Source organism: Lepidochelys olivacea (genome assembly GCF_965140295.1).
Source record: "Lepidochelys olivacea isolate rLepOli2 genome assembly, chromosome: 1".
NCBI classification, from domain to species: Eukaryota; Metazoa; Chordata; order Testudines; family Cheloniidae; genus Lepidochelys; species Lepidochelys olivacea.
In genome coordinates this window covers 342,565,509-342,637,597 of record NC_140411.1, presented here as the reverse complement: position 1 = coordinate 342,637,597, position 72,089 = coordinate 342,565,509, and the positions used below count along the sequence as shown (strand labels likewise).

General features: G+C 42.4%; 1 long non-coding RNA gene across 1 annotated transcript; it reads left to right on the top strand.

Moving 5' to 3' along the window:
• Nucleotides 1–17,707: 17,707 nt before the first annotated feature.
• LOC311514837 lies at nt 17,708–46,160 on the top strand. Its single transcript, XR_014709950.1, has 5 exons — nt 17,708–17,947; nt 19,160–19,269; nt 38,149–38,249; nt 44,093–44,279; nt 45,633–46,160. It is a non-coding gene; the product is annotated as an uncharacterized lncRNA (long non-coding RNA).
• The last annotated feature ends 25,929 nt before the right edge of the window (nt 46,161–72,089 follow it).

The following is a 72,089-nucleotide window of genomic DNA, read 5'->3' as shown; positions in this document are numbered from 1 at the left end:
CAGCATTATTGCTAATGGCAATCAGGGATGTTTTCTGCATCTGTTCGGGGAGACCGGGTGCTCTAGTGAAAGGGTCCTCGGGCTTTGACACAGCATCGAGCACATCTTTCTGGAGAGGACAGATTTTGGGTGCCTCAGAAGTTGATCTGCACAATCAGGCCTGGGAGAAGAGGCATCTTCTGGGGTGAAAGCCAAGTCACAAATGATTTTGGTTGCCCAACTTGAGATACTTTAAAGGGGCTTGATTTTTAGAGGGCACTTTCTGAAAATCAGGGTCCCTTTAAGGTATCTCAAGTTATGCACCCAGAATCACTCGTGACTTGGCTTTTGTCCCACGAATGCCTCTCTTCCCGTGCTCGGTTGTGTAGATCAATCTCCTTCCCAAACACAATCACACCCTATCTCCTCTCCCATTTGTGGTCCCATTACATCCCTGGGGCAGCTAAATAGAAAGCTACATTAAGAACATATTAATGAATTTTTACCTTCTTTTAATGCAATTTGGAAGCTGAAAACAAGGAGGAGAAGCCAATGTCATGTGACTAACTAGCACTCTACAGATGGTCCACAGTCCACAAACCAGAATTTGGGAAGTCTGGGCTAGTGGATTAAGCATGAGGCTGAAGACAGGCATGCAGAAGCTCTAATTAGGGCTGGATGCAATTTTTCTGTCAGAAATTAGCTTTTCAACAAAACAATTTTTTTCCTTAAAGGAGTTTATTTTCTATGGGAAATTTTGACTTGTTGAAAATCCAAACACCCCCAAATTGAAAACTTTTCAGCTGCACAATGAAATATTTCAACTGGAAAGCCACAACCCCTTTCATTCATATACATATACTTGATGTGTGGGTTTTTGGGTTGTTTGGGTTTTTTTGCAAAAATCTTCATTAATGAAAGTCAGTGGGACTCAGGTTCCTAAACATATAGGTGCTTTTAAAACTTTTACCCCTTGTCTCATTCGATATCCGTAAAGGACACTGGGGCTACATAAATAATTACAATTAGACTGAATCAAACCTTGAGAGTTCTCCTTGTTCCTTACTCAGGGGAAATTCTTACCGAAGTCATAAGTGAGTAACTGTTTCAGGAACTGTTCTAGCACTTGTAGAGGTACTTGGAAGTTATAAAGCTGAACATCATAGGATGCTAAGAACTGTTATTGTGTCACATATAACCAAGACACAGAACCTGGGATACGACTGTTGCATGCATCTAGCTATTCTGAAGATGATATTTTGGACAACATGGGCTTGGTTCTCCTCTAACTTACACTGCTGTAAATCAGGAGTCACTCATTAATGTCATTGAAGTTACTTCAGTGTGAGAGGAATATCAGGCCACATGATACACATTATCTTAAAGCCTGCTATTGAACTATTGTCACAAAAGTCTCTGGAAAATATGGACTAATGTGGATTCCTGCTAATTCCATAAACAATGTATTTAATTTCCTCAGGCAAACCAGACTAACCCTTCCTTTGAGAGGTTTCAGAGTAACAGCCGTGTTAGTCTGTATTCGCAAAAAGAAAAGGAGTACTTGTGGCACCTTAGAGACTAACCAATTTATTTGAGCATAAGCTTTCGTGAGCTACAGCTCACTTCATCGGATGAGTGATCCGATGAAGTGAGCTGTAGCTCACGAAAGCTTATGCTCAAATAAATTGGTGAGTCTCTAAGGTGCCACAAGTCCTCCTTTTCTTTTTGCCTTCCTTTGAGGGCAGCTTTAGTCTTGAATGGGCTGCAAGTAAATCCCTTGGGGCTCAGTTATCACTGATCACCGTTTGGTCTGCTGGATATTGCTAAGGGAAATTTACTGTAATTGTCTGTGATCAATGGCACGTACTCATACCCATTATGAGACTTAGTCAGTCCACTGACACTTGGTTCCTCGGAGAATAGGGTTGTTGCTTTCAAACCTTTTTCAGCTCTCACAGTCTTCCCCCCGCCCCCCATTTTTAAGACCCAGCTGTTCAAGATCAGAAAAGAGCTTATACAGTGAGCCACTGTAGCAAAAGGGGGATGTTGTAGTCCAAAGCAGGTTGCATTTAATTAAAGTGCCCATCTTATGGTTTTGTGGGTTTCATTCTGTCTCATGTTCTTAGCAATCAGAAGAATATTTTAAAAGAATGTGTGTGTGTGTGTGTGTGTGTGTGTGTGTGTTTGAGTTCAAGTACAGCTGATGACCCATGTTGGGGAAGGGGGGAGGAGGTTTCTGAATGATTGCCAGTGAATTCAGACACAAGCTAGTGGGTTTGATGCAGGAATCACTAGATGGAATTCTAGGACCAGTTCTATGCAGAAGTTTAGATTAGTTCATCGTGGCCCCTTCTGGCTTTAAAATCTATTAATTACTTTTTCTTACAGAATTTGGATCGGACTTGCATCCTAGCGGTCTCTCTTTTAGCATTTTACCACCTCCAGTTCTGGCCTGGGGCAGACCAAGAAGAGCTGCAGGAAATGATGGAGAAAATAAGTGATTCAAAGGGCTTTAGTTAGTTAGTTAGTTAGTTTTAGTTTTAACGGTAGAAAAACAAAGGAGAAAGACTCAGCATGAGGTCTGGTCAAAACTGTAGACTGGATTTTCATCCTAACTGGCTCGTCCATCCGTAATCTTGACTACTATGTTATGCTTCTTGTTCAATGTCCTCCCATGTGAGCCATCTCATGTAGCCCACGAGCTTTGAGGCCATTTCTTTCTGTAGCAGAACAAGTGTTGCCCTTCCCTGCTCACCAGCATATTTTCCCTCCTCATTTCCTTCCTGCAGGCCTGCCAGAGCTCACTGATTTGTGTAGAGATGCCTTCATTTTAGATTCGTTGTAAAACAGCTTACTCCCTTCTTGTATGTGCTTCAATTAGATGTTTAAGGCTAGTCCCAAAAAGGGAGGTGCAATGATCCAGGTGCAAAACTGCATGCAGATACACGCTTGCAATTACGTGCACCATAACCATGACTGTACACAGTTCTTTCAGCTATAGACCTGCTACTAATCAGCACCAACATGACATTCTGTGTGCTGATGGATGTCTTGTTAGGCAGCTATCTTGCCATCTGCATGGGCATTTATTCTTTTAGCATGGCGTTGCAGTCATTTTGTGGGCATTTGCAAACCTATTTTTGCAATCGATAACACAGTTTGACAGCCCTGTTCTTCCTTACCCCTGGACTGTGTCAGCTTGCATGATTTGGTTTCTGTCCAGTGACTTTATGAATCTTTGAGTTGATTGTTGGGACTTCTCTAGGTTACTGGGATTTCTCTCTTCATTCTTCTGTTCCATGGAAGGGTTGGGCAAACCCGTTCAATTGAAATGAGAAATATAGAGAGGCTTGAGGCTTCATTTTTCAGTGGGTGCAATGGGGGATTAGGCAAATAATGGAAGAAATTGTTTGTCAAATTCAACATTAAAAAATACCAACTGACTGTATCAATAAGTGGTCAAAAGATGCCAGACACTTGCAGCTGCCAGTGAAATAAAACTCAGCCCACTTGTCTTGGTGCCTAAATATTGATTTAGAACTGGATAGATGGTTAGATAGTCAGGTTTGAAAATGTAGGCTTTAATCACTCCCTGCCTCAGTGTCTCAGTCTGTAAAATGGTGATACTATTACTACCCTGGGCATCATTAGTCTTCTTGAGATTAGGTAAAGTTAAGGTACAATCCAGAGGTACAATCCAGGCTACCAGAAGGGGAGGATCCCATCCTCCGAACCTGAGTCTGAGCAATAGCAGCAGGAGGTCCATGGTAGGAAGCAGGTCGGGGAATCAGTAAGGGGTTGGGAGAGATTGATTCCAACATCTTCATACAGGGGCCCTGATCTGGAACCAAGTTTGGGTGGGCCTGGGTTTTCCTGTTACCCCCAGCAAAGGGGCATAGGAAAGCCTCCTTGAGGAAGAAGGGGAAAGGGCTGTAGAACCAAGGCTGCGTTAGGGGCTGATGACCCGATACAGGGTCATGGGACTTTTGGCTTGTGAGTCTCTTTAATACCCCACAAGCAGAGAGATTATGACTCACCTGGACAGAGAGCTAGAGTTGTGAGAAGAAACTGACTGTTGCAGCACCAAACAGCCATAAGGCAGGGGAAACTGAGGCAGGGTCACTGCAACATAATGCTTGGCCAGGAGGGAACACATTGGCTGGTGAGTTCACTCAGTTACAGGCTATCAGTCCTTTTATTTCAGGCCACCGCCTGGAGTGTAGAAGACATCTTCTTAAATGGTGTCATGTTGTATAATTAGATATGGGTGTTTTTAACCTTTCTTTAAACTATCTGTCCTGATCACTATTAGAGACAAACTGCTGATTTGAAGGACCATTTAGTCTGTGTGTATGGAGATTCTTATATTCCTCTGTAACTGTTTAGTCATTTCTGCCAGCTCATGACTGGAATAGAGTTGTACTACTCAATCCTCATGCACTGGAAACTTCAGAAATGACTCTGAGTAGCTGCTCTGATAATATTTAATCTGTACACACATGGTAAATTATAATGCACTTGTTGCATGGATACTGTATTTGGGGAGATGTATATGTGGATATTGACGGTCCTATGGTTCAAGAATAGGGCCAGGACTCAGGTTACCTAGCTTCTGTTCTAGGCTTTGGTACAGATTTTTCTGCATGACTTTGGCCACGTGACTTGAACATGCATTTTCAATAATGGGCACTGATTTTTAGAAAGGGTATGTCTTCACTGCAGGGTAAGTCTGAGTGATCAGAGCCCAGTTAGGCTAGACCCGGTGTGAGCTGCCACTCTGCAAAGCCATACTCAAGTTATTGCATCCTCACTGGCACAGCGCTTGCTTGTGTGTGTTGCTAGGACTTCTGGGGGCATATCTCATTATTCTTCATGCTGTAGTTGACTGAGCCACTCTACGAGTCCTTCCTGAATTGTGGGAGAACTTTTCTGTCCTTCTGGGCACATGGGGGGAAATGGTTGGAAGGCACTGGAGGACTATTGGCATTTTTGTGATTTAGCCTGAATCATCACTACAAAGTGGGCAGCTTACCAGCCTGAGTGAAAGCAGAACAGGGCTCTAACCCACCCTCCTAGCCAGCCCAGGTGTAAAACACCACCATACTTGAGCTAGCGGGGTTTTGTGTGTGTATGCATGAGATGGCTGCTAACTTGGCTGACACATTGGGGACTGAACTGGGGACCTCCAGAGCTAAAAGCTTGAGTGGTTAAAACGTGAGCTAAAGAGGCAATATGGTGTAGATAGGGGTTATAATAACCCATATCTTCTGTGGATAAGCAGAGGAAGGGACTCATAACATACACTCACCACAATCACATGTGGATGGGAGGGGGGCTAGAGACAACACCCAGGTAAGAGCTCAGGTTATCTCTACAGGGAAGACAAACCCTAATGGATTTGAGCTCTTTGGGACTTAACATGGGACTTCCAAAATGGAAGCACACAAAATTAGAAGACACTTTGGACAAATGTGGCCTCTGTTCCCACCTGTAAAATGGGTCTAGTAATACTCCCTGACCTTGCAAGGATGGTCTGAGGCTGCTTTTTGTGATCACCTGCAAAGTCCTTTGAGCTCTTAGGGAGGAAGGCCCCAATCTGCAAGTAGGAAGGGTAATCAATCAGAAAATGAACAGGAGGAAATTCTTTAACCAAAATGCACTTTACTGGTGGACTCACTTCTTGCCTTCAGAACGTCATCTGTTGCAGAAATACATTGCCACAAAGGTAACAACTAGGCATAAAAAAATCCTTCTATTCCCAAAGGCAAAATAGTTCTGCGGTGTGAAGATACGGCTCTCACCTGACATTGTGCCATTAGTTCAGCTGAAGAGAATTGCTCATGGGCAAACAGAAGACAGTGATGGATTGGGGATTTTTTTTCCACACAGGTGTTTCTGAGTAACTTTTCATAAATCTTCATAGATCAAAACGCAGGGAATACCTTAATCATGTCATGTTATTAAAAAGATTTACTGAGGGCAGTACCAAGTGGGTTAATTGGGTGGTCTTTAAAAAGCTTAAAATTGCCAACTTTTCAGTAGCTCTGAAGTGCCTGTCTGCAGTGAGGATGTTTTTTAATCTGTGTGCATTAGGAGTTATTACCCTGCAGAGAAGAAAATGTAGTTTTCTGGTTGTTGACATGTTGTCGTTTTTTAAATGACTGGAAGATATTGCATGCTACATGGTACAACAAATGAAACCGATCTGCATAGTGTGTTGAGTAATGGACTGATACTAGTTAGGAGGAGACAAAGATTATCTGAACCCCATTATTGTCACAAGCAAAACCAGTAGGCAGCCGAAGGGAAAATTATAAGGTGAATATCATTGTCTCAGCATTGCCCAAAGGGGAATTCTCGTGAGCCTCACTGTGAAACTTATCTGACAAAATTCCAGAAAGTACGTATAATCATGATTTGGGTATGTTTAAGATAGTTTTGCAAAAGTTTTTTTTACAATGGACTCATGAAAGCTCTTTGCCATAGTGTCTTTATTTCTTTGATGAAAGTGTGACTCAGGGTAGTCAAATAATGATACTTAGCGCTTACAGGAAACAGGTTGTTTCATCTTCAAAACACTCTACAAACCTTATTGAATTGACCAGTCTTCATAACTCCCTTGAGGTAGGTAAGTAGCTCCTGTGTGAAGTAGGTAAGTACGTATTGTTATGACAAAAGGAGCTAGGTCCGGTGCATTCAGAATTGTTGTTGCATAAACAGTCTCTATAAAACTTTCCATGGAACAAGTTATCCCATGTAGTAACTGGATCTGGACAGTCGTTAAGGGAACAGTGTAGGCTGAATCATTCTCATTTGTCTGGGTGGGCTGTAAAACCTGTCTTTGGGTTCCTTCATATTGCAGAGTAGCTGAATAAAAGAAGGGCCTTTGGCTAGGCTCACCTTTCAAGATCAGTTGGTCCTAAGGGATCTCCAGGAGTAAAGCTCAGGGGATGGGGAAGGAAAAGGGAACAGGAAGATGTCAAAGGCAATGCCAGGAAACCAAAATTCCAATCCTGTGTAAGTCACTGATTGCACTTGCGTCTCCATGTCAGTAGAGAGCTAAGTCTATAGCACATGCACGTGCTTAGATCAAACCCAGGCGAAATGACTCTGAAAAGCATGCCCTGCTCAACTCTGAGTAGAAAATGTTTCCCCTGGCGCCGCAAAAGATTAACGATAGGGAACACGTTCAGCTTAGGCTTTGCAGCGAGGAAGAGAACGTTCACTACATTCAGCTTCGATTCACAGTTCTCTCACCATCTGAGACATGAGCAAGACATAATGCAATCACAAATACCTCTTGGAACATTGTAATCACATTATTCTGCGGGGGAGGGTATTAGAAAAATACCTGTAAACGAGGTATGAACGTTACTAGCTTATGCTTTGCAAGCTAAGGGCCACGTTGTGCCATTGTTCCTCTCTGAAGGCATGGAGTTTTAGCAGTCAAGTAGAGGTGCTCTGAGCCATTCTGCTTGTATGACAGAGGCAGGCAAAATGCCCAAGGCAGCAGTGGTGTAGATCATACATTACTTCTGCTGGGGAAAGGTGTGGCATGCTTTCTCCACAGTGCCACAGGGGTACAACACAGCAGAGCTTCTCTGACCAAGCTGCTTATGTATCCTTAAGGCCATGGCGGAGAGCTGAGTGGGAAATGGTTTTCCCATCCCATGAAACTTTTGGAGATTTCAAAAGTTTTCACATTACGCAATGGGATGAAATCGAGACCATGTGAAGTTTTACGCACGCACACACAAGAATGAACAGTTTGGTGATTCGGGCGCTCATATGGGATGTGGAAAGCCAGGGTCAGAGCTCTGTCTGCTGTTCTCTCATATCTTAGGTGTGCACCTTGACCACTGGCTGTTGGTGGGTCGAGACTGGGTCAGTCTCTGCTATTCTAATAATGAAATAGTCATTGGAGCATGGAATTGAAATTGGATCACAGGTGACTGTCCTGGCTATAGAGACAGTGTCTCTCTGGCCCCAAAACTACTTAATTCTTTATACCAAGTACAAGAGCTCCAACAGCAGAGATTGAGAGACATCCCTTTCCCCCTAGAATTGCTAGTAAACTCACTGGTTAGGACACACTGTGGGTTGTAAAAGGCCCAAGTTCAAGCCCTTGCTCTGAATCAGACAGACCGCAGACTTGAACCTGGGCCTTCCACATTCCAAGTGAGTGCCCTGGCCACCAGGTTATTGGCTTGTCTGGTATTGCAACCTCTTGTAAAAAGTGTTCTTCTGATGCATTGGCATTTTCTGACAAAAAACAATTTTGATGAAAAATTCCTGACTAGCACTGCTGCTGAGTGTGTAGCTAGCCTCTTCCTAGCACTCAAGAGGCACTAGTAGTCAATATTTAGCTGAGACCTTGAATAGGTGCCCAGGGTTGGGAGCAAAGGCACTTTCTGCAATGAGACCACCTCTCATAATATTTGATGTTTTCCTTAAAGACTGAGCTCCTGGAATCCTGTGATTTTTGTGAGAATCTCAGCTTGTATTTTTTTTTAAATGTAAGTTTCTAGCCTTTGTATTTGCAGAGAGAAGCTTGAAGCTTTGACCCAAAGCTCAGAAACCAGAAGGCAAACAAAAGGAACCCCAAACATATTATTTTTAAAAGTCTCCTGAAGAAGAGCTCTGTGTAAACTGGAAAGCTTGCCTCTCTCACCAACAGGAATTGGTCCAATGAAAGATATTACCTCTGTGAGAGAATGAAGAGCTACTGGAATGGGATTACCTGTTTAGTTAAGGTACAAATATGGCCCCTGTCACCATAATAGCAGAATGCCTCACTGTCTCTTGTGATTTACCCTCTCAAGACCCCTGTGAAATAGGGCAGTGGCTATTATCCCAGTTTTACAGATAGAGAGTCAAATCAATGAGTTAGGTACATAAATACCCCAGAAGATCTGGGCCAGGGAGACTAAGTGAACCTTCCAAAGTCACACAGGATGTCTGTGGTAGGGAGAGGAATCGAATCCATGTCTCCCAGGTTCCAGGCTAGATCATAGAGGGGCAAGGCTCAGAAAGGTGCGGCAGCAGAGGGAGGTGGTGACTCATACATTTTGAGCCTTTGGGGGTAGATAATACTGAACCGTGCAGCTGCCAGCGACAGAGGAAACTTCCCATCCAATGTGGGAGAGGCTTCTATGCAGAAAATGTGGGCAGAGCCCCCAACATGAGCTAAATTAAAACAGAACAGGACGTACTGACATAGCCTATGTCAGTTCTGTTCTGTTTTAATTCAGCTCTTGTTGGGGCCCCATCCACACTGACTCAGGCTCCTGGGGCTAAAAATAGCCATGTAGATGTTCCCGTTCGGGCTGGAGCCTGGGCTTCAAGACTCTCCCACCTCATCAGGTTTCAGAGCCTGGGTTCCAGCCTGAGTGGGAAGTCTACACTGACATTTTTAGCCCTGCTGCCCAAGCCCCATGGGCCCAAATCAATTGATCCGGGCTCTGAGGCTCAGTGCCATAGATTTTTCTTTGCAGTGTAGACGTACTCTACCTCACCATGGTGATGACATTCTAAGAAGTAAGTCTGGGGAATCCAGCAACAATTTAAATTTAGTGGGTCAAATTCTGCTGTCATTTGCATGGGTGTAAATCCAGAGTAGCTCCATTGACTGTAATGGTATTACTCTAGTTTTATACTCTGACTTTGGCACAATAATTTTGCATTCATACTGCCCACAGACTTCATTTTACACTTACTAAGCACTAGCCTTTCCACAGCACAACCACCCAGCAACATTGCTTCTGGAAAATTACCATAAAACATAATCCCTTAATCCCATTGAGCAAGCGGCTTTAAATGGGCAGAAGATGTAGGATAGCCAACCCTCCAGGATTGTCCTGGAGTCTCCAAGATTTACAGATTAATCTTAATTAAAGATTACGTCGTGATGAACCTCCAGGAATAGGGCCAACCCTACAGGAGAGTTGTATCCATTTTCACATACACACACAGCTAGATTCTGATCTCAGCAGCACCTGTGTAAATCCAAATGAAATCCATGGATTTGAGAGGAATATACTCTGGATCTGGCCCATCTACTGTGCCCTCCTAATTGTGTATATGGTAGCTAGATATTAGGGTGATGAGTCCACCAGGAATAGAGGCAGGATGACAGATACTGTCACATGAAAGTGACTTCAGAACATGCTCCAGTAATTTACTGGCAAAGCATTTGCTGAATTAAGATTGTCTGGTCCCCCCTGCTCTATACTCTAGCTACTATTCCAGATGTCCAAAGAGAACAAAAATTTTCCATATCCCCCTGTCTGGGAGATTTCCCCTATATCAGCTTCCTTTGCAGCCTCTGGAATCAGGGGCCTGGTGGGGGTGGTATGAAAGTGTGCAATCTCTCTCTCTCTCTCTCCATCAATTACTCAGTAGAATAAAGGTCTGGAAGACCCTTGTGCCCATGCAGAACCCCATAACTTTGAAGGTCCAGGGCAAATATTTCTTGCTTATTGTTTTGTTTTGTTTGGGTTAGGGTTAGGGTTTTGTTTGTTTTTAAATAAAGATACTTTTTAAAGTGGAGCTGTGTTACATAGGGTTACTAATATAAAGTGCAAGGTGGGTGCATAATTAATTTACATAAAATAAAAAACACATAGTTTCACAGAAAACAGAGAATCATGGTGTCAATGGGCCAGAATCTGATTTTATATAAACCTCAAGGAGCTCCACTGACTTCAGTGTGGGCAATCTGGATTGGCAAATGAAGCCAGAATTGAGTTGCTAGGACCTGCAGATGGAAAGATCAAATAGAGAATGTCCACCTCGCAGCCTTTGTAGGTTTGATCCCTGTTGCAGAATTACTTGTGTTTTGTTCTGGTTGGTTTTAAATGTGCCAAATGCTGGGTCTTTTACTATGAATCTTGGCATACTATTTCATGGGCCAATTGCTCTCACTGTCAGGAAGTATTTACAGATACAGGCCCTGATCCTGCAAAGCACTTAAGGACCCATAACTTTACTTACCTAAATAGTCCTACTGAAGTCAGAAAGATGAGATAAGTTACATAACATTTGATCAGCGATGGCTTTAAAGCAAGGCCGTAGGCAATAGACTTGTGTGTTTGCATTCCTTTATCCTTATGTTAGTCATAATGACTGAGATCCGTAAATTGTACACTCAGTGGTAAAGTTGACCAACCACACTTCGGACTACCTTCGCTAGTTACATTTATCAGTCAGATTCCAGAACAGACACAATACCATGTGACGTAGTTACCTAACTCCAATACACAGTTTGTTCTATTCTTTTCTGTTCAAGCCCTTATACCATGAGCAACTTCAGGTCCGTGTTGCACAGTTACATAAATCAACCAATCAGAAAATAGGAAACAATATCATGTGCCTTTTTAAATAGCCCAGCTGTCACAGGTTGGCTGGATCTCTCAGGCAAGCTGGGCTCAGCCTTGCATGTGACCTGGTAGCTATCATCCCCCAGCTGAATCTGATGGAATAGGGACACTTAATTGTAATTACTCACGGCCCGGTGCTGGGGGATCATAGATGACTACATGAATGGAATGGAGCGCTCAGTAGTGGAGAACCCATGAGAGAGGAGGTGGGAAGGGTTTCTCTGGGAAGGGTTTGGCAAAGGCTAACCAGGAGAAAAGGCAGCTCAGAGTGAGCAGGGAGAAGAGCCTGGAGAACAGTTCTACAATAAGCAGGAGCTGTGTGAAGCATCACAAAGTTCTGCAGGCAGAAAGTAGCTTGGGGAGGGCAGAAAAATACCAGAGGAAAGATAGAATCTGTGACCAGCTGAGGGAAGCAGCATGAATAGTCCAAGAAGGGCAGAAGCACAATTTGCTTGGATGTTTTATTTAGTTGTTTAACTGAACTTTGGTTATCTCAGAAGGGAACAGAACTGAAAGGTCAACTGGTTGGAGGGCTAGGCCATGAAAGAGGCAGACAGAGACAGGTTATTGCCAGGTCAACAAGGGCTACTAGAGATGAAGATCCCTGCATCATCCCACTCTGATGACAAGGGGCGTCATGGTGGTAAATACAACTGCTTGCACCAGCAGAATGCAAACTGTGAATATTCAAATGGACTGTTTACACTAGTTTTACTGACCAAATGAAGAAAGTTATGGATAATCTCAAATAAATAACCATGAGAAATTTGTATTCTGTTTATGAACAACTGCTGAATGGGGGGAGAGGGGAAGAAAGGTAAAATTCACTGAATACATTACTCTTTCCTATAGTTGGGTGAAAACTTTTGAATGAAAAGATTTTTCATTGAAAAATGGTCCCTCCCCCGCCCCCCAAATGAAACTTTTGGGGGAAAAAATCACAAGTTTTCCATATTTTTATCATTTTTTCAAATTGTTTATCAAAATTATTTTCAAAATCATTAATTACTTTTTAAAAAGAAAAGGAATACTTGTGGCACCTTAGAGACTAACCAATTTATTTGAGCATGAGCTTTCGTGAGCTACAGCTCACTTCATCGGAAGTATGCATCCACAGTATGCATCCGATGAAGTGAGCTGTAGCTCACGAAAGCTCATGCTCAGATAAATTGGTTAGTCTTTAAGGTGCCACAAGTACTCCTTTTCTTTTTGCGAATACAGACTAACACGGCTGTTACTCTGAAACCTGTAATTACTTTTTGTTTCTTCTCTGAAACTGTAAAGTAAGATAAAATGATTTTCAGTAAGCAAAAAAAAAAAAAAAAAAATTCAATCATTTCAAACCCAATTCTGATCATTTGGATTAAAAATATTATAGAAAAATTGCAAGCAATGGAAAATAGATCCATTTTGAACCTCCCTTTTTTTCTTTGTTTTTTGCGAAAATGTAAAGTTGTTTTCCTTGTTTTTAACCAGCTCTATTGTTTGCATATTATTCACTCAATTCTATAAATGATGCTGAGAAGAGAAATGAAAATAGTTAGAATTTACCCATCGATAATATTATATAAACACACATATGGGGAGGGGTGTGTGTGTGTGTGTGTGTGTACCTACAGGTGCATTCTACCTAAATCTAGAAAACCGTTTTTCTCTTGCCTCCTTAAATGAGGTTGATTAGAATTTTGCACCACATAGATAGATACTCTGGCCAAGGGTTTCAAATGAGGGCCTAAAGTTGTATTATATGATTATTTATTATTTGTATCGTTGTAGCCCCTAAAGCAGAGCCGGTGCAACCACTAGGCGAACTAGGCGATCGCCTAGGGCGCCAAGTGTTTGGGGGCAGCCAAAAGCGGGCTCTGGGGAGGCGGAGGAGCGGAGGTGAGCTGGGGCGGGGGAGGGCGGGGAGGGCCGCCTTCAGCAAGTAATGGGGTGGGCGCCGGACAGGAGAACCGCTCCCCGCCCCAGCTCACCTCTGCCCCGCCTCCTCCCCTGAGCATGCCACCCCGCTGTGCTTCTCTCCCTCCCAGGCTTGCGCACCAAACAGCTGATTGGCACGCAAGCCTGGGAGAAGCAGTGGCGTGCTCGGGGAGGAGGTGGAGCAGAGGTGAGCTGGGGTAGGGAGCTGCCGCACATGGCTCCCCGGGCCAAGGGAGGGAGGGAGGGGACGGCGGGGAGCTGCCGCGGGGGGGGTGCCTCAGGGCGGAGGGGGGGTGCAGAGCTACCACAGGAGGGCACCTCAGGGTGAGGGGGGGTGGGGAACTGCTGCAGGGCTTGGGGGGAGTGGGCTCAAGGTGGAAGTTTCACCTAGGGTGCAAAACATCCTTGCACCGGCCCTGCCTAGAAGCCCTAATCATGAGCCAGAACCCCATTGTGCTCGGCGTTGTACGCACACAGAATATAAAGTCAGTCCATGCCCCAAAGAGCTTGCAATCTAAGTATAAGACAAGAGCCACCAGGTGGGTACAGGCCAATGGGCAAGTAGATATTTAGTGGTCTCATTTTCAAAAGTGCTGAGCCCCCGGAGTATTTCCCATTCATGTCAATGACTGCTTAGTGCTTTTGAAAATGAAGCCACCTATTTAAGTGCTTAAATTTAGACCTAGAAGACCCATTTGTGAGGCTCATTGCCTTTATATATCAATTAGCATTGTATATCTTGCTGTATTGGATGACCAGCTTCCCCAAAAAGTGTTGGACTTAAAATACAACAGTTAATTCACCAAAACTCGATTAAAAAACCAAATAGCACTTATCCGAAACAGTAGCCTTCGTTGCTCGCAATTAGAAATGGAGTCACATAAAAAAAGTTACAACGGCAAATCAGGGCATAACCAACTAGAGAGGAAACCCCAAATAACGCTCCCTTCCCCTACATATATGGGCTGTACAGTGGTGTTGTTCTATAATACGGAGCATCAATTTCCTTGATGAAGAAAGATGCCATTTAAAGAAATTGGGCTTATTATGTCCTAATGACAAGCATAATTAGGAATGTCTGTCTCCAAAGGCCATAAGAATAGAGGAAAAGTTTTTGTTCACCTGAGCACACTGCCATCCCTGACCCATCCAAGTAATTCAAACCCTGGCTGAATTGGACAGGGACAGGTGTAATTGCCCCCCCTCCCCCGGTCTCTGCTGCTTCCAGTCGTGTAATTACCATAATAAGGTTGTCTATGGAGGGGTCAGTAGCTAGCGGCCACTCTGGCTGGAGCCTTCTAAGACTGTCAAAAGAAGGAGAACAAGGAGTCCATTGGGTCACAGAGGAAGACTAAATGAATGCTGGTAATTGGCGTAGTGACAGCAGTGTCTGCCATGAGACAAGAGGAGTGGGCAGTAGCAATGAAAGACATGATGCCAAAAAAAATTTAATAATCCACAAGAGTTTTTCTTTACTGAGATGAGTGGCACGGAGGGATGTTGCATGGTTTTAAAGGCCACTGATTAATATTGTGCGTTTGCATAGTATCTTTCCTAGCAAAGCACTTCAGGTGCTGTACAGAGTTAGCCACACACTAATGCCACCACCTTTGGGTGGCGGATGCTGGGCAAAACTGTGATTGACAGTGTTGGGGGGACAAATTCCTGCTCTTGTCAAAATGCCATGAGAGCTTTAGGACTTGATTTTCAGCCCTGCCTTCCTATTTTCCACTCCCCTCCCCCGCTTTAAAAACCGTCTTCAGGCTCACACTCATTTTGGTCTCTAAACATCAGTAGGGGGGAAGGATGAGCTTGTGGGTAAAGCTGACTTCATGATTTGCTCTTGGAGTCCGGTCGGGATGTACGCGGGAGCTGCCTTCATGAAACGTGTTCTCCGTTTAAAGATGTGATTCAACATGCACATTTTGAGCTTCATAAATCCAGGTGGTTTGAGATTTCACTTGAACACAACCTTCTGTCGCAATGGTCCTGTGATAGATTTTTTTAAAAAATAAAACGTAGTCTTTAATCAATTAAATGACAGCTGGAGGTGTTGGCTTAATATTCTAAACAGCTCTTGTGAGATTATTTATACTCCCTAGAAACACAGGTTCAGATCTCAGCAGGGAAGCGTCAGTCTTTTATCCTTCCAAGATGGATCGATTGAGTTCCATATCGTTTAATGCTTTGGCCTATTGAGTGAGACTGAGGTCTGCCGAAACATAAGAGCCAGACTTCCAAAAACAAATCTCCCCCTTTTTGCAATTTGGACGTCATTTAGACTGCTAAATACCTGACTGTTCCTTATTATTATCATTTACATTGCAATAACACCTAACTGAGACTAGGGCTCCACTGTTCTGGGTCTTGTGCAAACGAGAGATTGTAATCTCTTCAGGTCAGTGAATATCTAAATAGACTAGACAAAGCATGGGAGAAAGAAAGCATTATTATTTCCATGTTTGGGGAGGGTGAGTCTAAGATGAAGGAAAATTATGTGACATGCCCAAGGTCATACAGGAAGTCTGTGACAAGTCCAGAAACAGAATCTTTTTCAACTGAGTACATTTGATGTGGAATTCAGTGAGAGACAATCAACGAGGACCCCTACAATGACATTTTTACAGAGCCACTTCTCAAAGCAGAACTGCACTTTGAACAATATAGCCCCACTGCAAAGTATGCATTATTTAGGCATTTTACAGGTGGGTAAACTGAGGCACAGAAGTTAAGTGACTTTCCCAAGGTCACAGAAATGGGGAATGAACCCATCCCCCAGCTAGTTTCCAGTCCACTGCTCTAATGATTAGAATACACTCCCCCAATTAAATGAGCAAGCCTCAACATTGGAGGCCTCTGAAGACCCTGCCTGAGGATAAACTCACCTGTTTCATGTATCAGTTTCTGGCCTCACTGCAAGCTGCAGTGCTACAAGACAAGAGCTTCAGTTTCATAAGTGCCTGAGTCTATCTGCACTCACAGGTCCAGATCTGCAGTCACAGTAAATTGGTGTAGCACAACCAAAGTCCATGGAAGTCTGACAGCTTACATCATCTGAGGATTCTGGTCTGTAACAGACACAATATTTGTATTTGTTTTCTTTGTACAGGTGAATCTTGAAGACTGTTCCTTAACATAAAGGAAGGCATCTAACACAGCACGTTGGTTGCCATTAGGAATTAAACCAGCGCTCTCCCAAGCAGCAAGCACATGTCTTTGCAACTTGAGTTAAAGCCGGCCTACTTAGCTTATATTTATAACAGATTCACATCCACTGAATGTGAAGGCACAGAGAGGGACACAAACCACTGACCAGAGGGCTACAACAGCACATGGGCCACAGATTTCACATCATTATTAATCACAAGGCTCATGATCCCAAGTCAATAGGAGTTACCCTGCTGATTTCAATGGGCTTTGGATCAAGGCCAAGCTGCACTGAACAAAATCCTACACATAAGAAAGCAGGAAAAATATCCCTCTCTTTAGCCTTCGCCCCAGAAGACCTCAATACCTATTCACAGGGCTGGGGCCTGTCATACACCATGCAAGTTGCTGATAAAGGTGAACATTTCAAGAAGAAAAGAGCCACCCCTGGATGTGTGGACGAGCACAGAACAGTTGTGAATAGTGCAACTCAGAGGATTGCCAGGTCCTCCAAGAGCATAGGCAAGGTGAGACTTAGTGGAAGGAAAGCAGGGTCAGAGGAAAAACGCTGCAGTTCATGCCCCCTCCCCCCCGCCAATGCACCAGAGCATAGCATCAGTTCCCAAAAGACTGGGATGCCTAGAGTAGTGTCCAAGGGGATGCAGGGAAAAGAGAGTGCAGGAAGGTGGGAGCTATGCCCAGCATCAGGTGAGGACAAAGCAGCAGAACAAACGTACAACTGCATATGAGGACAGAGGTGGCCAGATTTCAGGGGGCAGGGACACAGGTGCATCCTAGACTTGCTCCCACTCCAGTCCTGAGGGCAGGTCTGCCACTTACTGCTGGCTGGCCAGCAACTTCACAATGTGTCTTCCCAACCAAGGGTGGGTGATTAAGCGTGTGCCAAGAAATAGCTTCCTTTATGTGTAACAACCACAAGGGGGGCAGGCAGAGAACGACTTACAGATCTTGTTTCTCCTCTGCTTAGTTCTGATCTACATAAGCAGCAATATCCTGGACACACGTCAGGTGGACCTGATGTCATTTAAAAAGGAGGTGAGGGTCATTACAGGAATGGCCAGATAAGGTATCCAAATAAGCTCTGGAATCAGCAAATAACATGGGGGGAGGGGAGTGTTTCTAGCCTTGCTGATATGTAGCCTGAGCAAAGAACACACCGCCAATGGCCTACAAGCCTCTAGCATTTTCAGGGAGAAAACTTTAGAGAGGCTTCTTATTCAGACAAAAATGGGACATAACATAAGAACGGCCATACTGGGTCAGACCAAAGGTCCATCTAACCCAGTATCCCAGTATTTCCAGTATCCCAGTATTTCCATTTACCCCTAGGCCCGGAATGGATGAAAATATTGCAGCCGAGTAGTTAAAATGACCCATCATCTCACGCTTGGGAAAGCTCCTCCTCCCGCCCCCAGAACTACAAAGCATGTTTTTCCCTGTAGAAAGAAAACTGGATCGGCAACAAAGAATGCAGACGTGGAAACGACTCCTGCGTAGGGGTGAGTGACACTGAAATGCTGGGACTGCATCTACAAAAGCATAGGGATCTGGTGCCTGAAGGAGCACCGGGGCTTCCCAAACACAGCTGCACTGTACACAGTTGTTTTGCCAGGGGAGCTGCGTTATAACAAGAGTAGACGCATTTGTGTAGATTTCAGGCAGCTATGGTTTTTTTTGCCTGTTCCAAAAGAGATTTGCCAAATTAAAAAGAAAGAGACACGAGGTGAGAATGATAGGAAGATAACTGCAGCTGTTCCTTTTTTCTCTTTTGCGAATCAAACATTTTAAAAGTATTTTTATGCATGCAATAATAAAACGTGTAGTTCAGCAATGCATAGAGATCTCAGTCAACGATTGGGGCTCTCCCTAGGCTAAGGGACTATTCAGGGATCAAGCCGCCCAGTATACTAGGCACTGAACACATAATGAAAAGACAATCCTTGGCCTGATTTGTGCCTGTTTTTCCTATATGAAACTACCATTTCACTAGACAAACCTTTATAAGACAGGTTTCAGAGTAGCAGCCGTGTTAGTCTGTATTCGCAAAAAGAAAAGGAGGACTTGTGGCACCTTAGAGACTAACAAGTTTATTTGAGCATAAGCTTTCATGAGCTACAGCTCACATCATCAGATGCATGAGCTGTAGCTCACGAAAGCTTATGCTCAAATAAATTTGTTAGTCTCTAAGGTGCCACAAGTACTCCTTTTCTTTATAAGACAGCCCTTCCTTTATATCGAATGGCTAGAAACAATCAGTACCGGAAGAAGGTCGTATGAGGTTTTCAGTATTCAGCCTCTGACTTGATTGTGTTTTCATTCCATATGTAGTAATTTAAGTAAATTCACTAGGAAGTTTCTTCCCTTACTTTAAGCAGCATTTTGATTCACAGTTCAGGTCTGATTTGGAGACGTTTCTTTGGATTTCGAGGTCACGGTTTTCACCCGTAATTCACTGTGGTGCAACAAATTGATACGTAAGCACATAATATGATAAACAGGTAGTTAGACCCCAGAACTGAGATTTTTAAAACTGCCTAAGGGATTGCTCAATGGGAATATCTGCGGTTGCTTTTAAATTCCCACCCCAAAATAATATCAATTGCACACAGAGTTTACTGTGCCATACAGTTGGTGGCCTTTTAAAATTCAAGGTATCAATATTCCCTGTATGTGCATTTTAATAAAGATTGTTTAAAAATTATCCTATGAAGGAAGAAGCTCAGAAGAGGATTTATTATGCAACACGCTGAAGATACAAAGCAGCCATGAATACGTATTTAAAATGCAATGAAAATCTAACAATGGACTATGTAATGCCTTGGTAAGTATAGACACCTGATTTGAAGATTATAAAAGGAATTAGGGAGAACTAAGGACAGAAGTGGTTAAAACAATGTGCATCAGCAAAGAACAATGGAAGCAGTGAAATGTGGACATCAAGGCATCTCCTATTTGTTAGAAATATGCAGACTGTGCTCCAAATACAGCTCTTTGAAATGGGACTAGATCAAAGTGCATTAACAACAGGATCCATGTGGACAATTAGTCTGCAGCAGGCTAGTGCGGGGTAGATTCATAACCCAACTTGCCGTGAACTAAATGTTTGACTAGACAAGTCCAGAGTGTAAAACACTATTTGGGTGAAATTCAATTTCCATGGAGAAAGCTTTTGTGTCACTAAGTCCCATTCCATGCCTGGATGGGCTTACAGTTTAGGGCACTGGTTTCTGATCTGGGTTCAGTTTCCGGTTCTGCCACAGATTCCTTCTGTGACCTTGCACAGGTCACTCGGGGCTTGATCCTGTGACATTAAAGTCAATGACAATTTTGTTACTGAGTTCAATGGGAGCAGGATCAGATGCTTTTTCTCTCTATGCATCGTTTGCCCATCTGGGAATAATGGGGACCCTTTTGTCTGTGTTGTCCATTTAGATTGTGAATTCTTTGAAGCGGAGTCTGTTTCTTCGTATGTGTTTGTGTATTGCCTAGCGCACTGGGGACCCCAATATCAGATGAGGCTTCTAATTGCTACTGCCATACAAATAATAATAACAATATTACTTGTGCTGATCCTATACACCACCGCAAATTTCACTTGTATTCAACAAAGACAACATTGAATAGAATGAATGATAAAATATACCACTCTTTCCTTTCTTCCTTTCTCAGTACATATCTAAACAGTCAAACATGACTGAGGTCGGATGCTCAAGTCTTCCATTTCTTTACCATTTATTAAATGGTTAATCAAAATGTTGGTGTTTATTACCGGATACTGCTGTGCAAGGAGACAAACCTTTGTAAGATGACATTTCTAAAGTAAAAGAGATTCTTTTCCGATTACAACAAGCTTTGGATAGGGCCCAGGCTGATTTCAGCGGCCGTCATATGACGATTCTCCTTCGCATATGAGCAACATGCCTCCGGTGACCAGGATTCAGCACCGAATTTGGTCCGCTGGTTGGATCATTAGCTTCCCCGGCCCAAGCCGTGTACTGATGGGGAGCGTGACCTGAACGCTGATCCATGCCCCCATATGATGACTAGTCAAATGGATTTGTTTTTATTCCAACCCTTAATCCAAGTTTGCAAAAGCCGGGTACTGATGGGGAGTGTGACATGAAAGCTGATCCATGCCTCACGTATGATGACTAGTCAAATGGATTTGTTTTTATTCCAACCATTAATCCGAGTTTGCAAGTGTGATTTATTTTATACCAAGAACTATTAAACTCTGTGTCAATGCACTTCACCAATCAGCTGGCCATATGCTCCTTTGGGAAACCGAACCTAAGAAAAATCAGACTATTACAACTGTAAGCCCCCTGGCCGGAAACTCAAGAAAGCAGTGAGCTCGCTGTAGGTGAGCAGGGAGAAGAGCAGCTCAGAGCTGCTTGACAACTCCAGATGGACAGGGGCTCCACTGGCATAGGCGCCGACTCCGTGGGTGCTCTGGGGCTGGTGGCGGGGCAGGGGCAAGGCCTCATGGAAGGGGTGGAGTGGGGGCAGGGCTGGGGGCAGACCGGGGGTGAAGCACCCAGGGGAAAGAGGGGAAGTCAGTGCCTGTGTCCGCTGGTGAGAGAGATCTCTACCAGCATGTCCTGGTAACAAGGGGAAATGACTGAATGGGCCAGGCCTCATTTGCATTTCAGTTTTGTGATGGTTTGAAGCATTTTGGTTAACATGCAGTTAAGTTTTGAGTTTGGGGGCAACAAAATGCTATTGATCCTGTTGAGAAATAAAAGGATAAGAGGACTGTACCAAATATGTCTTGGGGGGTAGGGTCCCCCTGGCTGAGACTGTGTTGTGTCAGAGTTGGGTAGTGGTATCTGTAAACATGCCTGAATAGAGAGGCTGGATTCTGCTGGGAGCATTTCTTTGGTTCTAAGGACTCTGCCAGGGGACCCTTAAATCACTGATTTCTCTTTGAAGACGTGAATAGAGGTAGCTTCCACATAAGCACTGACTTTTATTTTTCTCCAGGGATGCTCTGCCCCTTTCCCAAGGCCCTGCCTTCACTCTGCCTCTTCCTACCCCCTCCCCTAAGGCCCTGCCCTTGCTTCACCCAAGACCCTATTCTTGCTCTGACTCTTCCTGCCCCTGCTCCACTGGGTCCCTGAGGCCACTACTCTCCACCATCCCCCAAACCTCTCCCTGAGCCACCAAACAGCTGATTGTCAGCACCCATGAACAGCTGTGGCCAGTGGGTGCTGAGCACCCACTTTTTTTTTCCAGTGGGTTCTCCAGCCCCAGAACACCCACTGAGTCGGCACCTATGACTTCCAGGTAGTGGACAGAGCTGAGCAGAAGTGGCTTTGAGATGGCAAAAAATGCAAAAGCAGTGCTAAGGCAGACAATGGCACTGAGTTGGCTCTGGCTGAAGAAGCAGAGAGCATCAGCCTACCTGAAGGACTCTGGTGTGGGCCTCCCTATCAGCAATCAAAGCTGAAATCACCTCCATTGGGTCAGGCGGTAGAGCCCCTGGACCAGCCCAGATAGCACTTCCCTTAGAGACTGGAGGCTGACTTGGCAGAATTCTTGGATATCACCATAGGTGCTGGAACTATGGGGGGGGGGGTGTGTGTGTGGGGGGGGGGTTCTGCAGCACCTCCGGGTTTGAAGTGGTTTCCATTATATAAAGGGTTTACAGATTGGTTCAATGGCTCTAAGCACCCCCACGATACACATTGTTCCAGCACCCCTGGATACCACCGACGCTGGACAACAAACTGTGAGTGGAGAGCTGGGAAATTGCTAGAATGCATTAGTCACTCTCTACTGCAAGGGGCATACTGAGGCTGGTACTGTTGCTAAGACTCCTGGGGGGTGGGTCTTCACAGACATTGTTAATTTATTAATTGCTGGCCTTTACAACCTCATTCTGTTGTCTCCCCTTTCCTCCCCCCTCCACAAAGTGCTCCTTGTTTTAACCCCCTGAACTCAGTTCTCGCAAGTGGGGAAGTATTGCCTATCAAGGGCACCCAGGATGGCATATATAGTTTCTTGGTAAGCTGGTGCTGTCTAAGTTTTCACAAGGAACCAGTAGAAAATTGAAGCTGGTCTTTCTTGCCCCGAACACCAACAGGCAAAAGGGTTACGCAGCAAAGCCTGCAGAACAGACTACTTCAAATAGGCCTTCCCATGCCGTTAACCTGACCCCAAGGTTAAGAACATAAGAATATAAGAATGGCCATACTGGGTCAGACCAAAGGTCCATCCAGCCCAGTATCCTGTCTACCGACAGTGGCCAATGCCAGGTGCCACAGAGGGAGTGAACCTAACAGGTAATGATCTAATGAGCTCTCCCCTGCCATCCATCTCCACCCTCTGACAAACAGAGGCTAGGGATACCGTTCCTTACCTATCCTGGCTAATAGCCATTAATGGACTTAACCTCCATGAATTTATCCAGTTCTCTTTTAAACTCTGTTATAGTCCTAGCCTTCACAACCTCCTCAGGCAAGGAGTTCCACAGGTTGACTGTGCACTGAGTGAAGAAGAACTTCCTTTTATTTATTTTAAACCTGCTACCTATTAATTTCTTTTGGTGGCCCCCAGTTCTTATATTATGGGAACAAGTAAATAACTTTTCCTTATTCACTTTCTCCATACCACTCATGATTTTATAGACCTCTATCATATCCCCCCTTAGTCTCCTCGTTTCCAAGCTGAAAAGTCCTAGCCTCTTCAATCTCTGCTCATATGGGACTCGTTCCAAACCCCTAATCATTTTAGTTGCCCTTTTCTGAACCTTTTCTAATGACAGTATATCTTTTTGAGATGAGGGGACCACATCTGTACGCAGTATTCAAGATGTGGGCGTGCCATGGATTTATATAAGGGCAATAAGATATTCTCCATCTTATTCTCTATCCCTTTTTTAATGACTCCTAACATCCCATTTGCGTTTTTGACTGCTGCTGCACACTGCGTGGACGTCTTCAGTGAACGGTTACCACTACAATCTAGTTTAACCTGGAGTGAAACACCACCTCTGTTAAGTACCAGATTTGGCTAGTCACTAAAGTTCCTATGTAACACAAATGTCACTAATTGAATTATTTATGAAGTTATTTTTTCCCCAACGTCCACTGAAGAAATTGGAAGGACTCTCACTGGCTTCAGACAATGTTGGATCAAAGGCTTTCCGTAAGGTGACTAGCAAGGGATTTTAAACATAGGCCTGGGTCTATTTCTGCTCCCATTTACAACAATTTTAAAACTCCTGTTGAGTTCAGTCAGGCCAATGCTGAGCACTTTTGAAAATCTTACCGCCATTGCCACTGAATCTTATTTATTATTATACACAAAACTATGTGAAAAGAACATTATTAAGGTTGCAAAGTCAAGCACTCAAAAGTTAGGAAATGCCCTTATTCAGTTTGCCTGTGCCCCATTAAATGGTGTATGCGTTACAGTCTTTGGTTAAATGATCACATACAATTGTTTCCCCACAGGGCTCTGGCACCTTAAGTGTACAAAATGAAAAAACAAAACAAAACAAAAAGTTGTTTCAAAATGACAAGCCAAAATGATTTGCTCTGACATTGTTTGGACTTTTTGGCCTTTTGTTCTGGAATTCCAAGGGAAACCTGTGTCATCAAAATTCTTCTACCAGTTGGACCAATTTTTCTCGTTGGCATTTTTAAATCCACCTTCAGATTCGTGGGAATGGCTCAATTCCTTCTCCCCCCCATCCGCGCCCGCCAAAAAAGAGCCATAGGCAGACACCCAACATACAAAATTTCATGCCAAATAATTAAAGTTTGCAAAATGATAAGCAACTGAAAACAGGCTCTTTTAATGGGAAGTATAGGGCAACTTTAATCGTAGGTGGTGCTACCAGCTCCACCTATTATTTATATGGGGGTGGTGCCTAGCAGCTCCAATTAAGGACCAGAGACACTTTGTAGTAGGTACTGTATAAACAAGGAAAGCTGGAGAAAGTCGGGAAGTCAGGGAAGACCCTCTTTCTGCTGCATCAATGGAGTTCATAGTCCTAATGACTCTGCTACAGAATTTTAATTCAGAGATCATGGAATCATGGAATCATGGAAGGTCAGGGTTGGAAGGGACCTCAGGAGGTCATCTAGTCCAACCCCCTGCTCAAAGCAGGACCAACCCCAACTAAATCATCCCAGCCAGGGCTTTGTCAAGATGGGCCTTAAAAACCTCTAAGGATGGAGATTCCACCACCTCCCTAGGTAACGCATTCCAGTGCTTCACCACCCTCCTACTGAAATAGTGTTTCCTAATATCCAACCTAGACCTCCCCCACTACAACTTGAGACCATTGCTTCTTGTTCTGTCATCTGGTACCACTGAGAACAGCCGAGCTCCATCCTCTTTGGAACCCCTCTTCAGGTAGTTGAAGGCTGCTATCAAATTCTGCCTCATTCTTCTCTTCTGCAGACTAAAGAAGCCCACTTCCCTCAGCCTCTCCTTGTAAGTCATGTGCCCCAGCCCCCTGATCATTTTCGTTGCCCTCCGCTGGACTCTCTCCAATTTGTCCACATCCCTTCTGCAGTGGGGGGACCAAAACTGGACGCAATACTCCAGATGTGGCCTCACCAGTGTCAAATAGAGGGGAATAATCATTTCCCTCAATCTGCTGGCAATGCTTCTGCTAATGCAGCCCAATATGCCGTTAGCCTTCTTGGCAACCAGGGCACACTGCTGACTCGTATCCAGCTTCCAATCCACTGTAATCCCCACATCCTTTTCTGCAGAACTGCTGCTTAGCCAGTTGGTTCCCAGCCTGTAGCAGTGCACGGGATTCTTCTGTCCTAAGTGCAGGACTCTGCACTTGTCCTTGTTGAACCTCATCAGATTTCTTTTGGCCCAATCCTCCAATTTGTCTAGGTCACTCTGGACTCTATCCCTTGCATTGGTGCCTTTTAATTTATTTTTTTTCCCCATGTTTCTGCCAGAGTGAAAGTCTCTGAAACCAGAAGTGCAGGCTTCATTCACTAAGAGTTATCACTTAATGGTTGAGGAAGCAGGGTCCCTTCCAGGCCATCTCCTTTCTCTGAGGAGGGACTGTAAGATCCGGTGAGAGCAACCGTGCAAAAACCTTCCATTGCCACTTGGTTCTGCTGCTGACCCACCTTGACAGTGGACAAGCCCCTTCATCTGTAAAGAAGACTCAGTCTACACTATGGCTGCTACAAGACACAGCTATGGAGCTGCAGCTGGAATGTAGATGCTTCCTGCATTGACAGGAGGGCTTTTCCCCATCCATTAACCCACCTCTCCAAGAGACAGGAGCTAGCCTGCTGGAAGAATTCTTCTGTCGACCTAGCTGGTCGATTAAATCCACCTAAAGGAAAACCATTACGTACCAACTAGGGTTTCCAGGTGATCTTTAAGAGTAGTTCCAGGTAGACTGCATTGCAGTGATTCAGCTTGAAAATCAGTCTGTGGATATCGAAGGAACAGTTATGATTTGCTTGTGAGACTTCATTCATACCAGTGGGATTCAGGATGTGCAAAGGGGCATGAAAACAAAGAGAGAAAAAGAGTATAGCCAATTTGTTTTAATCTCCAGAACAGATTCCCCAGCTGCCTTCCATGTTGTATGGTCTTTTACACCTATGCAAAGCAGATAATGAAAACACTGTCAATTCCGAAGAATAGTATTTTACACACACCTTGCACAGGTGTAAATGACTACCCAAAATATAAGATGCTGGAGAACCAAGCCTTCCATTTGGATTAGGTTTCAGGAATGAATGAAATTTGCTCTTGGTTCAGATGTGAGCGCTACACAGTATGATAATTCTCTCACTCATGGGTTACTTCTTTCACAGTGTGTTCAGAGGGGATAATCTCAAGTCATTGTTGACTTGCCGTATTTCTTTTGGCTAGAAGAGCCTGCAACTCTTGAAAGGTGATTTTGGTTCCACCTAATGGTCTAGCTTACTTTTTGGCTTAATTAACTAGCCTCAGCCAGACCTGGGTAGGAATCAGTTTTCCAGTCCCTTGACTATTTTCAAGAGTTAATTTTTTTTCTCATCTTGAATTGGGAGAAAAAGTCAAAATCTCCAAAAACCAGATTGCCAACTGAAAAAACGGAAAAAAAATTCAGCTCGTGTCAACCAAAAAGTTTTGTTTCATAAGTTTAGGAATGTTTCATTTTGATTTTGACCCTGTTTTCTTTTAAAAACCTTTAGTCTCATTAGCTTAAATTTCCAAAACCGAAAGTCATTTAGAATTGGAACACCAGAATTTTTAGTTTCAAGAGTGTGAAAACAAAATGTTTCAACCATATGGAACCCCCCCGCCCCAACATTTTTTCGGGTCAGGAGATTTAGCCGAACTGACCCTGATTCGCGACCAGTTTTGGTTTTCACAAATCAGCATTTTTTATTTAAAAAAACGTTTCCCAACAAGCTGCAGTCTCCACACAGAGCTGTGTTTAGAATTGCTTCTGAAGTGATGGAGAGTTACCTGGGAGATCACTATACTGTTGTTTGGAGCTCTCTAGTCTCCTGGCAACTATTCTTTGTTTAATAAACGTTAACCATTCTGTTAGCAAGGCAGGGACTGTTTTACTATGTGTATGTACAGCACCTAGCACAATGGATCCTTGATCTTAGTTGCTTACCACAATATCAAGACCAGAAATTCAAGTGGATGCTTTGTGGTTCTTGAACTCACACAAGTTCTTATTCTGAAACTTTCCTCTCAACCCTGTGCTTGAGTGACTCCTTCAGTAAAACTGTTTTCAGTCTTCTGGGAGCAAGAAGAGTAGGCTGCAAAGAAGAAACTTGCATCATTTGTGCATGTTTGCTATGTGAATGGAGAAGACAGCATTGAGCAACAGTACAGTGTATTCCACTCTGTTGTGATGTGTGAATAATTTACAACTCACTTGAGGCTCGGCATCTCATTAGTTCTGGGTGGGTCTCTCTTAACACTAGGCAAACCTGACATGTTTCTTTTAGCAGGTCTGTTGGGATGTCCACATATCCCCCCTTAATTTTGGATGGAAATTGGTGAAATTTGGTTCAATTTAACCCCGCTGTACATCTTGGCCATGCTATAGTGGTCAGAACATAACACAGGCTTGGGACAGAGATCATAAAGTTAGCTAGTCTCAGACTGAATGGCCACAGAGAAGAAAATGAAGGACAAAATAAGATAAAGCAGCAAAAATACCCAACAGCAGCTGGAAAGTAAGAGAGAGGGAGAAAGAGAGCAATAATAGGGAGTCTGCAAAACACTTTCCTCCCTATCTTTCTTCCTTCTTCCCTTCTATTACTTTCTTTTTCTTCTGTCCCTCTGCAGTCAGTGGTTATTGCCTTCAGCCAGCGGAACCAAGTTAGGCTATTCCCTACTGGGGATGCTTGAAGAGTGGACAAATAAAGGTTAGCTCATATAGGGCGGCGGGTGTGTGTGAAGGTAGCTAAGAGTGCTTAGTACTGCTTGTAGGTTCTGAGTTTTCCTCTCAGATGTAAACATCTTTATTCACAGTTTAGTCAGCCATGAGAATGACCAAAGGATTAGAAAATATACCATACAGCAGGGGTAGTCAATAAGCGGCTCGCAGGCCAACTCCGGACCCCCAGATGCTTTTGAATGGACTGTGACATCTTTTTATTTACTTATTAGTATCATGATCGTTATTATTTTTGTATTATTTTTGCTGGAGTTTGGACCTTGACTCTACTTCGACCATGAAATTTGGACCTTGATAAAAAATAATTGATTACCCCTGCCCTCAAGTGATAGATTCAAGAGGCTTGATCCGTTTAGCTTAACAAAGAGAAGGTTAAGAGGTGACTTTATCACAGCCTTTAAGTACCTATCTGGGGATCAGAACTTTGTTAACAGAGAGCTTCAGTCAAGCAGATAATGATATAACATGATCCAAAGGCTGTAGGTGAAAGCTAGACAAATTCAGACTGGCAATAAAGCATTTATTTTTTAACAGAGATGGTAATTAACCAATGGAACATCTTTCCAAGCCTTCTGGTGAATTCTCCATTGCTGGAAATTTTAAATTCAAGACTGGATGTTTTTTCTAAAACGTATGCTCTTGTTCAAAGAAGAATTAATGGTCGGAAGTTCTATGGGCTGTGTTATGTAGGAGGTTGCACAAGATGATCACAATGGTCCCTTCTGGCTTTATAATCTGAGACCTCCAGAGTGGATGAACTCAATGTGTGCTCTATGGAGATATTCTTGAGGACCACACAGAAACTTAACTTTGTGCAGAACGCAACTGCCTCATTTATCAGTGTCTCCTACAGGAAACATACTCTATCTGACCTCCATAATCTGCACTGGCTCATTTTTGGGTGCAAACCAAAGTATTTGTTTTAGTCTACAAGGTCTAAAACAATTTGTGCCCTGGGTAACTCAGAAACCAGGTCTCTTCTTGCTGGATACCATGATTGCAGAGCTCTACTGAATAGGTTCAGCTAACAGCCCCCAGATTTAATTGGGAGGCAGGTTAGGCCCAGCGAAGGGTCATCAACTCTAAGATTTAGTTCCCCATTAGTCTGTCGGATCCCACATTTGTTGATCTTAAGCATCTTCCCCCCCACAATGTTTTTCTTGGCAGGAAAGGCTGAGTGTGGAAAAGGGAAGAGTCTGTGGGTGGTTGGATAAGCTAGGCTGGTTTTCACTTTGGCTATTGATTCAATGTATAAGATGGTTCTCACTGGGTTGTATATTTTGTCTGAAGATCAGGAGGGGAGGATAGTCAAATTAAAAATATCCAAATAAATATATAAATAAAATTAAATATTATGCAAATTTTATTGTGAATATTGGGCATCATTCTTTCTATTCTTGTCTAGCATTCTTTTTCCAATGGTTGTTTTCTGCTGCAAAATACAAGGGTCAAATGGGTGACCCCCCCCTTTCTATCCAGGTCCCTATTTTCTCATCATTCCACACAGCAGATACCCAATAAAGGGTGTGAAAGTTTTGTAAATGGTCTCTTCTTTGGTCTCTTGGTCTTTTCTTCAGCTGTTTTGAGTTATGCAACTGACAACCTTCCAAAGGACATCTATATAGGGTACAGGGTTGATGAAAAGCTCTTATCTCTGAGGGGTTACTGCAAAGACAAAAGTCCTTGGGGAACTCCTGTGTGAAACTCTTTTTGGGGATGATTTTGCTCTGCCTAGTCAAAATGAAAGTGACCTACTACTTATCCTGGACTGGTTCTCAGAGGCAACTAATCAGGTTGGAATTACCATCTGCCTGGGAAAAACTGAAGTCCTCTTCCAACCAGCACCATCAACAACTACCATTGAGCCAAACATCGCCACAGATGATATAAAACTAAAGAACATTAATCACTTTACATACCTTGGCAGCAGGGGTGAAAGTAATAATAAATTCTTACCCGTACAGGGGCCAGCTCCGGCCCCCGGAAGGGGCAAGGCCTCGGGCAGAAGGGGCAGGGCCTTGGGAGGAAGGGGCATGGCTGGGGGGATTTAAAAGGGCCCAGGGCTCCGGTCGCTGCCGCGGTAGCAGTGGTCAGGAGCCCGGGCCCTTTTAAATTGCCGGCCCTGGGGCAGCTGCTTCTTACCGGTATGCTGTACCAGCCCGTATCGGCTCACTTTCACCTCTGCTTGGCAGTACCATCTCATGTGTTAGTTCCTGGATCAAGAAATATCAAACAGAATAAAAAGGCAAGCCAGGCTTTCAGAAGATTTTACCATAGGCTACTCAACCAGCATTCCATCAAACTGTCAACAAAACGGATGATATACAATGCAACAGTGCTCGTGTCCCTTTTCTATCGTGTGAAACTTGAACAGTTTACCACAGATGCATCAAGCAACTTGAAAAATTTCACAAGAGCTGCCTTCTGCCTATTCGGAGAGTCTGCTGACAATACAGTGTCAAATATTAACATCCCAGAAATAGCAAAAACAACTAGCGTTGAAGAAATGATTGTCAAAGCTCAGCATTGATGGACAGGTCACGTTATCAGAATAAGTGATGACAAACTCATAAAAGGAAGCCCTCTATGGTGAGCTGAAACTTGGAAAGTGCAGGTACAGTGGTAAACATAAATGCTGCACAGACACTGTTATGTAGAATCCTATCTCATGGGGCATAAATATTGATCATTTCAAAGACACAGCAAAGGACAGATCTGAATGGAGAGGAACTATCAATAAAGTTTGTAAACACTTTGAGAAAGATGGACACAAAATGACTGAAAAGGGGCCCAGCCCTTCATGCCAAATCTTCAGCAGGAGTCTATACATTCCTATATTATATCTATTTGTGATCTAGCTCTCCACAGATCAGACTAAACAGCCACAAGAGAACAAATCACAGAATTGGAAGGGACCTCGAGAGATCATCTAGTCCAGTCCCCGCACTCATGGCAGGACTAAGTATTATCTAGACCACAAGTTTCATGACCCATGGGCCTTGAACCCAGGTCCACAAGAGCAGCCATGATTCAACCTTCCATTTGGCAGCGTGCTGATAACTGCTGACCAAGAAGCAATGAAGCCCAGCACCAGTTTGAGGCTCTGTCCCAACGTCCCAGTGGTGGAGTCCCAGAGCAGCTGATTGGCCCACTGGCCCTACTTAAGCTGAGAAATTATGCCTCCTGTTCCCGCTCCCCATCCCCAGCTTGACTTCCTGGTGTCCTGAACTGACCTGGCATGGCTCTTTATGTCTGACTTATGGCTCTGATCTCTGGTTTGTCTCCTGCTTCTAATCTCCTGCTATCTTGACTCATCTGACTCTTGACTCCTGACTGTGGACTCTGGCTCTGACCACTAGGTCTGGGTACCCATGACCTGTCCTTGACAATGAGATGCTGTGATGTCATTGATGGATAGCTTTTGCCCACTAATGGCCTTGGAAGTTTTCTAAATGAATCAGTGACAAACCTGAGCTGTTCTGAGACAAAGGATGGTCATGGGCTTAAGGTACTGGACTGGGACTCAGAATAGCTAGGTTTAATTCCAATCTCCACCACAGATTCTCTGTGTGACCTTAGGCAACTCACTTAATCATTTAATCTCGGTGTCTCAGTTCTGTAAAATGATGACGCTGATGATGAAGACTGTTGTTTACTATGTATATCTACAGCACCTAGCAAGACAGGCCCTCATTTGAGTTGGATCCTCTAGGACTTTAACGCACATAACAATAATTGGGCTAATATTAGTATTCAATAAATAAGCAGCCTTGCGTGTATTTGAAACATGTTCCTTATAACTAATGAGACAGCACAGAGTTCATTCAAGAATGTTAACACTAACTGGGTAATAATGCTACTGGTTTACTGGTGAGAATGCATTGAATTTCAGTCTCTGAAAGGGCCTAGTTAAAAGACGGTATCTGTTGAGCTAACATGATTAAACAAGACAGGTCTGGCAGAACTCTTGCAAATAGTCATATCTTAAACAAAAGGCATCATTTTCCTATTTTTACAATTCAAAATGGCATGCTTACCGGGACTGTAATTACTCATATGTGGTGTAACTTAAGCTTCTTCCAGTGTTATTACCTAATTGCGAATCATATATTTACATGGCAACCGCATGGGACGGGACATGTCTTCTAATTTTCCCATAATAATTCACAGCATGACTTTGCCAAAAAACCACTGGAGAGCGTGACTGAGATGGGATCATTTAGCAATTTGAGTTTCCACACCTTTTGTGTGAGGCTGAGCTTTGTTTTACTTAAAGCAATAATTGCATTCTAATTTCATAATATTGATCGCGATTGTTTCATCACTCTGTGCCTTCAAGGAAAAGAAAAGGAGGGGAGAACCCAACAAATATTTTTTGATTAAATTTTTTATTCAAATGAGGTTTATAAGAAACTTTACCTTCTTCACAGGTGTTCGTTGTGAGGACGCTTAATTAACATTTGTGCAGTTTCCCCGTGTGAAGGAGTGCAAACACTCCATAGTTCAGGTTATCATTAATAAATAATAAAGCACATTTTAATGAATAGTGTGTTTACTAATAAATCATAGTTGGGGAGGTTGGTATGGCTGGGGTGCTGTAGCATAAAGATCAGGGAGGAGGACATAACGTTCAGGGCATTTAATTAACACAGGCAAAGTTTCAAAACCCACTGTGCGAAACATATAATTACAAATATCCTTGGGCTCCATCCTGTGAGGAGCGTAACCTCCCCTGCAAGGTGCTCAGCTTTCCCAGATCACATGGAAGTCAAGGGCAGATGAGGGCACTCAACACCACCAGGGGTCAGATCCAAAGCTCATTGATCCAAAGACTTCCATTCACATCAGGCGCTTTGGATTAGGCTCCGTACTGGGACCCTTCCTAGGCGGCGGGTGACCTAACTTGCATAAAAACAAAGCAGAGCCCAAGGTTTTACCCTCCACTTGAACAGAAACCAAACAGTTTTGGGGATCAGTTGTTATTATTATTTTCATTTTCATTTTTGTGCACTTCTCATCTGGAACTCAGGAGACTCGGGTTCTGTTCCTGCCTCTGAAACAGACTTCCCGTGTGACTTTGAGCACTTAATGCTTTGAGGATTCACTCCTGATCTGTAAAATGGGGATTATACTCCCCTCCACCCTGGGGGTTTCTATAGACAAATACTTTGGGCCTCCTCTCGTGCAAATTGGCTTAGTTGCATCGAGAGCCAGAGACTTATGCCTGTTTACAACAGCTAAGGAACTAAGGCCATTTCTGTCCATGAGGTGCTCAGCGACTACAGTGTTGGAAGACTACGGGGATGGTATAGAAGAACTAAACAGATTTCTGAGCTTGACCAGCTGAAATCCCTAAATATGGAAAAAGACACTGTCTGTCGACCGTCCTTATTAAAAACAACCCGGTTTGTAGTGCAAAATATTTATATGATGACATGTTCTCCTGTATAGCTATATGCAGAATGCAAAAATATAATTTTTTATGGGAGTTCTTTCTTTCTTTCTTTCTTTCTTTCTTTCTTTCTTTCTATTCAATAATAAGTGAAGTCCACTGGAGTCTTCCCATATTAATTTAACAGCTGTGGCCCAAATTGCCAGAATTATATGTGCACAGTACTTATGTACTTTTGCACATAACACCCAATGAGTGTGAATAAATTAAGTACTCTCAGACACATATTTATGTATGAGCCACCTCAAGATGAACATGTCCATATGTTTTGTGTTCACAGACTTTGGGACATTTGAATATATACATATAGAATTTCCATTGCTGACCAATTCATCTAGGGTTACATGATTCACACACGGAATAGGCAATGCATTCTCCAGGGTATATTTTAAGAAGTTATGAGCAATTACTCCCTTACACCAAACTCCACGATCATTTAATTAATAATACTACTTAGCACTTTTATGACAATTTTTTCATCTTCAAAGAGATTTATAGGCATTATATAGCTAATCCTTAGAGCACCTGTTCAAGGCAGTATTATTATGAGTTAAGTATTATTATCTCTGTTTTCCAAATGAGCAAAGAGAGGCAGAGAGGTTAAGTAAATTTCCCAAAGCCACAGAAAGCATAATGTCAGGTTTGGGATTAGGATTCAGTTCCCGTACCCGTGCTCCATGCTCAGGTCACAAAATATCTAAAAATATTTGGCCCAGTGAAGAGTCAGTGTTTCAAAAACTGGCAGAAGATGGATAATTCTGCCATCCGATTTCCCTTTTGCCACTGCAACTCTGCAGCTACGTGCTTAAGGTTATCCACTGCTCTTGGCTATTACTTGCCAAATGCTCAAGCAACAGCAAATAGCTCTGCAAAATATTAACTCTGAAGCTGGAAACATCAACACAATTATAGAAAATTGTTTTGAACATTAAAGGTCACCCAATTGTTTTTGCTAAATTTCAGAATTTGATTGGCGTCACTGTTTTTCTGTCATTACACCAACCTCCCTGCAAAATTCTCATGGTGAAGCTTTAAGAAATTAAGCCCCTGATTCTGAAAAAATATTTTACCATGTGCTTTACTTTAAGCATATGAATCTATGTACAAATGTGATTGATTCGCGATCCCTCGATTCGAGGTTGATCTCTACCATGGATTTACATATGGGTCCTGAGATGACTCAGGAGTCCGATCCTGGAACCGCAAATCTGCCCACAGGTACAGACATTTTGTGGCAGGCCAGCGGCCTGCTGGGAGAAAGTTATTTCTTTGTCCTTCCTCCTCTCTCTCTTTTCAGCTTTGATGGCAAGGTGCTTCTCCTCAAAGTGGGCCACAGCCTGATAGAGGACATGGTGCCACTGGGGTTGGTTGGTGGCTTGCTCTTCCCAGCTTGTGATGTCCACATCGGTTTTCTTAAGATACGCTTTCAGTGTCTCTTTGTAGCGTTTCCTCTGACCATGGGTGAGCTGAGAGTAGAGGACTTGTTTTGGGAGGCAAGAGTCTGGCATCTGCACACAATGTCCAACCCAATGAAGTTGGTGCAGGATGGTCATTGCTTCAGTGTTAGTGACATTGGCTTCAGCGAGGATGCTGGCATTAGTGCGGTGAACTTGCCACTTGATGCAAAGGATCTTCCAGAGGCATTGTTGGTGGTACCTCTCCAGACTCTTGAGGTGCTGTCGATAGGTCACCCAGGTTTCGCATCCACAGAGGAGTACTGGAACAGCAATTGTCTTATAGGTTTCAGAGTAGCAGCCGTGTTAGTCTGTATTCGCAAAAAGAACAGGAGGACTAGGGGCACCTTAGAGACTAACCAATTTATCTGAGCATAAGCTTTCGTGAGCTACAGCTCACTTGGTGTCCTGCTGCGGTCATGGTCTGGGAAAACGTGTCGAAGGAATTTCCCAAAGGAAGCACTTGCTCAGTGGATCCTGTGCTGGATATCACTGTTGATTTTTGCATTTTGAGAAAGTTGGCTACCAAGGTAGCAAAAGTGCCCAACTTTCTCCAAAATCTGACCCTTGATAGTGTTTTGTGGTACATCATGTGCTAGGCCTGAAGCAGGTTGATAGAGAACTTTTGTCTTCTCAATATTGATACAATGTATGCATTTGTCAAACCTGCATGCTCTCTTATGTGGATCTGAGACATGGACATTGCTTAGACAAGACATCAGAAGGCTGGAGGCATTACATATGCATTGCCAGCAGCGACTACAGGTTATAAGGTGGGTTGACTTTATCAGTAATAGGGATGTATCATTGAGAGCTGGCATCGGGAGGACTGGAGTCATCACTGGCCACTACCGCTGCCCTTTTTCAGTCATGTAACCTGCCTCAGAGACAAAGTCTTTGTACATCGAGCTCTGAAGATCAGACTTGAGGCTAGGCGAAGACACTACCTGCTCATGGACTGGTGGCAGCCACGCGGTTGCCCATGAATAATCTGGTTGCACCAGATCAGTTATAACCCTTTGGAGCTCTTAGATGCTTGGAATAAAGCTGTACATTGAGGTCATGGACATTGGGTGCTATGGACCACCGCTGTCTAAGGGTACTGTTATTATTTACTGTAAGCACTTGCTAAATTCCTGTTGACGTCTGCTCATACATAAAGTTAAGCATGTCAGTTAAAGTCAGATGGGTGTGTAAATATTTTGCCTAGTCAGGGTCTAAATAATAGAGGTTGTGTTTGTGCCATTAGCAGCAGTTATACCACTGGTAAGTTAAAAAGAGGTAAGCCTGATTTGATTCCTTAATTAGCACTCTTCCTCCTGAAGACTAAATCTGGCACACAGTTACGCCACACTGGCCAAATGCCCTGTGAAATACCACTTACTCCATGTCAGGGTTCCCTCCCCACTCTGAACTCTAGGGTACAGATGTGGGGACCTGCATGAAAGACCCCCTAAGCTTATTTTTTCCAGCTTAGGTTAAAAACTTACCCAAGGCACAAATTCTTCCTTGTCCTTGGAATGGTATTGCTGACACCACCAAGTGAGTTAGATAAAGATTTAGGAAAAGGACCACTTGGAATTCCTGTTTCCCCAAAATATCCCCCCAAGTCCCTTCACCCCCTTTCCTGGGGAGGCTTGAGAGTAAACACCGTGAGCACAGTCTAGACTCTTGGGTTTTTAGGATACTAAAAACTCCAATCAGATTCTTAAAAACAGAACTTTTATTATGAAGAAAAAAAGTAAAAGAAACACCTCTGTAAAATCTGGATGGAAGATAATTTTACAGGGTAATAAGATTTAAAACACAGAGGATTCCCCTCTAGGCAAAACTTTAAAGTTACAAAAAAACAGGAATAAACCTTCCTCTTAGCATAGGGAAAATTCACAAGCTAAAACAAAAGATACTCTAACGCATTTCCTTGCTATTACTTACTATTTCTGTAATTTTAGATGTATCATTCAGTAGGAGTTGGATTACTTGCTTGGTCTCTCTCTTTGTCTCCGGAGAGAACAACAAAAGCCCCAAACAAACCTTCCCCCGCAGATTTGAAAATATCTTCTCCCCTTATTGGTCCTTTTGGTCAGCTGCCAACCAGGTTATCTGAGCTTCTGAACCCTTTATAGGTAAAGGAGGGGTTTTATGCTACCCTTAGCTGTATGTTTATGACACTCCACATCCTATACTCAGGGCTTGCTCGGAGCTTGCCTGCTATATCTGACGTACCAGGAAAAAGAATGCCACGGTGTGAGCAGAGAGTAGATATATTAAGGGAAATTCTCCATGTACCAGTGCTGACTTGATCACTCAGAGTGCTGAACGAATCAGGAAGAATCTGGGTTCTAGCTTCCGCCCCCTCCCAAATTAGCCTCATTATTATCTATTATTTGTATGGCAGTAGTACTGAGAGGCCATGATGTTCTAGGCACTACGCAGACACATAGGGAGAAAAAGCCCCACCCTGTGGTTACAGCCAGGATAGATACTAACATCTCTTTCCCCAAGTGTAACATTATGTCTGAACTGAGCTGATCACGTTAACCGGGATTGAACCACAAAATAACATATTTGGGATCCAGTCTTGCATCCAAATCTACTATTGAAGTCAGTGAGGCGTGGCAGAAAGGACTGGGTCCCTGATCGCCTTTGAAACCAGTGCTCAGTTCTTCTTAAGCATAAAACAAATGGCATCCTTTAAATAGAAATAAACGGTAGGGCTACACATTTTATAATAACGAAAAAAGAGGGATTTTATATGGGCATCGTATTGCATAATAGGCAATAATGCTAATAGAATTACCGACATTATGGGCTGCTAAAGGGACAGTTAGTAGCTTGTCTAGCCAACATTTCTATAATTTACTCTGTGTCTATTTAGCCTTGATATACTGCCTAGGTCAATTGCTCCGCTACTTGACTAGCTTACTGCTTCCTGAGTTATAAAGGAGAAAAGTGTGCTTCCTTAGCAATGACCTCTCGTCGGCAATGACCTCTCCTCATCAAGCTTCTCTCTCATGAAACTCAGTGGTGTCGTGTATTAAGAGAGAGTGTTGAGCTGTTAATATCAGTAGTTAATTGGCAAAGTGCATAGGATGCAGATATTTCAATATAGAGTGTGGAGATTTTAGAAAAGCTGAAATGCATAGAGCAGGCGATAAGGATTTATTATTAGAATAGGTTAATGAGTCCACTCCCCCCCACCCCCTTCTAAATTGCCCATCCTTTCCCCTGAAGAGTGGTGGAGAGTATGGTTATTGGGGCTAGATAAAGTTTTCGGTTAGTTTTGCAGCGTCATTGTTGTGAATAGTTAGTTGACTTTGGTGATAGCGTGATGGTTGCATTGTATGAGATGTGTAAGTAACAAGTGTATTTTTAATTCTTTTGTTTCATTAGGATTGGATTCATCCTTTGGCCAAGTGATGGTTGTGAATTTAATATTTGTGTTATGGTTGCGCCTGGAAGGACAAACTGGGATCCGGGCCCTATTCTGCGAGGTACTGTGTATACACATGTTTATAGACAGTTCTACTACAAAGATCTTATTGTGTGAACAGCCAAGATGAGAAATGGCAGTATTATTGCCCCAATTATTTTACAGATGGGGAACTGTGGCAAGGAGATGTTAAGTGATTTGCCCAAGATCACAGAAGAAGTCTGTACTAGAGCAAAAATATTCAACTCCTGAGTCCTGCTCCAGTTCCCAAACTACAATATCCTTGCTCTCAAAGGAAGTCAGTGGGGGCCCTTACACTGACTTCATTAGGTTTGGGGTTGGATTTTTAATAAGCGATGTTCTAGATGGATATAGGATAGCAATAATTAGACCTGGTCAAAAATTTTGCCACAAAATGAAACATTTCAATAAGGTTGAAACAGTTTTTTTCCAGAATCTTTCTTTTTGCAAAAAATTTCAAGATTTCTACTTTCTGTCCTGATTCAGGATGAAACTAAATTTTGGAGTCTTGGAATTTCCTGTGGGATGGAAATTCTGAATTTCAAAAGAGGTCTAACAAAAATAATAATATGATATTTAAGTGAAATAGTGAAAATAATAAGCAGCCTGCTGAGTAAGCCAATATAATGTGTATAGGATAAGAATGATTTGGATTTTTATGGATACTTTGGGTAACATTTGCAAAAATTCCTAAGTACCTTAAAAGCCCAAATCCCATTGTTGGAATTCCGAGTACGTCTATACTGCAAAGAAAAACCCACTGGGCTGAGTCTGAGAGCCCTGTCAATTGACTTGGGCTCATGGGGTCAGGCTGCGGGGCTAAAAATAACAGTGTAGATGTTTCTGCTCAGGCTGGAGATCGGGCTCCAAGACCCTCCCCCATCACTGGGTTTCCGAGCCTGGGCTCCAGCCGGAGCAGGAATGCCTACACTGCTATTTTTAACCCTGAAGCCGCAGCCCCATGAGCTCAAGTCAGTTGACCTGGGCTCTGAGACTTGGCGTTGTGGATTTTTCTTTGCAGTATAGACATATCCATTAGCTCCTAAGTCACTTCATTTGTGACAGGTTTACCCTTTTTCTGAAGGTCTTAGATTGCATTTTGCACATTAATTAAACCTTACAAGACCCTGTGAAGTTAGCAAAGTGTTTTTATCCCCTGTTTCACGCATGGGTAAACTGAACCTCAGAGTTTAAGGCCAACATTTTTCAAACCGGAGTGCCTAAGTGAGAACGCAAGAGTTCTGACCTTTGATGGAAAAAACCTCAGATAGATCAGGCCGGTCACTGGCCTCAGTCTGACAAATTCTATCCCATTCTATTCTATACAGGTTCTTATACTGCTCTCATCACTGTATTATCTGAAAACCTTCCCTCAGTTCATTAAGTGACGTGAAGCACTGAATCACATAGAACTAGTCACATGATTAATTTACAATTAAGCAGGCACTTCTCTGCTTTTCTGGATCAGGGCTCAAGTTCCTTCCTACCAAATGCCTAGTAAATTCAATGGAAAGACTGATTGAACTCACTTGGTTTTGGATTAGTCCTATAATCAAACAACAAAAGAGAAGGTTAGAGAAACATCAACCAAGCAAATGAAAGTGAGATGGGCACAGGTTGGTTGGCCCTTTAAGGGTAGCTGGGCTTAACCACACCTGTGCCACACCTGTGCTAGATCCACCCTCCCCATCTGGTCTTGAGCAGCTGGGCGATTTCTTTAAAAAGAGCTGAGAAAACTCAGTTTTCTGTGGAAGGCCCTGAATGAGGGTCTGCAGGAGACTGCGAGGGGCTTCCAGGGAAGGAGCCTGGGAGTCAGAGCTCTATGTCACGGTCATAGAAACTAAAAGGTAGCCCAGAGGGGCTGTGATGTGCCAGAGGACTTCAGGGAAGGAGCCTGGGAGTCAGGGCTTACAAGATCCAGAGGTTAAAAGTTAACTCTGAAGTGTGGGCTGAAGAAGAGCCTACATGGAAATTTTGTTTGGACTTTTATTACCCTGTGAGGGGATTGAACTCAGGGTGATGCAGCTGGAGGGCTGTGCCATGTGACCCGCCTGGAAGAGAAGGAAAACCCTAGGAAGAAGGAAACCAAGGCAGGGAGCACCTGGAGTGCCAGGCTTGGCCAGAAGGGAGTGCTACAGGGCAGGTAAGCCTTGTGGCAGAGATATTTAAGATAATTAACTATATTTATTCAGAAAAAACATATAACGATCAGGTTCAGCTGTAAGGTGAGGCTGTAAGTCATTGCAGAATTTGGCTTCCTGTGTGCTTAGTTTTCTTCAAACTGCATGATGAAGCTGCCATAAACTTCGTTTTTGATTTTGGTAAGTTGTGTAGTTGTTTTCACATTGCACTTAGTAAACAGATTAGTGACTATAGTGAAGTGTTAAAACATTTTGGCCAGGCATAAGGTAACAAACCAGCTAACAAAAGGGGCCAATAAATTCTCTATTTTTAAATAGGCATTTGCAAGAGACAAGATGAGACAAATTATCCCTTTTAAGAAGTTTCCAGTGCAATAAAATTTTACACCCACAATACAACATATAATATTTATATCTATGTGTCTGTATCTTTTTTAAAAACGTACCCTTTGCCAAGTTACGAAGTACAACTTGTCAAAGTTACGTCAAGTTTGTAAATCTCCTTTTAAATGAAATTTGTCAGACATCAGTCTTTGCTTGATCTAGGCAGGATCCTCATTTGGCAGAGGTTTTTGGAATACAAATCTCTGTATCATTTTTCTATGTTTCTCAGCTTTTATATGTAGTTGATAAAACAGGTAGGCAAGTAGGAGATGTGAATGTTATTTTATGGTATCTACTAAACTTTTCCTATGCACTGTAGCAATCATTAGATATAAAAGGAAAGTAAAAATGGATCGGTAACTTTTCCTAGGCAATGATATGGACCCATTATTTATTTTCTTTTAAATACAGATGAGTTCATGTTTCAGAGCAGCAGCCGTGTTAGTCTGTATTCACAAAGAGAAAAGGAGGACTTGTGGCACCTTAGAGACTAACAAATTTATTTGAGCATAAGCTTTCGTGAGCTACAGCTCACTTCATCGGATGCATTCATCCACTGAATGCATCCGATGAAGTGAGCTGTAGCTCACGAAAGCTTATGCTCAAATAAATTTGTTAGTCTCTAAGGTGCCACAAGTCCTCCTTTTCTCAGATGAGTTCATGTATCTGTTTTTCCCATGATCTGATTAAGGGCTGAATGCTACTCCCATTGACGTCAGTGGAAAACCCATCCATGCCTTCTCCATCCACTGACTTCAGTGGGACCAGTGGAAGGCTCACATTCATTTGGATGCTAACTCAGCATGAAAACTTGGTTTTCAAATCAAGCTGTCCAGGTGGTGTAAATAGTCATAGCTGCATTGGTTTCAGTGGAACTAGGACAATTTATGCTACCTCAGGATCTGCCCCCCAAGAGTTTAGGTCCTCGTTCTGATCCCATGGCAGTCAATGGAGTAGGTCTTTGTGCTTAGAGCCCCTCCTGACTCCCACTGAAGTCAATAGGAGCTTGGAAGTCGGCTTTAGTAGGAATTGGATTAGGCCTTCAGTCACGAATCTAGTGCATTCATGACTGAGGGTACATCTGCACTGCAAATTAAAGTGTAATTGTAGCACAAGTAGGCATACCTGCACTAGCTTTAATCCACCTAGCGTGGGAAACAATAGGAGTGAAAATATGGCCGCATGGGCTAGCTGTCTAGGTAAGCTCTGTGACCATGAGTCCGTACTTGGGTTGTAGACCTGAACCAGGATCCATTCTGCTGTATCTTCAATAGCACAGATATAGGTGTGAGGTCTTTTTTAGGAGTGGTGGGTGAAATTCTGTGGCCTGCATTGTGCAGGAGGTCAGACTAGATGATCATAATGGTCCCTTCTGACCTAAATATCTATGAATCTATGAATCTGTGAATCTTCAGGGCTATTGTTATCTCGCTAGCCTAAATCTCATCTTGATCAGTGGTGTCGACATACCCTTAACACCTGTCTATATGGAGAGTTAGTGGATGGCAAGCCGGGGTGTGAACCCACCTCTCACTAGCCTGCCAAGCACTAACTGGCTGTTCACATCATGCACTAAAACTTCCATAGTGTGTACTGACCTAGGGCTGGTTGAAACACCAGTATGTCAGAGCTCACCACACAACTTTTAGTGCATAGTAGCAGGGTTTGCATGGCTAGTTAGTGCGCGGCATGCTGGAGTGCTGTAGATTTACACTCCAGTTTGCCACGCACAAACTCTGTCTGGACAAGCACTTAACTGTGGGCAGAACCCCTCTGTCATTAGTAAGGGTGCATGTGGGCCCAGGGGTCTGCCTATGCAGATGCAGTCAATTACAGGTTCAGGGCCTAATTTAGTACATACTCAAATCCATTGCTGTTTTCTTCTCTCTTTTCTTGTAACTGCTGGGCTGTGCAGTGCATGTGTCATGTGATGAGTTCCACCATAAACTCAATAACCTTTTCTATTGCAGGTAATTATTTTTTTTGACATCTCTTTAATCTTGAAAGGATTGCAATTTGATCTCTAATCCTGCTTTATGGAGGTAGCTAATTGCATATTTTGCCAAGCACTTGGGCTTTCTTCCTCATAACTTTTGTTTTGAATGCTACATGAAAGCCATTTATGATGCACTTTACCAGCCAAATATATGTAATATTACATATTATTAGCATGCTTTTTAAGAGCTTGCTTTTGTTGTTCTTCAGCCAAAAGCAAATAACTCTTTCCCTTGCATCATAAAAGATGGTTACAGAACTTTCAAATCATGTTGTCCAGCCCTATAACGTTTCCTACCCAAGTTACTACTTATCAAAATAATGATATTGAGAATCTTTCAGATGTGGAAGCCACAACTGGGTGCCCAAACCCTGTATTTGGAGGCTCAAGGCAGCATTAGATGTTTAAAATTGGTATTTATACACTCCATGATAGTTCAGAAGATTTTTTTCCCTCAATGCCCACCTCCTTTCCAGCCTGGACACCCACCAGCCACACAAGTTTTCCATTGTGTGTCAAAAGCCCTGTGGTGGTGAATCCCATTAGTTAAGTAAGTAACATGAGAAGGACCCACAATGCTATTTTTTATGTTTATCCTCTGCAAGAATTGAGCATGAATATGATGTATTTCATGTTTCTAAACTAGAGTAAAATGATGATGTTGAAACGTAAGCTTTTTTCATTTTGTCTTGACCTGAACTTAGGAATTTGACAGGTCCCATCCGCCCTCTCTTCCCTCCTCTCTAACCTCCCCCCCCCCCCCACAAGTTTTAGATTTCAACACTACATATGGCAATTATACATAAAAGATCCAGTTGGAAAGGCAATGAACGTCTTGTTGATGACATTCCAGTGACAAGTGAACTTAACACAGTTTGCAAAATGTAGCTTGCTTCAAACGACTTATTGAAAACGTACAAGATCTGTCAGTTTTGTTAATGCAACAACCTTAGGAAAACTTTTTCTTTTGTCCTTTCTTTTTGAAGCCACAAATATGTTACGAATAAACGACTGAATAGATTTAATATCTGACATAAAGAACCTTTGTCCCAGATGCCCAGACAATTTATAATGACTATGCTACATAAAGTGTGCTCTTGCTAGTTCACTTTACTTTAGTTTGCTATAATGACTAGATATTATTCTTTGAGTAGCTGGGAAAAAATTGCCATTAACCAATTAATGTCCTATAGGACACTGATACCAGCACAGATCCTTTTCCCATTTGAGCCATGTAGGCAAAATGTTTGGTCTGTATAGTAAAGGATTTAGAATTGCTTTTGTAGGCCTGTCTTGAATGCCTGCTGAAAAGATTTGGAAGGTCTTTAATTTTTAACATGTTGGAACCCTGTGTTTTTTCAGTTCACTTACAGCCATCAGAGTCCACTTTGTCCTCTGCTCTGTAGTGTGAGTGTATTTGGGTACCGCAGCAAGACATTGCAAGGATGAGAAACAATGTCTTTAATGCTGAAGATTTCATCCATGACAATTAGGATTCCTTTTTCCAGTGACTGCATTTTCACCTTCAAACCCCAAAGGTCATTGAGAGGTAATGTTTTCATTAAAACATACCTGTTAAGGTGACCTAAGCCTTAACATAAACAAAGTCTTTTAAATGCAGACACCTGAAATACCTGGTTTTCAATCCTGGCTCCAGTGTTTGAGTCTGAAAAGGTGAATAAGGCATACCAAATTCCTTTGTAGCCCAGTCTTCTAACCCTAAAGTACTTGCTTGAGGTAGGTTTCTTATTAAAGAGACTGTTCCACTTTAAAACAATTATTCATGTGCCAAAACCTTAGCTTCTTAGCAAATTTTAAACACATGAAAGCCTTTTAAAATATATCAAAGCTTTTAAGGACAAAAATTAGATAGCTTTTTGCTTCTTGATACGTTTCCAATGCTGTGTTTACTATAAAAAAGTGTAAAATGAGTTCTAACAGTAGGGAAGGGTATGTAGTATGATACAAACTCACAGCTTAGTCCTGGCCATTGATCCATGGAGACACAAACTGGACCAGATCCTCACATGGTGTAAATCAGTATATCGCTACTGAAGTCAATTTACACCAGCTGAGGATCTGGCCCAAAATCTATGGCATTCAAGGAGAATCATACTCATGAAACATGAGTCATATATACTGGTGACTCATGAAAAATATGAACAGTTAGGTAAAGCAGCAGACCCCCCGCCCTCTACATTGCTCAGCACCCCACTCCTTCTGTTTCATTCAGACTCTCCCAGAAGACAGCTATGAGATTTAAGTTCCTTCCACTTCAAAATGAAGAGGAATCAATTAAGGCCTTCCACCACCACCTCCTCCTCCTCTCCCCAGACCCAAGTTATTTTTCATGATCTGAACACACGATTTGCATTTATCTTTAAGTCTCAGAAGCTTGTGTCTATTATGTAGGTAACCATGGGCAGCAGGGTGTGTGTGTGTGTGGGGAGAGGTGGTTCCCCAATAAGATCTCTGATGTTATAGCTGAGTTACAAACTGCTAAAAATAAGGGCTTACATGGGAATGCTGACAACTTCAGCAGGGCTAGGTAGCACTTTTCTAACACACAGAGAACCATTTCTGAGCCTTTTGCTTCGATATCACCAGCTTAGATCCAGTCCTGGTTGCTAACTGCTGACAGTTGTCACCATTTGAGGGCTGTTTGGTGAAAGAAATTTGGTAGTTCCCTGTGGCCACGTGGCCACATTAAAATATATATATATATATATCACCAGCACAAATGACCCTGATTGATAAGCTTGTCAATTCCACACAGGAGGCAGCGTGGTTTAATGGATAGGGGAATTGGCTTTACAGTCAGGAAATCCGTGTTCTGTTCTCAGCTATGCAAGGCTGGGCAAGTCATTTCCTCTGTAACATTTTGTCTTTCTTGTCTCTTTAGATCACAAGCCTAATTGGAGCCGCTGGGCACTACTGCAATACAAATAAATAATAAGAGACTAAGGATTAAATGAGCCATGAACAATAAGGCCCAGATCCACAGAGGGACTTAGGGACTGTAACACTGAGCGTCATGGTGCCTAACTTTGGGGTGCCTAGAAAGACAGAGAAACAACCCTGCCATCTGCAAAGCCTGCGTTAGGCTCCTAGGCTCACCATACAATGAATGGAGAGAGACGGTGCCTTAGAATGTGATCCACAAAGGCCAGCATGCTGGGCGCGGAGCTGCCCAAGCTAGCCAATGGGAGAGGCCTACCAGAGGGGTGTGTGCTAAGCCCACCCCCCACCCCATAGATATCTGCGTCCCGGACTTACCGCCTATGTCAGTTTAGCGATCCACGAATCAGAACCCGCCCCTGAGAGTCAGATAGCTTAGGCTCCTAAAGTGTTTCTTGCTGGAATGACAAGTTTCAGAGTAACAGCCGTGTTAGTCTGTATTCGCAAAAAGAAAAGGAGGACTTGTGGCACCTTAGAGACTAACCAATTTATTTGAGCATAAGCTTTCGTGAGCTACAGCTCAAATAAATTGGTTAGTCTCTAAGGTGCCACAAGTCCTCCTTTTCTTTTTGCTGGAATGAATTAGGTGCCTGCCTCACTCCCCAGGAAACAGCCAGAGGAGAAAGAGGTGCGATGGGATGTTCTGATGTGGGGCTTCTTCAGCCTCTCTTGTGGGAGCTGTTCCACTGTGGATAAATTATGAGAGAGTGATTGGAGCAAGGGGACTGGATCCTGGGTTTTCCCACCTCCCAGGCAGGTGCCCTGACCACTGGACTACATTTATCCTCTCACTTTCTGGCCCCATGACTCTTCCATTGTGGATAAATACTTAAAGAGCCATTGGGACAGAGAGGGGGAGAGGGGATGAATGACTTGCACGATCTTGCAAGCTGCTGAGCGCCCTGAAGGCCCACGGACTCGAACTGGTGGTTGAATGTGTGACCTGGGCATATGTAATTAACCACATAAAGAGAAATGGGGACTGGCCGTGGGATATGGCACCTTTTTACTCCCTATCTCTTCATTCCAAATCTGCTGCACATCAGCATGACACAAAGTCCTCACTGTTCGTGGTCAGATGTCCACCTCACAAAAATCTCTCTTAAGAATTGACGCAGCATGCTTGTTGCCAGCCTCAGCTGAGAGGCCAAGGACTGAATGTATATAGAGATTAATAACACCAAACTAATATACAGTACTTTTCATCAGTAGATCTCAAAGTGCTTTACAAAGGAGGTCAGCGTGTCATCCATTTTACAGATGGGGAAACTGAGGCACAACAAGGTAAAGTGATTTGCACAAGCAGCCACAAGTACAGCCAGGAATAGATTCCAGGTCTCCTGAGCCCCAGACCAGCACTCTCCCCCCCCCACCCCGCCCCCCCTCCCCAGGCTACTTCTCTCTCCTTCTCAGACATAGCCCTTCCAGAGATGAGGCACTTTGGAGAGGAAATTTGCACTACCATTGCCCATCCTGACCTGAGGATAACTTGAGAATCAGTTCATCTCTCCATCTGTCCAAATCATCAGGTGCTTTCATGCGCTCTCAGGGCCCAGTCCTGCCAAGTGCTAAGCGTCCTGAGCTCCCATCGGCTCCCCAGGAGTTGAGAGCACTTAGTACCAGGAGGAAAAGTGGATACATTTGTCGAACTTGGTCTCTTTGGGTCAGATGCCCTTCATTGGATGTGAATCAGTATAATTACTTTGCAGTCAGTAAAGTTTAACTCTGGATTATAGTCCTCTTGAGTTGTAGACTCGATTGTCTGGACTTTGTTTCTTGTATAGGGCTGCGGATATTGTCGGTTCTTGTCAAATAACAATGAAATAAATAATACAAATTCTACATGTGGATGCTTACATGAGTATTTAGATGCACGAAACAAGCATTTCTGTTAGCGAGTGCTGATCTGGGAGTCCAGATGGGGGATTTTAATACGCTACTCCAGGGCTCATGTTTGAAACTTGAGGTTCATGTGTTAATTCACAGAAAATTTTCATTTAAAAAAGAAAAAAAGAACCATGGTCCATAAAATGGCTGCTAGTGCTCATGTTTGTTATTTTGCTTTGACTTTGTTGTAGCTTTCCATGTTTTGAGGGTAGGGGGTAAAACTCTTTGCTAGGTTCTTTTCTTATATGGTTCCTCCATTTCATGCTCGAAGTCTCAAAGGCACTGAAAACAGATGTCTGTTTTCAAGGGCAGGTTCTATTTTTTTATTTTTTTTTGGCAATGTCAGACATTTTACAGTAGAAAACACAAAACAAAAACAAACCCAGTCATTTCTGATGCCTTCTATTTCCTTATCACCCCTCTTTTGTTATGCTTGCTAATCACAGCAACTGGGATTATTTTAAACATTCAGAGTGTTCACATTCCTCTCCCCCTCTCCCAGCTAGCAGCATCTGTTTATTTCACAACAACACAAACCTCAGGAAGCGGGGGTGGGTGGGGGGGGAAGAGTAGCTGCTCTTATTTTATTTTTTATTTCAAAGTGAAGAAATAAACATGCGGCTGCCACGTTTGTGACATCAAACGGATGCTATTTATTTACTCACTCAAGGCGCAAGCCCTGATCAGAAGAGGATTTCTTTTATGGGCTAAGGCACTGAATTATTTCTAATAATAATAATGATTCACATGAAAAAAACCACCTTCTTCGACATACTTAAAAGGGAGGAGGGAGGCAAATCCATGAACTCCGTTCTGCCCCCTCCTCTTCAAACCATAATTTAAAATATATTATTAAATATAATTCATATTATGCACAGAGTTGACATTTTTAGTTAGACAGCTTTTAGTTTCCTTGTCCAATGTTTTGGCATGGCAGAGGCAGAGCCATTTCCATGTCTCTGCCACATCACGTTCATCTTTGAGTTTATGTATAATAGAAAATAACAGACAGGATGATTTTTTCCAATTGTTTTTTTTTTTTTCTGGAGCAGCCAGAGCTTCACGGCCCTCTAACATACACCCCTGGAAGCAAGGGTAAAATCAAGCAAAGCAAGAGTTTTGTTTCACTGGGACATCAGAGGATAGGTCCAAGTTGCACAATTTTTTGAGCCCGTGTTTCAAAACGAAGCCACGCTCAGGCCTGTTTGGTTCTAGGGTTTCGATTTGGCCTGTTGGAGAGAAGAGAACCAACTGGGAATTCGGGCGTGTGCATCCATTCCTCTGCAATGGGGTGTGTAGACCCCATAAGAACTGTGAGGGAAGGCTACTTTGCCAACACTACTGATCTCTCTTAAGTACTCTCTGACATGGCCCTCATTGCCATAATACATAATCACCACACAAACTTTTTCCCTGTTTCACCCTCAGAATGCCCTTGTGAGGTAGGAATTATCCCGGGTTACAGATGGGGAACTGAGACACAGAGAAGCTAAGGCTCAGATCCTCAAAGACACTTAGGCTCCTAAATTGTAATGATTGGATCTGGGCCTCGGTGCCCCAGTGACTTGCCAAAGGTGGTAGAGTAGGGACTGGAACACACGTCACCAGCTCGTGCCCTAACCTCTTGATAATCCTTCCTTTCATGATCCCCATTTGCCTCATCCATCTCTATTGGAAAAAGGTTGTGGTTACAGAGGGGAACCAGTCTGGAATTTAATAAGGCCAATTCTGTTGACCCTGAGTTCAATGAGCAGAGTGGACTAGGACTCCTCTCTCTTCTCAATAGCAAGAGAGAAGGTAAAGACCCATTTCCTGGAGTCATGTGATTATATGAGAATCTCAATTTTCTGTCTGTCTGTCTGTCTCTCTCTCTCTTTTAAGTAAGTTTCTAGCCCCCTTTGGTTACAAAGAAGAGCTTGAAAATGTGACCTGAGTACACCCTAAAAGCTCAAATGCCAGCAGGCAAATAAAAATAACCCCAAATGTGTATATTTTTAAAGCCATTCTCATGATTTTGGGGGGGCGGGCTCATCAGTTTTGAATTGGGAATAAACTGAATAGTTCCCAGATAATCTCTTTCTGAGATCCAGGGGAGCAGGTTTGCTAGGAAATGTACTTTCTCAGGATAGTCAAGTCCTGGGCTTGGGGCAAGACATGCTGGGAAGTCAGGCCAAATACATGAACCTACAATTGGCGAGAGACCATGAGCTAGACATGCTTTGTTGATGGTCTCCCCTGGAAACTATTGGCAACTGAATTCAGTTGCTTGGCATAGTGTGTGTGTGTGTGTGTGTGTGTGTGAGTGTGTGTGTGTGTTTTAAGAATACTTGAGTTTTGCAATGATTTAGTGACAGACATCCAAGATGCCTGTCTCAACTAATCTCTGAGAGACTGTGGATACTTGTTGCCCTCCTTCAATTGGCTATTTGAAAATAGTGCATCAGGCATGGGAAGATTTTGGTGAAAGAATTTCACAGATGTGCTTTTTTTCTTTCTTTTTGTTTTGGCCCCCTCCCCCCTCCATAGTTTTAGATGTTCGTACTGAGGGTTTGGGCATGCTTGCTTGTTATTTGTATCCATGAATATCTGGATACGTTATTGCATCCATGATTACATGGAATATCAGTTATCTATATTTTTAGAATTCAATATTCAGTTTAACAAATTATTTATTTGTTCCTCCCTTTTTAATCTTGTATTGTGGTGGCAAGTAATGAATGTAAACCCAGAAAACTGTGCCTAACATGCACAGCCAAATTCCGCTCTAACTTACAGTGATTCAACCACAATGAAACGAGCACTGAATTCGAACTAAGAGTTTCTCTTACAGCATTATGGACATATATTGATGATCATGGAAAATATCAATAGACATTGTAATTCTTTGAATCTAGGTGTTTAAATACAACAGAAGCAATGAAAAACTGGAGCTTTCCCTCCTCTTCTAAACTAAGTGTTCAGTGAACGTCAGTTGGTTATTTAAGTACAATGAAAAGTCATAAAGTTAGTCCTGTGATCGCATTTCCCGAAGTCACTTCTTTTATCAGTAAAACTCCCCTCTTCTTCCTCTTTGTGTTAATTCCATCAATGGGGTCCAATCTCTGAGTCCTCTCCCGCCGACTTCTCTGTTAAATGTCATATTCTCTATCACACTGCACGCTAACATGTCTTCTTTTATGACATATCATCACGTCTTCTAGGATCAGCCTCTCTGTCTTAATACAATTAAAGAAATTCCCCCAATAGAGCATACACATTCTGCCTTCAAGAGAAATGCACCTTTGTTGACTTGAATACCAAATAAAAGCCAGTTTGTTAATGTGAAAAGGTAAAACAAGACACTGAAATGTTTTATTTAGGTCAAAATGAGTTTATTTCCCAGGGCATAGAGAATCCCAGCTGGATTGGTTGCTGCAGTAACACAAGAAGCATGCAGACTGTACCCCTGATTAGAATCTGGGAGAGAGAGATAAAAGGTTTGTCTGTGTGACAAGGGCTATTTGATGGACTATTAGATGGCACATTTGTATGTTTTCTTAAACCTCTCAGCCTCTGTTGCTGCTTTGTCATTGAAAAAGAAAATAATCTTTCCTTTTAAGTTAGTGTTTCTGGTAAACAAAATGGATGTGAACAAATACGTCAATTGCATTGATATTTTGCTTCAAGTCTACATGCAGTAATGAGTACGTATACATATATTTATACACTCATACACGCACATTGTTACATACAAATCTGACCAGTTACATACACACAGAGGCAGATTATTATGCAATAATGTATGTGTGTGCACTTGTGTGTGTATATTTATACACATACATGCCAAATGTGCAGTGGTGTGGGGGTATAAAACTGCCAGATTTGCAAAAGTCGTCAGTGTGTTGGGTGTATATTGGGTGCTGAGCTCTTTGACATGCTGGTCTCTAACGTGTGGGACTACATGATGGTTTGATGATGTTTTATAACTGTTTTATCACTATGCCTTCTGAGTGGCTACATTTGAGTGGCAAAGCAATGGGTGAGTTATGCAGCTCATTACAAATGGGTCCCGGGGGTGCATATGATGGGGATGGACATGGTAAAGCATGTAGGGGCCTGGGCCAGGGGCAGGGAGAAAAGAGCCATCTATCCATGTTTCACATGTCACATTTTTTACATTTTCAGCCTGGATAAAAGCCTGTCCATCACCCCTTCCATTTGACTCAACTACTTCCTATATCTCCCATGGCTATAATTAATTCCCACGCGCCCTACGGACAGATGTGGACAGGTCTGCAGAAGGAAGGCTGCAACAGTGGAGTTCAGAAGTTCTTTCAAAGGACAGCGGGTATCCTGATTTTAAACCTAATCCCCTGTCACTCCTTGCTTCGTATTCAAAACAATGAAAGCAGGGAAGTTCTCATATGAATACGTTTTTTGTTCATTGAGGGTTAAATTTGCATGAGTGCATTTCCTCACAGACCTAGTCATTAAAAATCAAGGAAATCACCTGCCAAAGAAGCATGAACATTCAAATCAACTTTACGTTACGTGTCTTACCACTTAACCAAATGCACTCACAGACGCCTCCCCACCTCAGTTACCTCCCTTTCGTTGCTGACATAGCCACCCACAATGCTCACTAGTTCCTCAAGATCACATTCAAATGCATCATTAATAATTACTTTAACTAGTTCTACCTGTTAATACCCTTGATTTTTAAGGACTGTATTTGAGGGAAATGCATTTGAGAAATCTTGAGCCAGATCCCCAGGTCAAGTCAAGTTGCGCTCAATACAAGACATGGGGAGTAGATAGAAAGGCTCTAAGTCACCTTTCCACTGTCCTGATTCTCAGCTGGCTGGAGACCACAATAGCCCCCTGTATATTTTAGAGCTGCCCCAGGGCATCTCTAAATTGTGGGACTTCTCTGCTGGTTGAGCATCACCAGAGTGCAGGACACTCTGGCTATAACTAATCAGCTCCTCATTCCTTCCCTTTATGCCTGAAAGTGCACATAATGATGCTGGTCAGAGAAACTTTGATGGAACCATATTCTGTTGGCCTATGCAGTTCTGCTAAAATCAAAATGCAACATGAACCTGGATAGATTTTGGTGGAATTTTGTTTAGAAAAAAACAGAAAATGTAGCCCCATTAATGTTAAAACAGCCTGTTTCACTTATTTGTTTTGAAACAAGTTTTTGTTAATTTTTTTTTAAATTGTGCATTATATTATATATAATACAATGCAAACTAAGAAACCTCAAATGTCTTGAGTGACTGGAAACTATTTTTTCCCCTGGGAATTTCCCTTCATGGAGAATTTTGAAGTTTTCCCTTTTTGGCTCCAATTCAGTATGAATCTGGATTTGAAAAACTTGAAATCCTTTGCAAAACTGAGCTTCTGTCTTCCACAGATCTCTTCAGGGGGAAGCTGTCAGAGCGGGAAATCCCTTGCTGCCTTCTAAGGCATTCGCAGCACAAAGGATGTACATGGCTCTTCCCTTCCCAGTATAGCTTTGCACAAAGAGGTAGGGCCAGGACTCCATCCTAACCACATATACTCATCTGGGTAGGGCTTCTTGTGTCTGCTCACCTTTCTAGTGAATGCTTCAAGGTCAGGTATCATTTCTGGTACTCTGGTGGGATTTTCAAAAGTTCTTAGTGTTGGTCTATCTCTGCTTCCATTGGTTTCAGTGGGAGCAGAGTTGGGCCAATCCTACGTGCTTTGGAAAAACCCACCCGGTGTCGCTTGCTGCCTATTTTCCCATAGAGTCGCTGAGGAAGAGCTGATCTTAGAAAAGGAAAAAGCTCACCCCATACCTTGCCACAAAAGTATATTAATTCGCATGCATTCTGCATGGCTTTATAGATGTGCAAAGAGGAATTTTAAAGAAAATAAAAGTTAATTAAAGACTGTACAGTTGAACTGAGAGCAGTTACTGCAATTTGCAGCAAATCTCTCCTCTATATCGGCTTTCATCTGTGCATTGCATTTAAGTCCACCGGACTGCATTTTAGTATGTTCACTACATCAGGGCAATCCCACTAAAAAACTACTAATTACTCCACAATGATCGAAGGAATAATTAACACCCCCACCACAATACCTCCAACTTGTTCTCCTGAAGTGATTTATAATTAATGGTGAAAATTCACATCACCTACCAGAGTACAGCAGCTGGAAAGTGTGCACAGTATTTGGAAGAGCTCGTTTTCCAATTTATCCTATGCCCAAAATAATCACTTCTGCTCAGTATCAACCCTCTTAAATTTGTTCAAAGCTGTCACTGCTGCGTACTATGCAGCCATGCAGAGTCAGTGGGCCTGGTTCTCCTCCAACTCAGACTGGTTTTGCATAATTCCATTGATTGCAGTGGCGTTACTCCTGATTTAAACCCATTTAAGGGACAGAAGAATCAGGCCTAACGACTTCACTAAAGTCACTAATGACTTGTACTGGTGTAAATGAGAATCAGGTCCAGTATTTCTGGAAAGTCCACTGAAGTTCTAATAGATTCTAAAATATGTTGGACACTAAAATTATGAACTGTGATTTCTTCTTTTTGTTTTAATGGAATATGAACGAATACTAACAGCTAAGTTTATTTTATTTCATTGTGTTTTATTTTATGATGAAAGGTTTCACTTGTTCTCAGGGACAAAATAATCTGTCACTCTCCTAAAGAAATGTATTATGTAGCACAGGTTAAAATAAAACAACAAAAAAAGCTTGCATCATGGAGATAAAAAAGGTGAATAACTGTTAGATTTAGTTAAATAAACAAATAAAATAGTTGAAACAAAATAATTACGTCTTATAGATGGGCCGGGACCAATCTCTCAAAACTGATTGGACTTTGGGCAAATTGAATCTGGGGTCTGGATTCAAACTGTAAGTGTGACCCCTATTTAGGATGACCAGACATCCCGATATTAGGGGCTTTGTCTTATACATAGAACTCTTCCCCTCCGCCGGAAAAAAAAAGGTGTCCTGATTTTTCACACTTGCTATCTGGTCACACTACCCCTATTTCTGTGTGAGCTTAACCATACATCCAGAGCTGAGACTCTTGGATTTAAACTTTGGTCCACAGCATGTCCTGTCCCACACACCTGTCTGTGCAGGAGAGAAGGAGAACTTAGGTTGGCGTGCAGGGTTTTGTCAAAGTTTCCCTGACCAGCTCTATTACCTACACTCTCCGGCATAAGAGGAAGGGATGAGGGCTTGATTAGCGGGAGACAAAGCTCATCAGTTCTCTCGCTAGTACCCTTGTTCGTATGTGACTAGAAGAATTTGTACAAACAGCATTTCTGCAAACCTTCATATGAACTTAAAGTTCATTCATAGTGAATCCAAATATGCACCAGATTCTGATCTCACACAAATTTTACCTGAGCATAAGTCCATTGGCTTAATCTGCGTTGCTCTTCTTTTCCACCCTTCTAAGGGACACACAGAACAGGCACATATATATATGCAGGTCTGTTAAAGTGTGGAAGCCGATGTTCACATTAGTCATACAATAATCAGACAGATACATTTTAGAGTGGAAGAGAATGCTAACAGGTAACCTCAGGAAAGGTTCCTTGTCTTCTTTGGGATGTGTGCCACTGTTTTAACAAGTTGGAGTAAATCTGCATTCCTGATGTTCTGTCACGGAGACTTAATCCAGCTCTGTCACTGAAGAGATGCACGGTACAGTAAATTGGATCAAGAGATGAAAAGTAGGAGGTGACAGTGGCTTTTGCATCTGTCTTTCTGCAGATCCATGTTTCGGTTTTCAGGAATAAGCTGTCCAAAGAGTACAGAGAAGCATTGGTGCAAAAGAAAGTGTGAATGTCCACATGACTCCGTGAACATCTCAAAACTACCCTGACTCCCATTTCCCATATCCTAGAGTGTACGCACCAACACAACTCCCAGTGGTGCATGTTCAGGGGATGTGTGCACTAGACTCTGCTTTCTCCCTAGGCATACATCTGCCCTCCTCCCTAGCTCCCACGCCTTGGGGTACATATACCAGTCTCTGCCCCCTACCCCAGAGTTGCAACTTCCACATTCCTCCCTTGTTCCCGAGCCCCCAAGCCCAGAGTATGTTCATACATGCATGGCCTTGTTGTTAAGACACTGAACTGAGACTCAAGAGATTTAGTTTCAGTTCCTAGTTTTTCCCCAGACTTCTTATGTGACCTTGGGCAAGTCACTTAGGCCTTATCTGCATGGGAAAAAAAAATCAAACTATTATAACGTAAGGTGTGAATTTAATGCATACAGTTAAACCAGTGCTAACCCCCATGTGGATAGTCTTATTTCCCCATAAGAGTGGATTTTTCCAGTTTAGTTTAAATCGATCAGGAACAGGTTTAAATTAAACTGAAATAAGTCACTTTTAAACTGAATTAAATGTCCACGCAGGGGTTTTCCCTGGTGTAACTATATTGGTTTCAAAACATTAAGTTAAACTGGTACAACTTCCCTATGTAGATAGTCTTCATCTCTGTGTTTCAGTTTCCCATCTGTGAAATTAGCCTAATACTCTCTTTGTCTGTTTAGATTGCAATCTCTTTGGGGCAGGGACTATGTATCTGTGCGATAGCCAGCCTTTTAGCTGACTCACCAGGGACTGAACTGGGGAACTACCAGAATGAGCTATTGCAGCTCGAAGGACTGAAACAACACCTACCCTCTGTGGATCAGCCTAGAGGGAGACCTGTAACACTTGCTCACCAGGGGTTATATTTGCATAGCACTTAGCAAAATGGGTTCCTGTTCTTGGTTGGCTGTAGGTGCTGTTAGGATACTAATCCTAATAAAGCTACAGACTGAGGAAAATCGCTCTGTTCTAAGAGATTCACGAAAGCAGGGGAATTCACCTGAACTGTGAAGTTTCCATACTGTTTAATATATCAGCCTCGGTGCACTTGCTAATCCCTGCAACGTCTTTCTTGCCCATAGCATCCAGATTGATAGCTGTAAAGATGTTTGGATTGGATGTTTGCAATCCATGCAACTTTCAAATTCAGTGGAGCAGCTGACTCAGCACTTAGCCCCAGTCTGACCACTGCTATGGTATCTCTGCTTCATGAGGATAATCACATCTTCACACGCATCAAATGGCTTCCAGCTGAGGCAGGATTTTAATAACACCAAAGAGGTTGCTTCTCCCTCTTAGGCTAGTCTGGAACACAACGAAAAGAGGAAAGGTTCTTTATTCTCCATCTTGATAAGTATTCTCTGTTGGCAAGATCAGTCCCTCTCAGCTTTAATTCACCACATTTCCCCCCTCGTTACCATCTATATATATTTTTAAATCAGCATTTTCTTTGACAGAACTAAGGGCAATTACTGCTCTCAGTCCCAGAGGTATAACTCCACTGAGTTACATTAGTATAAAGGTGATATGAGATCAGAATCTGGTCTTAGCATTTTCAATCCCCTGGAGTTAGTTCAGGCAACTGTGGAACACAATTTAATACTTTGCAGAAGCTGGACCTAATTCTCACCAGTGCTCAAGGCCACTGAAGGAGGAAGACTTCTCTTAGAGCAGGTGTCAATCCAGGAAGAAGGAGGGTACATGTCCTATACCAGGACAGGGGCAGGGTTTTCAAAAGACCTAAGCACCTAAAATGTATTGGACATCCAAATCTGGGCCCAGTCACAGGTGCAGAGCTCCTTTGACAATATATCTAGGGAGGCAGTGTGGATAAAGCTCTAGCATGTGACACAGGAAAAATAAGTTCTTTTCCTTGAGCTGGCCTGCTGGGTCATCCCCTTTCTGTGCCTCAAATTCCTTATTTATAAAATGGGACAATGATAGTTACCTCCTTTGTAAACCACTTTGAGATCTGCGGCCGCAGATATATTATTGTTTTATTAAACCTTGATTTGTGGCAAAGACCTTTCTGCTTCTTTTCCTGCTACTTGGTCTTAGAAAAGTTGCTTCATTCACTAAATACTCAAGCTGTTTAGAAACCAGAATTTCCAGCTAGAAAATTGACATTTGCCTTCCCGAAATGGGACAAAAAGTCAAAATATCAAAGGATGAAAAGGCCAGAAAAATTTCAGATGAGATTTGTAAAAAATGGTAACTGCTGATGTTTTGAAAAGGCAATTCAAAATGCAACATTAAATTTTGAATTTTCCCACTGAAAATCAGAAAATTCTCAACATTGACAATTTTCTCACACTTTTTTTTTTTAACCAAACTCCATGTTTCTTCAGGAAAATATCGGTCAAACGATTGCCTCTATCTCTATTGTAGGTACTGCTTCCTGACTGATGGTTTATTTCAAGAATGCCTTTGGCTCCAGCTAATGATTGATTATTAATCTATGCCATTTTCATACTGCCTCAACTTAAAGAGCAGACAAAGCAGCACACAAAACTCAGAAAAATTATGAACAGTAAAGCAGAAAAGCATGAGTGCTAAAATTAGATGTAAGATACGATTAGAGGATTCAGAGTAGCAGCCGTGTTAGTCTGTATCCGCAAAAAGAACAGGAGGACTTGTGGCACCTTAAAGACTAACACATTTATTAGAGCATAAGTTTTTGTGGGCTACAGCCCACTTCATGCATCTGATGAAGTGAGCTGTAGCCCATGAAAGCTTATGCTCTAATAAATTTGTTAGTCTCTAAGGTGCCACAAGTCCTCCTGTTCTTTTTGATTAGAGGATTATGAGCAGAGAAACTCAGTGCCTCCTGAAACAGAAATAAGTCAGGCTCGGAACTGGTTACCTTTCTCATAGAAGGCAGCTTCTTCACACTGTAGTCTCAGGGTTTTGATTCTGAGGCAGTGGGGGCCGCCCCCTTGTTTCTGTTGCAGGTGTTTTTGCTTTAAAGCTATTTTCTCAAGGTGTTCTACCCTCAGCATTTAGGGCCTCGTCCAAAGTCCTTTGAAATCAGCCATTAAAAGCAAAGAAGCACAGGACCATCTTAGCTCCTAATGTAAATAAAGCTGTGACCAGCATGCTAGTATCTGCCATGTTAGGATTTACGGAATTGCCATGCCAGAGCAGACCAAGCGGCAGGGGGCCTATAACAGGCCTCAGAGGAAGGAGCACATCCTCATTCACCCCACAAAATATACCTGGCCAGTTGTGCCATCTTATGCCAATAGGGGGGAAATATCTGCCTGGCTTTAATTAATGATTAGCTTACAACCTGAAACATGAAAATTCAATAGACTGTCAATTTCATCCTAGCAAGATAATTTCAGTTTCTAGTCTTATTCAAATGGGTGTCTAATCTTTTCTCAAATCTAAGATATTTACCTCAGTAACAACCTGTGGCAACAAATTCCACAGGATAATTATACATTGTATATTTTTTTTAAAAAAACCTTTAATTCATTTTAAAATGGGCTACTTTTTAGTTTCATTGATTTTGTGTAATGCCCACATTTTACATTTAAAATCATTGCAGTTTTTTGCCTACAAGTCTTGATAATAAAAAGGTCACATTCCTTTAGCTAGAACCTCACCATAAATAGTGAGTTGTTTACTGTGGTTTTATTATGTGGTGCAACGAGTTACTTCCTAATATACACCATCATCTGTGGTGTGAGATTCTTTTACATCATGTTGCCCTAGTTTTTGCTAAGCCAAAGGCCTGTTTTTCATGTGAAAGAGTGTGCATTTAAAGATACATTTCTTGTAATATTTGAACAAGATGCTAGCCAAAAGCCTTGATGACTAAATTACAGGACCAGTACCTGTGTCCCAACAGAGTGTCAAAATTGAGCTGGAGGGAACATAACTAGAGGAGTGAGGATAGTTCAGCCTTCAAGCTCAATCAGCAATTGACCTTTTGCTGTAAGAAACTATTTACAGATATTAAGACCAATCATCTAATATGATCACCTGGTTATCACAGGACATAGGACTTCTTTGAATTAATTCCTGCTTTGTGTCCAATAGCTGTGGTTGAACTGAAGTGTCTCTCATAGAAAAACATCCAATCTTGATTGAAAAATTGCCAGTGATGGAGAATCCACCACAATCTTTGGTAAGATGTTCCTCACTGTTAAAAAAAATTGCACCTTATTTCTAGCCTGAAACTATCTGGCTTCAACTCCAAGCTCCTGGATCTTGTTAAACTTTTGCCTTTTATTGTCAAGTTCCCCATGAAGGAACTTACAGAAAAGCTAAATAGCTTGACCTTTTTGAATCTCTCATTATAAGGCCTGTTTTCCAATTGTTTACTCATTCTCATGGCCCTTCTCTTAACCCTCTCTGGTTTCTCAACATCTTTGTTGAAGTGTGGACACCAGCACTGAACACAGAATTCCAGTCCAGTGCCAAATACCAACATAAAATCACCTCTCTACTCCCACCTTCTCACTATGTCCCTGTTTATAATCTAAGGTTTGAATTAGTCCTTTTGACCACAGTGTCGCACTGGGTGTTCATGTCCAGATGATTATATACCATGACCCCCAAGACTTTTTCCAGAGTCACTGCTTCCCAGAATAATTATGAGCTTCCTTCTTTGTTCCTAGATGTATGATCTTATATTTGGCTATATGGAAGGGTATACAGTTGATTGTGCCCAGTTTACTAATTGATCCATATTTCTCTATATCAGTGACCTGTCCTTTTTGTTATTTACCACTCTGCCAACCTTTGTGTCATCTGCAGGCTTTACTAGTAATGATTTAGTTTTTTTTCTCCAGGTTATTGATAAATATATTCAATAACATAAGGCATATGGCCAAGAATCAATCCCCACAGGATGTCCAGTAGCAACATACCCTGATGATGATTCCCAGTTTACAATTATATTTTGAGTCCTATTAGCCAGTTTTTAATCCATTTAATGTGTACCGTGTTGATTTTATATCATTCTAGTTTCTTAATCAAAATGTTGTGCAATACCTAGTCAGATGTCTTCCAGAAGACTAAGGATAGGTGGAAGTCTCACATGATGACACAGTTTTCTCCTACACATAGATAAGTGCTTAAGAAACAGGTCATTATCTTCTCTAGTGCAATTGGCTGTCTATAGCAGACATCAACTGATATGCCATCCTGTGCTTTGTGAGCCAGAACACTGAACCATAAGCATTCAAGACCATTTGCCTCTGAGTTGTCAGTGACTCCAAAACAGATAATACCATTTTTAGCATAGTATGCCACCTCCCCATCCCTTTTGCCTACTTGACCCTTCTTGAACAGGTTATAACTAGTGATTTTAACATTCCAATCAATTGAAACTTCCCACCAGGTTTAAATAATATGAACTAGGTCAAATCTATACTCATAAATGAGTAGTTCCAGTTCCTCTTGTTTGTTACTCAGGCGTCTACCATTAGTGGAGAGGAATTTCCCTTTGTTGCCGTGAATAATTTTGTTCTCAGCATCTTGATTTTGTGGTAAATAAGTGCTCATTTGTTCCCCCTTTTAATCCCTCTGTTTGTCGTTCATTTAATACCCTCTTGAATAATCTAGCCTGTCCTGGGGAAGTTGATTTCCCTTCTACTGGGAATGGAGGGAATCCAAACTATACAGCTTCCCTCTCCCTATAGGACATGGCCCAATGTTCCACAAAACAAAACCCTCGCTACCTTACACCACTTTTCTAGTCACCAGTTCACTTCCAAAATCTTCCCCCTTCCGTCTTTCTTCACTTGTGGGACAGGAAAGATCTCCATGATGATCACTTGGCCATTCCTTTCCTTCAGTACTCTTCTGAGTTTCCTGAAAATCATCTATAATCTGTGATGTATGACATGAAGCACTATTTTTAGTGCCAAGTCTTGCCTGCCAACTTCAGAAACCTATCCAACGTTGCAGTCACATCTCAGTCTTGGGTCTGGGAAGACAGTGCACCATCTTCTTATTTGCCTGTCCCTTGCAGAACATTCTCTCCATTTTTCCTAGTGTAGAATCCCTGACAAGGATTGTCTGTCTTCTTTGGATGCTTGAAGGTCTCTTTATGTCATACTTGGTAACCTTGTAGGTTGGATTGAGTGAGCATCCTCCAGAATGTCCTGGTCACTTCTCCATTCCATTTGGCCAGTTGGATCTTCAGAGAAGTTTTCTGCATTTGCAATGACCGGATGCTTTTAGCTGTGTGGAATTCCTCCTGCACTTCTTCTCTCTGGCAGTCACAGCCTCCCCATCCTCCCATCCTCATCTGACTCCAGTAGCATAGAATATCTTGTCTTTGGCGGCTATGAATTGGCAAGCCTCCTCTATGGTTTTCACTCTCTTTGGTTATTTGGTCATTTCTTTCCTTCCTTCCTTCCTTATTCATAGTTTCATAGATTCTAAGCTCAGAAGGGGCCATTGTGATCATTAGTCTGACCACTGACTAGCACAGGCTACTATCAGGTGATCCCGGTCAGCTGACTCAAGGCCAAAATCATCTGCTAGGAAAGATAATTAGACATGGGTGGGTCTGAGCCCATCTCCCTGAGGGTCAAGTCCACTCTATGACATTCCTCCTTGAGGAGAAGAGGAAGAGAAAATGCAGCAAGGAGAACCTTGTAGAGGTTTGGTACTGTCTTTTCCCACAGATTTCTCAGACAACGAGCAGGACCAGTTTTAGGTTGAAAATTTTCTTGTTGCAAGGATTGTTGTGATTTCAAATTCAAATAAAACATTCACAAAAGCCAGCCGGATCCTGTCCTACAACAATGTGTCTAGTACAATCCAAATGAAGGGCCCAATGGTCAGTTTCACCAATATCTGATTAAGCCATTCTTGCAGTGTCAAGGGCCTTAAAGGGGGTGGAAATGGACCCTTGAGACTATTCCCTGTGCAGTGGGCATCCCCAGATAATGAAGAATTGTCAGAAGGAGTCTGTGTGAGCCCTGCTCCTAGCCCCTGGTGTCAGGGCATTGACAGAATGCTCTGTATAGGAATCAGATAGTATGTTAGAGCAGCCCTGAGGTCTGACCCCAGAACTTAGGAAGTTCAAAGGAGGCTTAAAGTCAATTTTGCTTTCCCCCCACCTGCCCACAGTCCCTGCCCCAAGCACAGGAACAGAGTAACTGTAAATAAGGCCCAAAGGCTAAAGAATATTGCTAACATTTAACCTTCAAAGGACATTTCACGGAGATGGGTGGAAAACAGATATAAAAATGCTGATACGAGAAAACATTTGAAGTCAACCACATGCTGAAATACTAGACCTTTACAAGTGCCCACATATAGAATAACTTTTGCCTCACCTCTGCAAGCTACATCATCAGATTCTCCCTGTTAACACTCTTCTATTAAGATGCACATGCCTCTGGTTTGTCTGTGTAATCAGTTTCAGCTGAGTTGGAACTGGTGGGTAATTAGGGCCCGGAAGGCAAATAGCTAGGTTTGACTCTCCTGATCAGTTCTAACACAGTCAAAATCTCACAGTTTATCCTCTTGTGGAGTAAAAGAAGAGGAGATTACCACCTTGTGGAGTCCAGAACATTTCATCCATTGTTACAGCACGGTCTTGATATCAACACAAATTGCCTTGTACAACAATTCAGAGAGATGCAGCTGCTTGCTGATTTTATGAAAATGGTGAATTTTCAAACATTTAGTTAGAGTTATGCTAAAAATAATTTTACAGAGATGGGCCCAATCCAAAACCCCAGATCAAGATGCCATCATGTGATGGAGAAGTTCAGATCTGAACCTTATGGTCGCTCCTTATCTCTGTTATAGAATGCAGACTGGATGCTGAAAATTAGCGACTGTTTTTGAAAATTTACATGCAAATGATGGAAGGACATTTTTCACCTAAATTTTTATGAGTATTTTGTTTTTAATTGAAATTTCAAATATTGACATTTACATTGTTCTTTTTCAAAATTCAGAACTTTTCAAACCTGCTCTACAAATGATATTTCACCTTTAAAATATTTCTTCAAAAAAAACCTCTGTAAAATGTGAATAGACATTTTTATAAAAAGGAATGCAAACTTAGATACCTCAAAGTATCTAACATATCAGTGTTTTCAAATTAGATGATTTTAGAACTTCCCAGGGGAGAAACTCTCAAGGATTCCCCATTAGCTGGCTGTACAGCTGCAATGATAATTATGACCTGCATTTCTGAGTATGTTGATACACATGGCTGTTGTTTTCATTTCTTATCTGACTGATGGACAGGCTGTGAAGTAAGACCAGGTCTACACTTACCACTTACTTTGGTATAATGTAGGTTGCTCAGGAGTGTGAATAAGCCACCTCGCTGAGTGATGTAATTTACAGTGACCTAAGCGCCGATGTGGACGGCTGACATCTTCTCCTGCTGATTTAGCTACTGCCTCTCACGAAGGTGGATTTACTATGCCGATGGGAGAGTTCTCCCATCGACATAGAGCATCTTCACCAGACGTGCTACCGTGGTGCAGCTGAGCTGATGGAGTGCTTCTAGTATAGACTAGCCCTTAATTGTGCAAGAATCATGTGCTGCTAAATTAAGGCAAGGAGGTCCAGATCCTTAAAGGCACTCGGTTATTGCTCTGCTAGTGTTGCAATGTCTAAGCCTCTGCAGTCTGCCACCCCATGGAATTTAGAGCACTGAGCTAGGCACCCCGGCTCCATGTACCATGCCTGGGGAGAGGTAGGTACCTAAGGAAGGGATTTCCACAACCAGCCAACTGAACAGGGAGCTACCTAAGCTAGCTGTGGAGAGAGGCTTTGGCTCCTGATTGGCTGACCTGCTGCACCTGGCTGACAGGCCAGAACTAGGCACCTCCCTCTACTTGGGATCTTCAGATGCAAACCCTAACTGAGAGTTCTGCACCTAGGCCAGATCAGTTGTGTATGTAGCCCATGACCTAGCAGTGAAAGCCATGCCTCTGTCTCATGCTCAGAGGTAAGGTGCAAGGGGGCTACACAGCACCATCAGTGGCCTGTCTCCAGCCCTCCTGATGTGGGGAGCTGGCAGGCAACAGGGAAATGCCCTGAGCGTGCTTATGAGATCAGGCCTTGCTGATGAGAAACCAATTTTGAGAATCCCACTTTGGGGCCTCTGAGTAGCTCATTAGCCATGGGGCAGCAGCATCAGTTTGGAGGCTTTGCAATGCCGAATGGCAGAAATGTAGGCTGCGAGGGGACCCGTGGGTGTCTATGACAATGTCAGTGGTGCCTAGGTGGTGAATGTAGATGCCAAAGTACCTTTAAGGAACTGGGCCAAAGTGTTCAATTAGTTTGGCATGATGGTTTGTAAGATTTTTATTTCAAACCTGTCGTACTGCTCAGCTCTGCTGACGGGTAACCACGCCAGGTAAGATGGTCCATGGAGCACCTGATGATGAGCAGGCTGTTTAATGCTGCTGGCTCCCCTTCCCTATTTCTACTCACTAAATTGGATTATTGGAAGTTAAGATACATTCAACAGTTTCCTTTTGCATGTCAGGAATTGGTGCGCTTGGTACAGGCCCATCACTTGGGAGGTAGCCTAGTGGGTAGGACTAGACTAGGATCTAGGCGCTCCGGCCTCCTCAGGCATGTCTCTTTCTTCTCCTCCCTCTTCCTGCTTTGTGGATTTAGATGATAAAATCTTTGGGGCATCTTACAATGTAAATGTCTCTTCCCTATGTGCATGCACAGTGCCTAACACAATGGGGCCTCAGTCTCCTCTGGAGATGCTATGTGCTGCTGTAATAATAACAATCAATTCAGTTGCCTCCAGGATGGGCGATGGTCTCTATACCGTGAAAGTGTGTGAGAGCAAATATGAGCTTTGGTTTACTTGACACTCTTATTAGAAAGTGCTACTACTGTGAGAGGGCTCTCGTTTTTTTTTTTCAACAGTAGAAACTGTAATTTTGGTAACTTTATTTTTTATTCCCCCTCCCCAATGCTTCTAAATGGGCGGTCAGGTCAAACTGTCAGCTGGTAGCATAGCTAATTACATCCCCTGTTTGGCCTAGGATATGAGGCGAGTCATAAATCAGGACTTTGATAGTTTAGTTGGTGCCACTCCTGGTTATTAGATGTGTGTCAATGAACAAAGTTCTGATCAAAGCCAGCAATGAGACAGCCAGGGGTCGTGAAGCATGGCTGGGGCCTAATGGCTAGGCTGTGCCAAAAAAGGAAGTTTGTAATGAAAGGTCATTAACCGGCAGCCTTTCCAATCAGTGGAGCAACATTATGAAGAAATTCTATTTATCCAGTGGCAGGTTGGCATTCAACCTCAGGGGCCCCATTCTGATCTCAGACCGATGTAAAGCTGAAGCTACGCATTTGTTTCAAATGGGCTTCTCTGGTGTAACTGGGAACAAACGTTTCAGACGTACCGACATTCAGTTGTTTTTAACTTGTTTCCTTAAATTACAGAGGGTGGATTAAAAATCATTCATCTCAAGGAAGTCACAAAGATAGTACTTACCAAGAAATATATAGCTGTAAGATGGGCATATAGCAACGAAGCCTAGCTCACGAGAGTGTGTGGTGGTGGGTATTAGGGCTCAGATAATGCTTGTGAAACGTGTTAAGATCACTTGGTGATAAGTACTAGACAAGTTTAGAATAAAAAGAATTACATTGCTTTTCATCATCCAAGCTCTCTACAGACATTGGAATCATCCCTGGGAGGTAGGTCAGCCTAATTATTCCCATTTTACAAAAAAAGGGAAAATTGAGACAAAGTGGGATTAAAGGGGACCCTTCAAAGGCACAAAGGGCAATTTGGTACCCGATGCCCATTGAAAGACAATGGAAATAGTGTCCAGGAATTCCCACCTGATTTTTCCTGGCACAACTTCTGTCAGTCCAAAGTAGCTCCAGTAAAACTGACTGAGTCACACTGTTGTGAGACAAGAATCAGGCCCCATCTCTCCCATTATACCGGTTGCCTGGTAGTGACCAATGTTGTTACAGCTGCAAAATGGTTTCCATCTCAGCCACTTTTTCATATGCTTGGAACTTTATGAAAAATTCACCTGTTCAATCATTCTTTGAAGGTGACTTCACCTGCCTTCCCCTACCCCCACCCAAAAAGTGTGAACAAACTCCTTCAGTCTGCTTTGAGTTCCATGAGGGTGGGAAAATATTTATTTCCTATTTTTAGAAATGCTAACTTCACTTTTCAGAGTGGTGTGCAGCTGTAAGAGCTAACAACTGGAACTTGACACTTGACATTGACAAAAACCTGAATGGGATGGTGAAAAAAAAATGGTTGTGGCTGTTTGAGAATTGCATGCAACACAGAAAATGTTTTTATTTATATGACAGTAGGGCCTAGGGGCTCCCACCAAGGTTGGTGTTTAGCAGAGGGGAGCAAAAATTGGCAATTCCATTGGAAATTCCACTATTTCCACATTTGTTTTCGGTGTGAATCAGGACAAAAGGCCCAACATTGGAACAAAAGTTCCCCTAAAATTTCCTGTCAGAAAATATTTCTTTTTGGGTCAGTTTGACATTAATCAGCATCTGCCTGAGCTGTTCCAGTGCTTCTAGGGAGTTGTAGTTCTCCCTCTCTGCCCCTGGTTCAAGCCCCTCCCTTTTCCTTCCCAACTCATGGGTGAAGTTTGGGCCCACAGTGGCATATGGCAGATAACAATTTTCCCCATTCTTAAATTAGGAGATATCACTATGTGGTAACTATTGACTTTTCAGTGGCAACTACTGGAAAGTGATGATCAGGAATGACATCTTATTGTCAATGCAGCCATTTCTTTTAAATGAACAACGTTTTAGACCGAGAGTTTTTTTTAACTATTCTATTTTATATAGGTTTTTATACCATGCTTATCACTGGAGGATCTGATTATATGAGCATCTCAGGCTACATCTACACTTGAAGCTGGGGGGTGTGATCCCCAGTTCAAGCAGACGAACCCACACAAGCATGATAAAAATAGAAGGTTGGCTTTGGTAGCACAAGCAGCAGGGAGCGACAAAACAGGCTAGCCGCCCTGAGTTCGTACTGATGGGATCTGAATGGGATTGTACGCTGGGTGGCTAGCCCATGCTGCATGTACTATCAGGGCTTCATTTCTGGTTTTAGCACACTGGCTCAATGCAAGCTAGCACGAGTATGTCTACTCAAGAGGGAATCACAACCCCAGCTCCAACTGTAGACACAGTCTAAGTATACTAGGAAACTATAAAAATTGTGAGATCAAAGAATTTGGGGTTCATTGAATGAATGGTGGGGCTGATTATATGAAAGTTAGGAAAAGATCAAAGATTGAGATCTCCTATATGGCATTTTATAGGTGACTAACAAGAACACTTGTAACATTTTATAACCGGCTGCCAGCCGTTTTGGTCTATAGAAATTTATTCCTGGTGTTAAAGCAAAAAGAGAAAGAGGGACATTTTGTTGTTGAGGTCCCCGTCCCCTCTGGTGTTGAGGAAGATGAGAAGCAAAATCTGGAGCATGTTTCATGTCCATTTCTCTGCTTTTCATACAACTTAACCAGATTGTTAGAAATGTTCAGATATAATCTGTGGATGAAAGAAATGTTAACTCTTGAACCCTTATTATGATTAAAGTCTTGAAGTCATTTAAAATTGTATGTGGAACATGATCTATTACATATTACGGCACATAGAAGCGCATATATTTAGGCTACAGCTAAGAAGTAACATCTGCCCACATATTGAAGAACTAATTGCTAGAAAAAAAGAAATAAATGTGTTTGTGACTTTGTATGGTCAACTAGGCAATAAAGAGAATAAGGTCCTGATGTGGAAAATTGGAAAGTCCATCACAGTGTGGAAACAATCCATTCTTTAGTGAAGTGTAATGGAAGATACCTCTTGCCTGGTATACACTAATGACACACATACTATGCGAAAACAGAGTGGGAGACAGACATTGGAATTAATCTTTAAAATGGCATCAGTAGCAAACTTTTAAATCACTTAGTTGGGAGCAGAGCTCGGTCCTTTATGTCCAACATTTTCAAACGTAGGTGCCTCAATTTTTGGGTGCCCAATTTGCTATATCTTGAGGGTGTCTCAAGTCAGCCACCTAAAGCCTGAGAGACCCCAAATCGGTAGCCAGCCGCTCTTGAAAATTCAAGCCTCGATATCTCAGTTTGAACCCCCCTAATATGAAGGCACCCAGGTACAGAGGCCAGTTTAGAAAATATAGCTAAGGTGACCACGATGAGTTATGAAGAGGTGCAGAAACAGCCACACAGATGATGTTCTCAGAACTCTCTGAGTTCAGTGATACACTCATTTCATGAAGTCATTTTTTTGCACTTACAAAATCTTTTTTTTTTTACTAAAATTAAACTTATCGGGGAGATTCATCTGAAAAAACAAAAATATTATCTCTGTTAGGGATTCCAGTCCAACATCCTAAAGTTAGGGTCAGATACAGTTCAGGTCCTTGTATAAGGTATATAGTATGAATCTAATTTTTCATTACATATTTTTACTCCCTTCTGCTGTTTTCCGCTCAGCCTTTCTGTTTGTTTTCCCTCTGCCCACTCTCTGCTCCATTTTCCATAACATTTTCATTATTTTTTTCTCTCTCTTCTCCATTAGCCACAGTCTTTCCTAGACAGAAGGCAAATCCAATAGCAATCAATTCTGAATCAAACTTCCAAATCCACAATAGGTAAGTTTGTTTGCTGTAGTCTTACTGATCTCAGAGGTAACCTTGCAACAAACCTGCTTTCATTAAAGTCAAAGACATAATTCCTTTAACTATAATATCCACCCTCTTATTTATGAATTCCCTAAATGGGCCAAGCCACAACATTTGGACATGGAATTTGAACACCACAAAGTTTCAGTTGGATTTGGTTCTGGGCTTTAGGTTCTGCCCCTTATAAAGCTAAAATGATGCAGTTTGTACATTTCTGATGTGGATCCAGTTTCATATTTCCACCACCCCTAAAGTTTGGGGTTATTGAGCTCCAAAGTTTTGATGCAGGTCCCTCTCTTACATGTACTTAATTATAAAATTGGGTAATTGTTTGAAGTCTTTAACATGATGAATGTGCATGCGGTCCTGTGGAAACATTCTTTGGTGTTACTCCAATTGTGGTTTCATCCATGAGAATAAGAAGCAGGGAAGAAATATTACTCTTTTCTTGAAATGCAGTGAGTATCACTATTCATATAAATTCAGCCCTGAGCACAGGGGAAAAATGGCTTAACTGGAATTAAAATATCTGTGTACAGAACAAGCAGTGTGTTGGGTTATTTATTAGTTACTTTGACTTTTCAAAAACATCTGTCCAAATCCTAAATGCTTATCTGATATGTTATAATCAAAGATTACTTTATTTCCTCAGCTGGTGTAACAGTTCCTGTAACTCTAAATATGTCAATTTACATCAGTTAAGGGCCTGTTCCAGAGATTTCACTATCCAGAGATTCTTCACAATGTATCAATAACCCAAATAGATCAGGTTTCAGAGTAACAGCCGTGTTAGTCTGTATTCGCAAAAAGAAAAGGAGTACTTGTGGCACCTTAGAGACTAACCAATTTATTTGAGCACGAAAGCTTATGCTCAAATAAATTGGTTAGTCTCTAAGGTGCCACAAGTACTCCTTTTCTTTTTCCAAATAGATCAGTAATACTTGAGGATCTCAGATAAGGTTTTTTTGGTTAAAAATCCTGGTCAAGAGCAGAGGTGAAGGCATCAATAAAATAATAATAATAGAAATACCAAATGGAAAAATGCGGAAGCCATGAGTATAAATTGTCAATTAGACATTACAGAGAGTTAGCTAGGGAAGCTAAAGGTATCAGTGAGAAATCTATGGACTGCAGAGTTAAGGACAAGAAGAAGGCATTCTTGAAATATATCAGGAAAAATGAAATCCTAGTAATGGTATAGGTAGGCTACTAGCCATTAGTCACAATGAAGAAAAAACAATAATATTCAAAGTATTCTGTACTCAGAAAGAAACAGGGTGATGTATTCGTACCTTACAATGATGATTAAATACTTTCTTTTTCATTAGTAACTAGGGAGGATGTTAAACAAACACTATTAAAGTTAGACATATTGAAATCTTCAGGATCAGATAACTTGCACCCGTGGATATTAAAAAAAAAAAAAAATGGCCAAGGAGCAATCTGAACTATTAATGTTGATTTTTAACAAATCTTGGAACATTGGAAAAGTTCCAGAGGACCTGGGGAGGGGAGCAAGCTAATGTTCCAATATTTAAAAAAGGTGAAGCAGAATGTTTTGGGGAAACCACAGATCAGCTAAGCTGACATCGATCCCAGTCAAAATCATGGAAGCGCTATACATAATCAGTGCAGCCCATGTTTTAATTGGACAGTACTGGTTAGCTGACAGATCTCAAAAAGTAATTGTAAATGGGGAATCGTCAACCCATGGAGGTGTTTCTCGTGGAGTCCCACAGGAGTCTGTTCTCAGCCCAATGCCATTAAATACCATTATCAATGATCTGGGGAAAAACATCACATCATCTGGTCAAATTTGCAGAGGACACAAAAATGAATGGTGTGATAAACAATGATGGGGAGACGTCAGTGATGCAGACTGATCTGGATCACTTTGTAAGCTGGGCTCATTTGAACAACAGGTGTTTTAACAAGGTGAAATGCAATCCCTGACGAATGAAGAATGTAGGTCAATATCACAAGATGGGAGGCTATATCCTGGAAAGCTGGACACTGAAAAGGACTTAGCGGTCATTGTAGAGAAGCAGCCAAACTGGAGCTTCCAGTGCAGTAAAAATGATCCTTGGATGCATAAGCAGAGGAATGTTAAGGAGGCGTCTGGAGGTGCTGTTTCCTCTGTCAATGGCATTGGTGAGACCAATGCTGGATTATTATTTCCAGTTCTGGTCCCCACAGTTCAAAAAGGATGTTGAAAAATAGGAAAGAGCTACTCCAAGAATGATTCAAAGTGTGGAAAATCTGTGAGTGACTAAAGAAGCTCCATCTACTTAGTTTATCCAAGTGAAGGTAAAGAGGTGATTTGATCACCACCTGCAAATGCCTACGTCGGGAAGCAATTTCTGATATGAGACGACTCTTTAATTTCGCAGAAAAAGACACGGAGGTCCAGTGGTTGGAAGCTGAAGTCAGAGTAGGGTTCAGATGCAAATTTTAAAGTGTAGGTAATAATTAGCCATTGGAACAATCTACCTAGGGACATGGTGGATTCTCCACCATTTGCAGTATTTACATCAAGACTGGATGTCTTTCTAAAATATATGCCATAGTTCAAACAGGAGTGATGGGCTTGATGCAGACACTGCTGGGTGAGATTCTTTGGCCTGTGTTATGCAGGAGGTCAGACTAGATGACCCTAATGGCCTCTTCTGGCCTTAAAATCTATGAATCATGAATATTAAAACAAACACCCACTATCAACTACACGGATCTGTCATCTTGCCCCTGTAGGTGAAGAAGGTGACTAACATATGGCAGAGGCATTCCAGCAGTCCTTCCAGTTGCTTCTCCTATAACCAGCTTGCATTAATTCATTCTTCTGTAGGTTGAGTCTCAGCCAACAGGCCCTCATCTAAGCCCCAATCTAACTTAGACATCGGTAAATCACTTAATTTCACTAGCCATGCTTGACAAGGGGAGAAATATATCTGTGCACCATGAGCACAATGAAGGCACCAAAGTAT